This window comes from Candoia aspera, chromosome 4, assembly GCF_035149785.1.
Source record: "Candoia aspera isolate rCanAsp1 chromosome 4, rCanAsp1.hap2, whole genome shotgun sequence".
NCBI lineage: Eukaryota > Metazoa > Chordata > Lepidosauria > Squamata > Boidae > Candoia > Candoia aspera.
The window spans coordinates 95,764,196-95,820,749 of NC_086156.1; the positions used below are offsets into that span (position 1 = coordinate 95,764,196).

Consider the following 56,554-nt stretch of genomic DNA (forward strand, 5'->3'; position numbering starts at 1 on the left):
AGCTTGGTTATTTGCTTGCGGATGTTTTGTTACCTGACGAGGTAACATCTGCTAGAAGGGATTGGGGTTTGCTCTCTGTTTATATACAATGAATAAATGTAAGAAATTTTCACATCTTTGTTCAGTTCCATGTGTTAGAACATTTTCTTAAGCATTTGTTTTCCTTTCCATCCTTAGCTCCTCCATTTTCTGAAGCAAGTGTCTTTTAATAATGCCATAGGGGAACAGATTTCCTTTGACCAGAATGGTGTATTTCTAACAAAATTTGATGCTATGAACTGGGTTTTGTTTCCAAACAAGTCCTTTGTTAAAGTAAAAATTGGAACGATCAACTCCCAAGCATCAAGAGACCAAAAATGGACTATGAACAAAAATCCCATTGGCTGGCACAATTGGTTTAACCAGGTAGGAAATAACTGTCAACATTTGTGTATTTGCCTTATTGTTGAAAAGGGTGTGAGTAATTGTCTTAAAATGTGACTCATACCTTTCCTGTTCAGGATGAATGAATCTGCCAAACACGAATCTGCCAAATATTTTACTCGGTTTCTTCTTTCTTCAAACCTTGTAATATTTTGGACTCAGTTACTGATCTTAATTTCTGGTGGTTAAGGAGTCTGTGAGTTCTAGTCGCACCTTAGGCCTGAGAGCTGGCTGGGTGACCTTGGGCCGGTGACTCTTTCTCAGCCAAACTCACCTCACAGGTTTGTTTTTGTGGGGAAAACAAGGAGGAGGAAGGAGTATTAGGATTGTTTGCCACCTTCAGTTATTTATAAATATAATACGGGCAGGAAAAAAAAAATCTCAAAAAAAAATCTCAAAATCTCTCAAAATTTCAATCTCGATGTCTCCAAACATACATATTATGCTCCTCTAAGATGAATATTTCTGCAAACCATTTTCTATACTATGATATGCATTTATATGCACATTAAATAAAAGTTTTTCTTACCTATAAGGAACTCTATTTTTTTAACTGTTTTTGTTCTAATATAAGTTGATGAATTCATTTTCGTTTGTATTTCACTTTTGGAAATCGAAATATGATATATTTTGGTAAAAAATATGAAGTGACACCTTTTTCAAGCTTCCTTCTTTCTCTTGACATAACTCAGTACTAAGACATTATCTTTGTTCTTTTTGTAGTTTCTGTACTTTCCTTTGTTGTTGTTGTTGTTGTTGTTGTTGTTGTTGTTGTTTTGTTTTCCTATACTTGGCCACTTTGAAATTAAGTCAAAGGTATGCCAACATTCACACAGATATCTATGCTTGAGAACATTTTTCCAGTCAAACTATGTGGAAAAATAGTTAATTCCTTATGGAAAGACTTTATATTGCCCCTTGCCAACATGGTAAACAGTATATCCATTACTAATATTACCAATATTTAATCCATCTTTCTATTTTGCTCTTCTTTCATGTCTGGTATAATAATTAGCTTATTCTAGGTACACAAAATGTGCCAGTGTTAAGTCAGGTTTGTTCAAATAAAGAAATAAATATTAAGCTGTGGTGTGAGTGAATGTGGAGTTTATGTCTGTTGATGGTGCTCTGGAGAGATTTTGGAGAAGGGCTTTTTTAGAGGGATTTTGAATGTTGCAACTGGTTTGTGGAAGTGGAGGATAGTTTTGATAGAAATGTTGGGATGAGAGTTTGGAATGAGGAACGAGAAATGAGAGGATGGAGAATTGGCAGAGAACTGGCAGAGTGATAGAGACAGACTGGAGAGAGGGGCAGATGAGAGTGAAGATGGAAGAGAGAAGGTAGGTGAACTTACAGATGTTTGGGACCTGCTGGACTCCCCCCTTGACACTCCCTAGACTTCCCCTGGACTCCCTTGGAACCCAGTGGATCACTTTCCTTGTGCCAGAGCTGAGCCTGAGACTGAGAGCCCAAGAGTCAGCTCCTGTGGCTTCAGAAGATGACATGGATCACAGGATGGTGGTGGAACTGACCAAAAGACAAGTGCCCCTGGCCGTTGCTGGCAGCCAGACCTACTCACATAGATGCTAGTGTTGTGGAGTGTGTTAGGCTGCTGGCTGGTCTTTTGGTTGACTGCCTGTTCCTTGGGATCTTTGGAGCTTTATTTGTGTTTGAGAGCCTTGGACTCTTGGAGGCATCATTGTGTAACTGCTTGGTGGCTGCAAAAGTCCTTGGTGCTGCATGCTTTTGGACTGCTGCTCTGATTTTTTTTACGTCCATTTCTGCAGTGGTTTATGATGTTATTCAGGGAGGTCATTTGGAAGATCCTGAGGTTGTGTGTGGGGGGGTGTTTGGTGAGAGTTATGTGAATGAGGTTGGCCTTCTCCCCCAGGTGAGGGCTGTGTGGTGGAGGGAAGTAGCTCCCTGCTTTGTGGGTGAGAGCTAGAGGCAGGATGGCTCTTGTGAGTTTGAGTAGATACAGATTAAGTTTGTGTGGGGGGGGGGAGAATGAGTGGGTGTTTGATGTGTTCTCTGAAGTTGTGTTGAGTGGAAGGATGGTGGCTTGAAGTGCTGAGAGCAATTGCTATAGTACCTGTTGGGTTCACTTTATGCCCGGTTGTATATTGGTTGGAAGAGACTCCCTTTCTAGAAGAGATTTGAGGATGGGGGTGGAACAGTTGGTGGGGCTAGCAGGGTAAGGAAGTGTATCTTGGTGGTGTCAGGTGAAGGGAATTCTGCCAGGACTACTAGTGCTTCATTCTCAGTGGTGGGGCCATTACTGCTGTAAACATTCCTCTGAAGCATATTAGTAATGTTTTAAAGAAAATCTTGTGCAGAAAGTGTTACTAGGAATGCAGAGTCAGAAGAAGTCTTCCTAGTTTACTATCTATGTAGTCCAGCTTTTTTAAAAAATGAGCATTTTGTAAAAGAGAAATTATAGAAGAAAATTGCATCCCTTTTAATTTGTTTGTTTCATTTAGATGTAACATTTTTGTACACATAACATTGTATCTTTCAACATAAATTCCTTGAGAAAACTATATAAAGGAAATTATGTGAATTCTATTATGTAAAGGGTAATAGTAATAATGTAGCTATAAGCTACTTAATATCACAATTAAATTAACTCCTAGAATTATTCACTGGTGTGAATAATCGTGTTCAATAATACACTCACATGTAGTTTCACCTTATATATTTATATTTCACTTAGAAAAAATATTGAATGAAGTCTACACTTCACTAAAGTTGTCCAGTACAAAGTTCTCAAGCGCCAACTTTGTAATGCTTATTTTTGAGAGCCATTTATTTGATTTCTGAACAACATGAGTGATGTGTAGCCAGGTGCCACCGGACTGGAATGATCAACTCTCGTCGCTGGCCATGCTAAGGCTCATGTTTATCACTGCTCACTGGGACAAACTAATTTCAAAAAAGAGTTGAATTACTTCAGAAGTGACAGAATTCCCTCCTGTGCAGATGTCTGGACCTGGCTCTTATATTTGATTTTTTTTTCTTTTTCTTTAAATGGAAAAAGAAAGAAAATCCTTAAAGTATATACAGTATATGCTTTTGTGTTTGAGGATATATTTAACAAATATTCAGTTTCTTGTTGTTGGAACCTTTTCTTAAGCATTTGTTTCCCTTTCCATCTAGCTCTTCTGTTTTCTGATGCAAGTGTCTTTTAACAATACTGTAGGGGACAAGGTGACCTTTGACCCAAATGTGGTGTTTCTAATACAATTAGATATCATAAACTGGGTTTTGTTTCCAAGCCTGTCTTTTACTAGAGTACATGTTGGACTGATCAACTATCAAGGTCCAGGAGACCAAAAGGTTATTATGAATGAAAATCCCATTGTATGGCACTATTGGTTTAACCTGGTGGGACATAAATGCAAACTTTTGAAAGTCACCTTACAGTATTACTGATAAGGATGTTAGAAATTGACCGCATAAGTGACTCAGGATACGTTTTTTCTCTGAGGATGAATGAAATTCCCCACTTTTTTTTTTCCACTCCTAAAATTTGACTCATGATAAGTTTCTCACTCAGGATGAATGAATATCCTTTTTTTTTTCTTTTGTACTGTTTCTTATTTTTTTTCAAACATTAAGTTCAATCTGTATAATTTCTAAAACCGTTTGTGACTTTAATGTTGCCCCCAAAATAAATGTTGATCTGTATGTCTTCATACATACAGATTTCATGTTCTTCTCCTGACAAGCTTATTTCTGCAAGTCACTTTCTATATTATCACTATATCTTATAATATTTTAGGGACATTAAACCAAATGTGTATTTATAAATTGCCTTACATATTTTTCTTGATGTTCAGAGAAATACTTTGCAATATTTTGAGAAGTTTTATTATGGAAATATTAATTCATTTTTCTGGATTAATTTAGTTCTGAAATTTGACATTTGATATATCTTGGTAAAGCCATTGCCTGCTTCCTAGGACTGAGAGAGAGTGACTGACTCAAGGTCGCCGAGCTGGCTTTGTGCCCAAGGTGGGACTAAACTCACGGTCTTCCAGTTTCTAGCCTGATGCCTTAATCAATATATCAGACTGGCTTTCTGGATTCTCAGTCATGGGAATAAAGTTTTTTTTCCCTTTATTAAATTATTATTATTATTATTATTATTATTATTATTATTATTATTATTTTAAAAATGCCTTCATTCCCAAGATTGAGAAGATTGAGGTTTGCTTCACATTCAGATAGGAAAATAAGAAGAACAGAATAATTTGTGGACAGACTATTTTAAACGAAAGAAATTCTTTGGTAAGAGGTACTTGTATGCCATGTTCTCCTCTGGATGGTAAGGATTGTAAACATATCCTTGTGAAGGTTTATGTGGTTTTATGGTTTCCACTTTCATTGGTGAATTAGGTGCAACCCCTCTCAGTCTGTAATGACAAGTGCCAGCCTGGTTACAGGAAACAAAAGAGAGAAGGGGAGCCCTTCTGCTGCTATGATTGCATTCCCTGTCCAGAAGACAAGATTTCTGAGTGGGAAGGTAAGAGGGGCAGTGCAATTTTTCACGGTACATTAGTTGCCAATCCAGCAAATGTAGAAGGGGATTCCTGTACAGGAATCTCCCTGCAGTTCCCTGAATTCTCTATCTGGGCTGCTCGGGAAAGCAGTTGGGTTCTGAGTTGTTGGGTTTTGGGTTGATTGGGCCTAATTCTTAGTGAACAGAGGCTCAGGCTGAAGAGGATCCCCACAATAACACTCTGAATGAATGTACTCCTGCATTTATTCCAATGGTGGGGAGAAGAGAGGAGAGCAAGAGCGATCAGAAGACTCAGCATAGAGTTGGAAGCATTTCTGTGACATCCAGATAAGGCATCAGGTATTGGGCTCCTCTATCAAAGGTTCATCGCTCAAGGGAAGAGTGTTTCTTATAGAAAATCGCTTTTCCTAAGTAGCAGACTCTTTATTATCATTGATATCAACAACTTCAGTATCAAGCATTTGTGTCACTAAAGCTAAACTTCTCTTCTCCAGATATGCCTGACTGTGTGGAATGCAAAGAAGATCATTATCCAAACAAGTATCAGAATATCTGCATCCCCAAAACTGTAACCTTTTTATCCTATAACGAACCTATGGGAATGGGTTTAGCCACTGGTGCGCTTTTGTTTTCCCTGATCACTGTTGTCTTCTTAAGAACATTGATAGTGCACCACAACACTCCCATTGTCAAGGCCAATAACCAGGATCTCACCTACAGTCTTCTTGTCTCGCTCCTGCTCTGCTTCCTTTCTACATTGCTTTTTATTGGGCAACCTCAAAAGGTGATGTGTGTCTTGCAGCAATCAGTTTTTGGCATTGTCTTCTCAGTGGCTGTTTCCTCTGTATTGGGCAAAACCATCACTGTGGTTCTGGCATTCCTGGCCACCCAACCAGGAAAAAAGAGGACTGGGTGGATGGGGAAAGGGCTGGCCAGTTCCATTGTCATTTCGTGTACTCTTATTCAAGTAGGCATCTGTGCCGTGTGGCTGGCAACCTGCCCCCCATTCCCAGATGCTGATATGCACTCAGGAAGGGGTGAAATTACCCTGGAATGTAATGAGGCATCCCCCATCATGTTTTACAGTGTGATTGGGTACATGGGCTCTTTAGCCATTGCCAGCTTCATTCTGGCTTTCTTTGCCAGGAATTTACCGGACAGTTTCAATGAAGCCAAATCTATCACTTTCAGCATGCTAGTGTTCTGCAGTGTGTGGCTGTCATTTGTCCCAACCTACCTGAGCACCAAAGGAAAATGCATGGTTGCTGTGGAGGTTTTCTCTATTTTAGCTTCCAGTGCTGGATTGCTGAGTTTCATATTTTTCCCCAAATGGTACATTCTTGTTCTGAAGCCTGAACTGAACAACCGGGATCATCTTAAGTGGAGAAACCACTGAAGAAGCAAGGAAGCTGTCTCAGCTGTCCCATATCTGTTACATCCCTTTTAGGTAAAACACAACAAGACACAACAGATTTAAATCAGGAAACATGCACTGAAGTGGAAATTGATAAATGTATGAGCCATCTCTTTAATTCTAGGTTCCCGTTTTCAGATAAGTTAAGAGAACAGCAGTAAAGCATCCTCACATTTTCTAAGACTTAGAAGTCTTTTCAGTACCAATTTCACAGTCTGCACTGAACGTGAAAGACTTCTCACCACTTTTACAAGGCACATTCCCACCTCACCCTTAAATACTCCTGACTCTTGATTTTATTGAATTGCCTTTAAATCAGTAGGACTGGTTTGGCTGAGACATTTTGGCAGCAGCTTGCAAGATATTCAGTCCACACTTTAGGTTGCCATGACCTCTCATTTGACATTCCCCTATTGCTGTACCCCCCCCCCCCACTTCCTGTTCCAAGACAGCAATTTTCAGTTCCTTTTCTTCCTGGGGATGGATCTTTGAAGACATACATACTTTCACATGTATGTTTATATATGCACAAACATATGCTATTCTATAATACAATGTTAAGTTGAATTTGTATGTAAAAACTAAGGCATATTCAGGCAGAAATAAGCAGCTTTAAAATGAAAAATATATAAACAAAAGCAAGAAAACTTTCCCTGTGTTTCTTCACTTGTTCCTCAAGAAAATGTCCTGAAACTACTGTTACAGAAGGACTTTGTCACTGGCATGGTGGGTATAACACTGGACTGACATGCAGAATGTACCCAATTCAAAATTCACTAGAAAACTGAAACAAATATCCTTCTTTCCCTGAGTTTACTAATTTTCCACTTTTAAAAAAATAGTATTAAGTCAGCTAATGTACCATTTGAAATCATCCTGGGTGATTCTGAAGCAGTGATGTTCTGCACAATGGGCACATGTTATATTCATTATTTCAACAAGAAGAACCAAAAAATAAAAAGTAATAAATAATAAGCTGCAAGATGGAAAGCTGGAAAAATGGGGTGAGGGGCTATTCCTGCCTCACCAAAATAGTGAGGCTAGAGGCATTGGCCTAGAAGAAAGTCAAGCCCAGCAGGCAGAACAAATGGCAGTACTATGGTTAACATAAGCAGGAAAATACTACTTTGAAGGTAGAAGAGAAGAACATGCCAGGACATCGTTTTTTTGGTGAGGAGAACAGGATGACCTCATCTATTCCTGCCTTCTTACAATGGTTGCTGGTCCATATTGCCAGTGGGGCAACCTGTCCTTGTAGGTAAGCCATCGGAGTTTGGAATGCTGAAGATATGGTCTCCTTGATTTTGCTTTATTAAGTGTGTATAACCATGAACTGAAATGTGAAGCACAAAAACAAAGGGCCTTCACTCCAAATGGACAACAGGCTAACATTATCATACCATCTCCCAGGACTGTGTTTCTGAAAATGAATTGCCTTCCAGCAACCTTTACTGGAATTGTATATTTTGGAATCCAATCTATTTTGCCAGTGTTTACTTCAGACTGCTTTGCTTTTATAGACACAGTCTACAATATAGGCATGGGAACTGAATATGGGGGTTTAAGGAAATGGTTATTTAAACTATGGAATAGAATCATGACCAGCATAGCATGAAAGCTGGCTGGCTGACAATGGGCCAGTCACTCTCTCTCAGCCCAACCCTCCTCACAGGGTTGCTGTTATGGGGAAAATAGGAGGAGGAAGGAATATTAGGTATGTTCACTGCCTTGATTTATTTATAAAAATAATAAAGGCGGGATAATAAATAAATAAATAAATACATAAATACATAAATAAATAAATAAATAATATAGTAAGTAAGTAAGTAAGTAACTTCATTGATTAGTCAAATGACCATATCAGAAAGTTGAGCATCAGCCACTATAAGATATAAAATATAAAATATGATGCCATAAAACAACTAAAATACAACAAAATTAGCTAAAATATACTATGGTGCAAAAAAATACGAGAAAATACAGTAGGGTAACATGGAGATAAAATTGTAACATAAAAATGCAAGATGTAATAAAACAGGTAATAAAATACAGAAACAATGTGAGTTTAAATGAATTCATCACCTTTACATGCCACCCCAATGTGTTCTAGAAATTGCGTTCTCAATTGTACAGCCCTAGCCATCCACTTAACAGTTCTATTGACCACATACGTATTTGTGCCCTGGAGGAAGAAACATAACCTTTTGTTACAGTCCTAGTATGTGGTTCTGTCAATTAATGTCTGAAGGTACTGAGCCCTTACTGGGGCATATAGTTGGCAGTTAAATAGGACATGTGCAATGTCTTCTACTTCGGGTGCTCCACAAACACATGTCCGCTCAAGGTAAGGCACTTGGTGGAATCGTCCATATTTGACCATAGAATCTAGTTGCTCAAATCTTGCTCTAGTAAGAGCTATCCTATGGTATTGAGTCAGACCCATTGTCAGGTATTTTTCTATTTGAAAGGACAGTTTATTCTTGGCCAGCCATTTCGATGACCTATTGTGTGCAAGTGACTCAATGTCTGTTCCGGCATTAACATCCAAGACTCTTTGTTTGAATATTGCCTTGGCCTGGTCTCCAGCTGAAAGTGAGTATTGTGATGAAAAGCCAAGAAATGTGATGGTTTGGAGGAGTTGATTGATCCATGTGATGGGTTGAGGTTGCCTGTCTGTTCTTCAAGGCACATTTTTGGTAGTCTATCATGTTCCATTGGGAGAATCTGCCACAAGTAGTTGAAAACTTTGGTTAATGATAGACTATAAATGGAATGGGTGCCTGTTTCAGCTCTTACTGCTGCTGCGGGTGTATTCCTGTCCGTCCCCAGAATGCTTCTTAAAAAGCATGCTTGATTTTGTTCAAGTAAGGAGGGCTTTGATAGGCCCCACAATTCGGCTCCATACGTTAGCACGGGTACAACTTTTGCCTTGAGGACCTTCAGAAAGGAGAGCAGAGAGCAAGGGTGGTTGTAGCTAAGTAGTTTGATTAGTGTTTTAGAACTTGCTGTGGCCTTTGCAGAACTTTGCTTCTAATGATTAACCCAAGGCCCTGTGTCTGTAAAAACCATCCCTAGATATGAAAAAGAGTCTATTTGTTTTATAGGCTTCCCATCCAGGTGCCAATTGTATTTGGCCCATCTTTTCCCAAAAAACACCACTTTGGATTTGGACTTATTAATATTCAACAACTTTGTGGTACAGTAAGCAACAAATCTCCCCATCAATCTTCTCAGGCCTACTTGGGAATGTGCCATCAAAACCATGTCATCTGCATACAAGAAGATGTTGATATGTCTGCTGAGGATCTTTGGCATGTGAACATCCATAGAACGGAGGAATCCTGGAATGTCATTAACATAGAGATTAAACAACATCGGGTCCAAGATACATCCTTGTCTGACACCTCTGTGGGTGGGTATGCTCTGTGTAAGAGAGCCATTGACTTCAGTACAGACTTTCAGGCGTGTATTTGTATAGAGGGCCTTTATCAAATATAAAAGTCTGGGTTCCATATTTAACCTGGCCAGCTTTTTCCATAAGATATCTCTATTTATGGAATCAAATGCCATGCTAAGATCAATAAAAGATGTCAACAGGTCCCTTCCATCAGTTGTATATTTAGTAATGAGATGGTGTAAACTGAAGCAATTGTCTATTGTGGCGTGCCCATGTCTAAACCCAGCCTGTTCTTCCACTAGTATATTTTTCTTGATTGCCCAGTCCTCTATTTTTCTCAAGAGATGTTTTGCATACATCTTAGCTGTTATGTCAGTAAGGCTTATAGGTATGTAAGTAGTTGAGATGAATGTTAATCAAGAGTCTAGGACTGAGGAAGCATAGAGTTTTCTCATTAAAACCACACTTCCTTCGAGAGATTATTCATTGCTAGTAGAGACTAATTTCGGATGACTGATCTGGTTCCCACAGAAATGCATTCAAATCTATACTGAAGCTGCTGACCTCTTGAGTTCTCCTTTCTTCTTCCTACCATCAAAGTGCTGCAGGAGGAAGTAGCATGCATGTTGTTAATATGAGGTGTTGCTGTGTAGAACCACTTCCCCCAACCCAAAAATTTACAATCTTTAGAGCTGCCATTCACCAAGACCTAGTTTATCTCCAGTGAGTAGCTCTTTCCATTCAGATATATATTTTTTTCAGTGAGATGAGGGATGCCTAATGAGATGACACCAGGGATCCCCTTCTACTGGCAGCTTCTTCAGTCTTCCTTTTCTTTGTTATAATTGTCTTCCTTTCATCTGATGATCTTTGCTGCTAGGCTAATATATCATCCCTGTGTGTGTGTTTGTGTGTGCACGCGTGCATGCCGCTGACCCATTCTTGACTCCTGGGAACTACTTGTACTAGTCCCTGCAGTTCTCTTTGCATGATTTCAGAAATGGTTTGGCATTGCTTGTTTCCTAGGGCAGCAACAGAGGGATGGGCCCAAGGTCACCCAGTTGCATTTGTGACTAAGGCAGGACTAGAACTCACCATCGCCCCATTTCTATCCTGGTGCCTTAACAACTACACCAGACTGGCTCTCTAGGCAAATATTTACTGCTCCCCAAAAGCAAAGTTGGATAATGGTGATGTCTGCTTCTGTATTTTTGACTGAAGAAATAGCACAAATAAAAGTGAAACTGAAAATTTGAGAGAAAAGGAGTCTAAAGGGTGGATATTTCCTTTAGCTCATCAATGCAAGTTCTAACATTTAGCAGTATAAAGATCATGGTCATCTTCAGCTTCTCCCTTTCCCGGGGAACCACTTCAACTGTTGAATGCACAGCAATTCCATTATAAGCCTGTGAGGTTTAATTTAGGGAAGCAATTTATAAATCCAGTGTGATCTGAGTGTACTTTGAGAAAAGCACTCCTCTCTTACCTTCCCACTGAGAAGTCTTGCCTTCTGGACAGGGAATGCAGTCATAGCAGCAGAAGGGCTCCCCTTCTCTCTTTTGTTTCCTGTAACCAGGCTGGCACTTGTCATTACAGACTGAGAGAGCTTGCACCTAATTCACCAATGAGAGGGGAAACCATAAACCAAGATAAATCTTCACAAGGATAAGTTTAGAATCCTTACAGTCCTGAGGAGAACATGACATGCAGTTACCTATTACTGGAGAAGTTATTTAGATGAAAATGTTCGGACCCCAAATTCACCTCTGCTGAGTTTGGAATAGCCACTCCAAACTCACTAGAATTATCCCAACATTGAAACAGGCTATTCCAACCTATGGAGAAATTGACTCATTGCTAACAGATTTGTTTTGCAGCATTGGAAATATAGGTTTATAGCTCCAGTTCTTCTATGGATTGCTATTAGAATAAGTTGCTTACAGATGTCATTGTGTGTTATTATGACAGAATATGGTAATTCTTTTTTTGTATGTATGTATGTTAACGTGTCAAGAGGGGGATTTTGTATCTTACCTTGAAGCTCAGCTAACTTGAAAAATGTACTTTCAAATTACTATATCTTACAAGTGATACTGCCATTTTATAATGCATGTCACATATGAAGGAGCTAATCCTCAGATGTTTCCATAAAAAATTGTTTATTTTTATTTATTTGTATTTTATTTCTTTATTTAATCATATTTATGTATCTAGCAAAAGCTTAATATTATACCAGATATGAAATAACAGTGAAATAGAAAAATGGGTTAAATACTGGTAATATTAGTAATGGATATCCCATTTACCATATTGGCAAGTGATAACATAAAGTCTTTCCATAAGCAATTAAGCATTTTTCCCCATAGATTGTCCGTAAAAAGGTTGTCGTCATGGTTCCTGTTCCAATGTTCCTGTGAATATCGTAATCAGTTCCCATGCCATGCTGGTGCTGACACGTGTTACTGTTCTGGAGGGCGCTGCTCTTGTTCCTTTGTACCAGGCACTGATGTAGAGGCTTTAGAATGTCTATTTGGGTTATCTCACCTGTTCAAGGATGCTTTCCCGAAGACCGGCAGGAACCGTTAGGAACACCGGTAAGCTGTGGGGAGTGGACTCTTACTGACTCTGGCAGGAGGGATTGGAACTGTCTAAGCTTTAATTGTTTGAAAGACCCGTGCATTCACCATTCTCAGCTTTGCTCTTGAAGTTGCATACTATCCAGTAATAAATCAGATTGTCCTCATGACACAGATATCCATAAGCTTCTTGTGTGAGTCTGGTTGGAAACTTGGGTAGGCATTCAATCACATAAAGCTGAGAATCTCTAGTTTTGTTAACTCCTACAAAGGGAATATTCTTGTGAGGAATTTTAGTTGATGATGGCTACGGCAACCAGAACCACGGAAGCGCCACAGGAGCCCTCCAGCTCTGCCCCTGAAACGGGGGAGCGAGGCGAAGGGCAAGACATCCCAGTCGAACCATCCCAGCACTAGCTGTTCAGCGCACCTCCCCAGATGAAGGAACGGAATTGGACTTGGAGGAGGAGAACAGTTGGGTGCTAGTGGAAGGACCGGGCCCATTGGAGTCCCTCAGTGAATTGATTGTCCTACACGACATCGACGAGGCACAGCCGGGAACACCTTGGAAATACCTGGTGGCACTGATGCCAGAGAGGGAATCCACCAAACTGGCCAGAACCCGGGACGTCACCTGATAGGGACTCACCCACTGCAGAGAGACTGCGGTGTTAGAAGCAAAAATGGGATTTATAGAAAACTATACAAGCTGCGATGGGGGGGGGGATCCCCATCAGGTAGAACCTGACCCTCTGTGCCCTGGAGCAATGGGGCACCCACTGCTGCAGCTCCAGTTCCTGGAGCCCCTGTTTCCATGGCACCTGGCCCCAGCAGGGGTTTTAGAGAGCTGTCAGTTAAATTTGATGGGGACCCAACGAAACTAGCATTTTTCCTCACCAACACAAAGAACTATATGAGGGATTTTGAAATGTATTTTCCGCACAAAAGATCCAATGTCAATGCAGTTGCAGCCCAGCTCAAGGGGAGGGCAGCCGTTTGGTACATCCAGCTGTGTGATACTGACACGCCTGCTCTGGGCTCCATTGATGATTTCATGTGGGCATTGAAGATGCATTTTGAAGATCCCCTGGTGAAAGAACAGCTAAGAAAGTCTTCAAAGAGATCTCCCAGGGCCAGATGTCAGTAGCTGACTACACCTCAGAGTTTAAGGCTCTAGCCAATAAAATTACCGATGGTCAGAGTCCACCTTAGTTGAGTATTTTAAAGAAGGTCTTTCCAGTGACATATTGCTTTGGGCTTTAGGCCGAGACGACCCCACGTCTCTTTATCATTAGATCTGCCTGGCCGGAAAAGCTGAAACTGCCAAATTTAGCTATTTACAAGCCCAAAAGGCTGAGCAGTCCTATCCAAGTACCTGAACTCTCAGAGGGGACCAGTTCGCCACCAGGGGAGCCCAAAGCTCTGGGAAGAAGAGAGGAGTTGCCGCTATGGAAAGGGGTAGTGCCTACGCTGTGGGAAGGAGGGACACCAGGCAGCCAATTGTCGGAAGCCCAAAGCTGATCCCAAACATGGAAGATTGCCTACGAAATTGCCGCCGGCAGTCCGCAGGGCCACAGCAGCCAGAGGTGATGTTGACAGTGAGGATTTCATGTAGTTCTCTGGGGAGTCTGATCCCAAACTCAAGGAGCCGGCAGGAAACTCTGATTGCCTGGTGGGAAAAGTGCCAGTGAGCAGGTGGCAGAGGACGGGCACAAAGACTCCATGGTGTGTGATGACTGTCCCAGTTAGGTGTTAAAATCAGACTGAAGCCCCAAATGAAAAATGATGAAGTTTGGGCACTAGTAGATTCTGGATGCTCACTTTGTTTGATCTACCCTGAATTGGTGGCAGCCTTGGACCTACCAACATTTCCCCTTAAGTGCCCTCTGATTTTTACACAGCTTGATGGTTCAGAGGCTGGAGGGGCCCCCGCCACCCACTTTACCAGAGCTGTAATCATGCAAGTGGGGAGCCATACAGAGACATTAAAATTCATTGTGGCTCCTGCAGGCAGTCCTTGTGTTATCTTGGGCATGCCTTGGCTAAAATACCAGAACCATTATATCAACTGGGAGTACAGAACTGTGACATTTAGAGATGGATTCTACAATGGGCCCGCAGAGGCATTGTCTCTTACGACTCGGGTATGCAAGGTTGGGGGTTGGTCAAGCAATGCCAGTGCCAGCACAGCTTGAGGGACTGCCTCCCCAGTATGTGGATTTGGCAGATGTATTTGGAGAAGCAGAGGCAGACCAGCTTGCCCCCCACGGTAAGACTGATTGTGCCATTGAACTAGGCCCAGAGGCAAAGCTACCCAAGCCCAAAATCTATCCCATGACCCAAAAGGAGCTGGCAGCTTTGTGTGAGTTTATAGACAAGAATTTGCCACGCGGCTACATTGACCCCGCCAATTCCCCTGTGGGAGTGCCAGTTTTATTCTGTGAGAAAAAAAGAATGGAACTCTTAGACTTTGCATGGACTACTGAGGCTTGAATGCCATTTCCATTTTCCAATTACCCCCTACCATTAATGAAGGACATGCTAGCTCATTTAGCTAAGGAGAATTTTTTTTCCAAACTGGACTTAAGGGAGCGTATTTCCGTGTTTGCATCAAGGAGGGGGATGAATGGAAGACTGAGTTCAATTGTCCTTTGGAATCCTTCCAATATAAGGTTCTCCTCTTTGGACTCCTGGAGTTTTTATGCAACTCATTAACGAGGTTCTCCATGACCATCTATTTGAAGGATTGTTGGTCTATTTAGATGATGTATTAATATACACAGAAACAGAAGAGGAACATAAAGCCTTGCTCAGGCAAGTGAGCTTAGAGCAGCCAAACTGTATGCCAAGCTCTATAAGTTTGAATTCCACAAATCACAGCTTGATTATTTGGGATACTGGTAGTCGGTGCAGGGCATTGCAATGGACCCAGCCAAAGTGCAAGCCGTGGCGAATTGGGGGCAACCTCGCACCCGCAAGCCGCTACAAAGTTTCCTGGGGTTTGCCAAATTCTATAGGCAGTTCATTGGGCGGTAAGCAGAGATTGCCCTGCCACTCACTGACTTGTTGAAAACCAAAGGCCAAGAGGAAACTCGCAAAGTTAAAGCCCCTATTGCCTTGCTGGACCCCAGACTGCCAGACTGCATTTGACAAGCTCAAAGCTTTGTTTATTGCGGATCCTGTATTGCATCATCCAGCCCCCGTTCATCCCTTTGTTGTGCAAGTAAATGCCTCAGATACTTCTATCGGGGCTATTCTACTTCGAAAGGAACCCTCAGGCAAACTGAGACTTTGTGCTTATTTCTCCAAAAAGTTCTCTGACATTGAGCACTGTTGGCACCTTTGGGAGAAAGAAGCATTTGCCATTAAAGCTGCATTAGAAAACTGGTGCCATCTATTGGAAGGTACCAAATGTCCTTTTGCAGTGTGGACTCACCATAGAAATTTGGAAGCTCTTCACACACCATGGCCCTTAGCCCTAAGCAAGTTCGCTGAGCTCAGTTTTTTAGTCGTTTTAATTTCCAACTGAAATATTTCCCTGGAAAACATAACGTTTTAGCTGATTTGCTTTCTCATTTGCCTTAAAATGATACTCAGCAACCCAACATTGTTGACAAAATCACAACTGGGTTTGGCAGCTTTCACTAGAAGCCAAATGCAGCGCCAGCAACCTGAGCCCTGCAGGCGAAAAGCGGAAGTACCTGCTCAATTGCAGGCTGACTTTCTTCGCACTTTGAAATCTGATACTTGGTTGCAAGCTAACAGGGACAAAGTGTCAACTTCTGATGGTTTCTGCTGGGCAGACTCTAAATTGTATGTTCCTGAGACTTTGAGTTCTGAAATTTTACAGCAGGCACATGACCATAAGACGGCAGGTCACTTTGGATTTGTAAAAACCTTACACCTTGTACAAAGGCAATTTTGGTGGCCAGCTTTGCAAATTAATGTAAAAGAACATGTGGCCACCTGCCCAGTTTGGGCTATTTCTAAGCACAAAGGGGGAAAACCACAGGGTAGCAAACCCTGGGAGCAAATTTCAATGGACGTCGTTGTGGATTTACCTCCCAGCCAGAAAAGGACAGTTATTTGGTAAAGGAGTTCTTTTCAAAGCAAGCTCACTTTGTTCCTTGTGCTTCTTTACCAACCGCTCAACAGTTAGCCAAATTGTTTTTACACCACATTTACCATTTACATGGCTGTCCTACACGTGTGATCACGGATCACAGAATACAGTTTACTTCTCACTTTTGGAAATCATTTATGAACTTATTAGGCACCAAACAAGGCTTATCTAGCCTCGCACCCTGCGACTGATGGGAGTTCTGAGATTCTTAACTCTGCTTTAGAGCAATTCTTTAGAGCTTACATTAACTACCACCAGGATGATTGGGTTGATCTCCTTCCCTTTGCTGAAGTTGCTTATAATAATGCTGTTCATCAAAGCACTGGCAAAACTCCTTTTCAGGTTGTCAGTGGACTGGGCTTTGTTCCCATTCCCGAGTTGCCGCAACCCCCTCCTCAGGCAGGTTCCACTGCTGACTGGGCAGCCCGCATTTCTCTTGGCCAGTTATTCAACAGGCCCTTGCTGATGCTCAAGCCACCTATAAAAATATGGACACAGACACCGTTCTCCACAGCTAGACTTTCAAATTGGTGGCAAAGTCTATCTCTCCACCAAGTACATCAGATCTTCCCAACCTTCTAAAAACTGGCATCTAAATTCATTGATCCTTTTCCCATTATTGACATTATCAATCCTGTGACTGTTAAACTTCAGTTGCCTCACAATTGGAAACACCGTCACCCTGTTTTTCATTGTAGTTTGTTGAAGCCTTTTCACACTTTTGACCACTGGCACTCTTCTCCACCCCCACCTCCTCCAGTCATGATTCATAGACACCAACACTTCAAATTGAAAGAGATCCTTGACTCCCATCACTTTTGGGGCTCCCTGCAATACCTCATTTGCTGGAAACCTTTTCCCCTTCCTGAGTGGGTGCTCACTCAACAGGTTAGCGCTCCTGATTTAGTTCCCTAAGCTGCTTATGTGAGTCTGGTTGGAAACTTGGGAAGGCGTTCATCACACTTGTTCTCAAACACAGGTGTCTGTGTGTATGTTTCCATACCATTGACTGAATTTCATGGTGGCTGAGAATAGGGGGGGGGGGGGAGAGGAAAAAAAAAAGAACAGTCCAGAAAGTCCAGAATGAAAATAGATAATATCTTAGTCCTGTGTTATGTCAAGAGACAAAGGGGACCCTGAAAAATGTGTCAGTTCTTATTTTTTACCAAAAATATTATATTTCAATTTCTAAAACTGAAATACCAACAGAAATGAAGTCATCCTCCTATATTAGAATAGCAACAGCATCATAGGTAAGAAAAACTTTTATTTAATGTGCATATAAATGTATGTCATATAGAAAATGGTTTGCAGAAATTTGCATGTTAGAGGAGCCTAATATTTTTATGTTTGGAGACACTGAGATGAAAACAGACTTTTATATGTACATTAAAAGCAGTAACTGAATCCAAAATCTTACAAGGTTTGAAGAAAGAAGTAACTGAGTAAAATATTTGGCAGATTCATTATTTTTGGCAGTTTAGTTCATCCTGAGCAAGAAAGCTATCCTAAGTCACATTTAGGACAACTACTCACTCTTTATCAACAATATGGCAAATACATCAAGGTTGACAGTTATGTCCTACCTGGTTAAACCAGCTGTCTCAGACAATGGGATTTTTGTTCATAGTCCATTTTTGGTCTCTTGGTGATTGGAAATTGACCATTCCAACTTTTACTCCAACAAAAGACTTGTTTGGACACAAAACCCAGTTTATAATACCATTTTTTTTTAGAAACACACCATTCCGGTCAAAGGAAATCTGGTCCCCTATGGTGTTTATTCAGAAAATGGAGGAGCTGAGGATAGAAAGAAAAATAACAGCTTAAGAAAATGTTCCAGCACATGGAACTGAACAAAGATGTGAATATTTGTTCTACCAGTTTCCTCACAGATACAGGAACATATACTGTATGTACTTTATTTTATTTTTATTTTATTTTTTTGAAGTAGAAGAGCCAGACCCAAATGCCTCTCATAGTATGGATTTCTTTCTCTTCTGAAACAACCCAACTACTTTTTAAAAATCACTTTGTCTTAATGAGCAGTGATGAATATTAGTCCTAGCTAGTATGGCTACAGATTGGAGACGATAATTGCAGGATAGAAAAATCTGGTCACACATTATTCATCTTGTTGAGAGATCTAGTGCATCACACTCAAAAATATGTTAGCACTGCAGAGGTAATGGGAACTTTGTGATGGAGAAGTCTGAAGTGTAACTTTCATTCAAGAACAAGGTTTATTCCAACTGGAACCTAAATAGTTCAAGTGAGATCACGTTTCATGCAAAGATACTAGGCTAGAAACCAGGAGAGCACAAGTTCTATTCCTGCCTTAGGCACAAAGCCAGCTGGGCGACTTGGAGTCAGTCACTTTCTCCCAGCCTTAGGAGGAAGGCAGTGGTAAACCACTTCCAAAAATCTGGCAAAAAAGGTGCAGGGGCTAATCCAGGCAGTTGCCAGGATTCAAGGTTGACTAGAAGACACACATACGCACACAAACAACCCCCTAAATGTATGAGGTGATGAATGTGTTTCCTGAACACCAACAAATGATTGCGGAAGTTAGTCTTGCCTTTCAAATTAATTGAGTAGGTAATAGCTGTTGTTGTTGTTGTTGTTGTTGTTGTTGTTATTTACCTTGGACTGGTCTACAACTATACTAAACTGAAGTGAAGTACTACTTACCTGGGATTAAGCTCTATTAAACTCAGTGGGAAATAATTCTGTATAAACCTATTTAGGATTAGGCTGAAATTGAACATGAATAAGGGGGTGAAGCCACCGCACATTATACTTGCTTTAAGAAAAAAATACATGCATGTCGTTCATAACAGAACTAATGCTACATTTTTTTTCTTTACATAGACTTCTCAATAAATTTATATCAAAGAATGCAATGCGATTTCTACAAAATGCATCTTATTGAAATGTTTATTTATCCATTTTGTTAATGGATCAAATTTATATGGCCACCCATTTCAAACAAGGTGACTCTGGGCAGCGTACAATCATCATTTTTATACTTATGTTTATTACTTGTATATATGATGAGGTGAGGTGACTTTTAAACTGTCATCCCCTCTAGCAGCAGTGAAAGACTCTTTATTGCCAGAATGTCCTCGGCTGACGTTTCTTAGATTAGTTACGTTGCCACACAAATAAGCTTGGTATGATTGCAAGAAATACCTCAATTTATACAACACAAAACATTTCAGAGAGAAAAAGGTAATCTTTTTAATCTGTACCTATTTCCTACCTGAGGAATCTTGTAGATGCTCAAAATATTTGGTATCTGACGGGCTGATTCAACGTCAAGTCCTTACGTGATTGCCAAAAGCTGTGCTTTAGTGTCACAATGTCATACACTGTCTACCGCAGAGTAAAACACTGACGCTGATTCGTATGAGAGCAGGTTCAGGTTTATTTCTTACGTAGTAACAGTTGCGAAAAAAGCTGAGAGTGAGAGGAGCGCGCCGGTGCGGGGTTTAAATACCCCGCGCCGGTCAGCGCCCCCTCACCCGGGGTTACGTCATCCCCCCTTTGTCCTGCATGCTGTCTTGCCGGTAGGTGAAGGGTTGCGAGGCCCCGCTGGTGCTCCGGGATCGCCCATCATCGGTTTCCTCATTCAGCCGGTGATTGCTGTCAGCTGGGCGATCTCCGTTGCGCTTGTGCTAACAGCTTGGGTGTGCCTCGCGATCCGCTTAGCCTTTGTCTTTTCTTCTTTCTCCTTTGTGAGCTGATGGCTGCTTCCTCCGGCTAGAGTCTGTGGCTGTTGTTGTGCGTGCTATGCTTATCTTGAGCCCCTTCCCCTGCTTCCTCGTTATTGTCATGTGTGCCGTTGTGCTGATGTCTTCAGCTCAACGGCACTCATGACACACAATGGTAATTGGGGAGAAATTGCTTCTTTGGAGAAAAAAGGTGCATTGCAGAACGAAAGGCCCACCTGACATTCGTATGACTAGATGTGGAATCCAAGAGTGATGTTGGGTAAGATCACAGGATCTTCACTGATTTCCTTTATTGCAAAGACCAAGACCAGGACATGCTGGTAGTTCTGAGTTATTACCCTACACTGGGATTTCCATTATGTGTCAAACAAATTCAGTAAAATGATTATATTCCACAGTTTATGAAATATGCTTGGTTCAAAATTCAGGCAAGAAAAACTTTTCAGCGTGAGAAGCCAAAGGAAGGTAAAGGATTTTATTTGGAAGGTTAACTATTTCTAGCAGGGGATTTTAAAAATAATGGAAAACTTGTACATTAAGGAAACAGTTTATAGTTTTCTAATATCGAGGCTTTTTTTTTCTTCCACCCAGTTTGATTTTAGAATCCATAAATGCACCTGTTGATATATCCCTACCCAGACTGCTAGCTCATCTTGGCCAGTCTCCCTATAAATGCAAAATGCATTTGTGAACAGGATATTGATGTTAATCGTTCAGCATTCTGATTTTATAGTAGCTAAATTATCAAAACAACAGTCATTTTAAAGATGCCCATGCTAGGAAAGTTTCTAATCACATAAAAATAGATAGAGGAATTCTGGAGCTAGGCTCTGGTAGATTCAGAGTTTTAAAAGAAAAATGCCTATATCTTTTTTTAATATAATTGGCAATATTTGCCACAGGTTCACACCAGTAAAAGCCATACATAAAGCTCTGACAAGGGTAAAACTGCTGCTCAAGCGCCCAGAGTCATTTGTCAAGATGGGCAGTGAAGAAATGTAACAAATAAATAAACACGTTTAACTTATCATCCCAAAAGCAATCATTTCCCTTCTTGTCTCTAACAATCTCTAACATTTTTTTTCTTATTCTTGGAAGTCCTTAATCTGACCTGCTTTGTGAGCACAGATTTCCAGCCAATGCAATTGGCAGTATCTGGCATGTCTGCAGCCTACTGGACTTCTAGATCACACTGCAGAGCCAAGGATCCAAACAATGGATCAACTAATGTGGGGGGAGGGGTGGCCAAAGATGGAAATACAAGGAAATTGAGTTTATTTCAGACTAAATGGAGTCTAGAAAGAGAGGAATCCAAAGTCTATAGATTAGAGGAAGGCAGGGGTGGACCATGTCTGTAAAGTTGCCAAGAGAATTAGAATTACATAAAATGTATGGGAAATCTCTGGGAGTTGAGTTTGATTTAAACTAACTTTACATACACACATACCCACACAGACATCCAAATTTTCTGACAGATTTAAGATTGTTATATATTAGTGGGTCCTCTAGAGGGACAAATTTAAAAATAATTTCAAATACACAAAGAGGAGACTGCGTAGCATGAATCAAATAAATATATATCTTTTGGGGAAGAAATATGGTGATCTGACATGAAGAAGAGTGAAATTCTTACTTTTAAGCAAGAGTTAAATCAAGAGAATCTTGGTTTAAATGAATTAAAATGAATGGAATTTCCCTATTTGAAAGTTAAATGTGCACTTATTGCTCTTTTAGGTATTTTAGGTACTTACTTACCTAACTTACATAGACTGAGTTAAGTCTATAATATTTAGGTTTGATTTAAAAAAAATCCTAAGCAATGGCTATACAATTAATGTTTCCAAAGAAGAGTAGAGGACAAAAAATAGATAAATAAAAATAGATAAGCAAACTGTCGGTAGTCAACACCTCCAGCTCCCCCAGGGACAAGTCCACCACCACTAGAATATCATCTATCCATCTTGCCCTTGGTCGGCCCCTCTTCCTTTTGCCTTCCACTCTCCCCAGCATCAGCATCTTCTCCAGGGTGTCCTGTCTTCTCATTATGTGGCCAAAGTATTTCAGTTTTGCCTTTAATATCATTCCCTCAAGTGAGCAGTCTGGCTTTATTTCCTGGAGGACGGACTGGTTTGATCTTCTTGCAGTCCAAGGCACTCTCAGAACTTTCCTCCAACACCACAGTTCAAAAGCATCAATCTTCCTTCTCTCAGCCTTCCTTATGGTCCAGCTCTTGCAGCCATATGTTACGACGGGGAACACCATTGCTTTAACGATGCGGACCTTTGTTGTCAGTGTGATGTCTCTGCTCTTAACTATTTTATCGAGATTTGTCATTGCTCTTCTCCCAAGGATTGAACGTCTTCTGATTTCCTGACTGCAGTCAGCATCTGCAGGAATCTTTGCACCTAGAATTACAAAGTCTTTCACTGCCTCTACATTTTCTCTCTCTATTTGCCAGTTATCAAAAGCTGGTTGCCATCATCTTGGTTTTTTTGAGGTTTAGCTGCAAGCCAGCTTTTGCACTTTCTTCTTTCACCTTCATCATAAGGCTCCTCAGTTCCTCTTCGCTTTCAGCCTTCAAAGTGGTATCATCTGCATATCTGAGATAGATAATGTTTCTTCCAGCAATTTTAACTCCAGCCTTGGATTCCTTGAGCCCAGCATGTCGCAAGATGTGTTCTGTGTACAAGTTGAATAGGTAGGGTGAGAGTATACAGCCCTGCAATAATCCTTTCCCAATCTTAAATCAGTCTGTTGTTCCATGGCCTGTTCTTAGTGTTGCTATTTGGTTGTTATACAGATTCTTCAGGAGGCAGACAGGAGGACTTGGTATCCCCATACCACTAAGAACGTGCCACAATTTGTTATGGTCCACACAGCCAAAGGCTTTAGAATAGTCAATAAAACAGAAATAGATGTTTTTCTGAAACTCCCTGGCTTTTTCCATTAGCCAGCGGATATTGGCAATTTGGTCCCTAGTTCCTTTTGCCTTTTCCAAACCCAGCTTGTACTTCTGGCAATTCTCGCTCCATGAATTGCTGAAGTCTACCTTGCAGGATCTTGAGCATTACCTTACTGGCATGTGAAATGTTTGATAGTTTGAACATTCTTTAGTGTTTCCCTTTTTTTGGTATGGGGATATAAGTTGATTTTTTTCCAATCTGATGGCCATCCTTGTGTTCTCCAAATTTGCTGGCATATAGCATGCATTACCTTGACAGGGTCATCTCACAAGATTTTGAACAGTTCAGCTGGGATGCCATCGTCTCCTGCTGCCTTCTTATTAGCGATGCTTCTTAAGGCCCATTCAACCTCACTCTTCAGGATGTCTGGCTCTAGCTCACTGGCCACACCGTCAAAGCTATCCCCAATATTGTTATCCTTCCTATACAGGTCATCTGTATATTCTTGCCACCTTTTCTTGATCTCTTCTTCCTCTGTTAGGTCCTTGCCATCTTTGTTTTTGATCATACCCATTTTGGCCTGGAATTTACCTCCAATGTTTGTAATTTTCTGGAAGAGGTCTCTTGTCCTTCCTATTCTATTGTCTTCTTCCACTTCCACACATTGCTTGTTTATAAATAATTCCTTATCTCTTCTGGCTAACCTCTGGAATTTTGCATTTAATTGGGCATATCTCCCCCTATCGCTGTTGCCTTTTGCTTTCCTTCTTTCTTGGGCTACTTCTAGTGTCTCAGCAGACAGCCATTTTGCCTTCTTGGTTTTCTCTTTCTTTGGGATGTATTTTGCTGCCAGCTCCTGAACAATGTTGTGAACTTCTGTCCAGAGTTCTTCCAGGACCCTATCTACTAACTCCAGTGCCTTAAATCGATTCTTCACCTCCACTGCATATTCCTTAGGAATATTAGTGAGCTCATATCTAGCTGATCTGTGGGTCTTCCCTAATCTCATTAGTCTGATCCTACATTGTGCAAGAAGAAGTTCATGATCAGAACTACAGTCAGCTCCAGGTCTTGTTTTTACCAACTGTATAGATGTCCCCCAGCTTTGGCTGCAAAGGATGTAGGCAATCTGATTTCGGTGTTGTCCATCTGCTGAAGCCCATGTATAAAGCTATCTCTTAGGTTGTTGGAAGAGAGTGTTTGTTATGCAGAGTGAGTTGTCTTGGCAAAATTCTATCAGCCTATGTCCTGCTTTGTTTTGTTCTCCCAGGCCTTGCTTACCTGTAATTCGAGGTGTCATTTGACTGCCCACCTTAGCATTCCAGTCTCCTGTGATGAAAATAATGTCTCTTTTAGATGTGTTGTCCAGTAGGTGCTGCAGATCCTCATAGAACTGCTCTACTTCAGCTTCTTCAGCATCTGTGGTTGGGGAATATATTTCGATCACTGTGATGTTAGATGGCTTGCCCTGAATTCGAATTGAGATCATTCTATCATTTTTTTGGATTGTATCCAAGCGGTGCTTTAGCCACTTTACTATTAATTATGAACGCTACTCCATTTCTTCTGTGGTCCTCTTGTCCACAGTTTTAGATCTGGTGGTCATTTGATGTGAAGTGGACCATTCCAATCCATTTCAGTTCACTGACGCCCAAAATGTCTATCTTTAATTGTGACATTTCACCAATAACCACATCCAATTTGCCCTGGCTCATAGATCTTACATTCCCGGTTCCAATGGTGTGTTGTTCCTTAGAACATCGGATTCGCCATTCACCACCAGCACCATCGGCCACTAGCCGTCCTTTCAGCTTTGAGCTGTCTGCGTCATAATATCTGGGGCTAGTTGAATTCATCCTCTGTTCCTCCCCAGTAGCATTTTGACCATCTTCCGACCTGGGAGCCTCATCTTCCCATCAATGGTATAGATCCATTTAGTTTTCACGGCAAGAATACTGGGGTGGGTGGCCATTTCCATTCCCAGGGATCGCATTTAGTCTGACCTCTCTGTCATGACCTTCCCATCTTGGGTGGCCATTCACGGTTTAGCTCATGGCATCATTGAGGTGCTCAAGCTCCAGCACCATGATAAGGTAACGATCCTTTGGTGAAGTTTATCTCTAGGCAGGCCATAAATATTCTGGATATGGAGGGATTTCCATCACCCACTGCCATGGCAAATTATATCATGATACCAAACATTTATTTAATTATTTTTATTTCTAAAAAAATTGCAATAAACAGAAACTGTATATAAAATGGTTAAAAAGGGCACAACAACAGTTCATGAAATTAAATATTAATATTTCTTTAGTACTGCTCCCACACATTAATAAATTCCTATGGCATAAAAAATGATGGTTCCTCTGGGTAGCATAAAATACATATTAGACCATATATTTGAAAAGGCAATTGATAGCTACTCCTCTGTCAGCCTTTCCAGATAAAGCAGACAGGAAACATGACTAGATGAACTAACTATACTTTATTGTAAGGCTTCATTAACAGAATCTTGCATGTCTGAAAATGCAAATCTCCCACCCTCCCTATTTATTGCTTGAGTGGTTAGGGAAGTTTTTTCCTAAATTTCTTCTTCAGGCTGTTACCCTCTCTTGGACTTCCCTTTCTTCTATCTGACTACTCCCTTAGCGGTATGTCTTCCCTCACTTATACAAGGTCACACTTACATTACATCACAAAGTATCAGGTAACTTCCTAGCAAGGAAAGCTACAATGAACTTACACTTGCCAAGAAACCCATTTGGCTCAAGATAAATGAAACATAGCCACAGAGTCCTCATTACATTCTAGTATAATTTCCTCTGCCATGGAGTACACCTCAGCATCTGGCAATGGAGGGTTAGTCCCAAACCAAACAACACAGATGCCCACTTGAATAATGGAACAGGAAATCTCAACACATTTGGCCAGTACTTTCCCCACATACTGTCCCCACATACTTATCTTAGATCTTAGATTAGTGGCCATGAAAGCCTCTACTGTAGTGATTTTGCCAGTACTCAAGAAAGAGCTCCTGAGAAGATGGTACCAAATCACTGCAAGAAAATGTCAGCTGTGCTGATGATTACAACATCAAGCAAACTTGAATGAACAATCCAAGGCCAATTCAGCCTATGCTGAACAATTTAGTCAGGGTTGAAGATGACTAGAAGGATTTAGGCCACTATTTCAACCAATGTGCATCAAATACACATATAATTATTTCAGTAGTATGTTGAATCTTGTCACTTGTATGATTGTTTTCCTTTTTTTCTTCTCATCTCTGTCTCGTAGCAGAAGGATATAAAGTATATCTACCAAGAATACTTTTATATTATACATCAGTATCTGGCGAGGTTGCTATCATCTTCATGTTCTGTTCTGCATATGTTCTATTAATTCAGAAGATGAGTACATTCCCATAACTGCATCACAGACTCAAATGAATTCATCACAATATGAAAACTGTATTACTCTGCTTTGATTTATATTAATCTGCAGAGATTATGCAACTACTTTTCTAACAAAATTTATGAGCTAGCCTTTACAAATTAAAACTATATTTTTGTATCCTCATTCACTAAATATAGCCTTCTCCAATTTGGTGTCCTCTACAGGAGTCAGGGCATCAACTTACAGGATCCCAAGCCATCATTACCACTGTAATCCAAACATATCAGAAGAGCATAAATATATACTGTATCATAAGGGAGAAGGCTACCAAATACACTGAAATTGGCCCTTGGCCTGTAGAGCTGAAAGGAAGTTCACTCTGCCACAATGGCTTATTTCTCAAACTAGGACTGCTTATTATGATGATCAAATGCAGTTATAAATGTTCAAAGCAAATTATAAATATGAAGGACAAGGGACCTGGTTCCATTCAGCTGATTTTTTTTCTATTGATGCATTTATAATAAAATAAATGCATTGTATTATATTCATATACAGGCTCCCCTTACTATATTGTATGGCAGGGTTACATCCTTCCAAAACTTCACAAAAAGCAAATTTGCATAAAGCAAGACACTAAAGCAGCTGGAGGGTTTCAAACTGGGCAAAGGAGGTGCCGATAATGGCCCTGGTCATTTCTCCATGCATTCCACTAAGGAATGAGAGTTATCTGAACTCATGAGTACTTGAATGCAAGTACTACTGTATACATGATTTGGGCTCTAGTAAAGTAAGATCCAAGTTAATATGGAGAACATGACTTGCATTCAGGACAGCAAAGCTTTTGTCTATCTTCAGTCTTCTTCCCTTAACACATTAAGATAATAAGAAGTAAGAAATGGGATGGTATGCATGCCTCTTTCTTCACCCGGTTCTCAGCCTTATACTGTATGCATTTAGATCAGTCCCTGAAAAGACCTTTTATCAGCAATGTGTCCTGAAATTAGAACAAAGAAATTTCTACCAATGGCCAGAATTCTATTTGATCAACTTTCTGGGATTAAAACCATTTCTTGTTCCTTTGCAGACATGAATGACTGTTACAAGCATGCAAATAGGAATTGTCCCAGTAAGACAGGACTTTTGTACTCCCAAGGCAATATTTTGGGGGGATCTTTGAACTGTTATTCTGAACCTGTATACTATTAACTTACTCCTATTTGCTACTTCTTCAGCAAATCCTTTGGGAATGGAAGTCTGACTTAATAATAGCCTTCAATCTAAATGCCTGCATTTTATTCTGCTCCTTCATCATGGAGTTCACTGCTCACTAGCAAAACTCATAATTAAGACTGTTGCTTTCTTCTTTTTTCTCTCTTGAGATATATATGCCCAAACACTAATACCATTTAGAGCTACAGAGAAGAGACAAGATTATGAACAGGTAAGGTCCACAGTTCTAATGCTAGATAGTCCAAGGTTCAGACTTTACCAGGAGATTAAGCCACCATTCAAGTCAGGCAGTATTAACCACAGATATGGTAATGGCTGAGTCCTAGAAGAAAAGAGTCTTGACATTTGCCCTTGTGCTGGGGATGGCATTTTTACTAGTTTTCCTGCTAGTGCTCCTTCCTCACATGGTGTGCAAGAGTGACAGATGCAGCATCTATCATCCACACTCTCCATATCACACATATCATCATCCAGGAGACCTTATGATTGGTGGCATTGTTTCACAGGCTGCGATTGTCTCCAAACAAGTCAGCTTAACTGAACCTCCCCCAGCAGCAGTGCCTGGAGAGTTTATGTAAGGAACAGTATAACTGATTGTATTTTCAAGGATCTCAGTCACTGAAATAGTAAACCCGACCCTGACACCTTAGAAAATAAGCTGATTACATGGGCTAACACTAAGGAGATCCTGAGAAATATAGTTCAGAAAGTATTCACACATTTAAAGGAACATTCCCAAATCCTAAAGCCCTCCAGATTTGTGACTTTGATTCCCAGTTTTCTGCAGAAGGTTGGGAGTTGAAGCTACAGGATGCCCAGATAGTGGAAGTCTGATTGAAACATTTTCTCTTTATTCCTGTAATATTTCCATTGTCTTCTTTTCTTTGCCTTCTCCTGCCAAATCTCTCATAATGCTAGCTTCTTACATGAGTATTCCCATTCATCTTCATGCTTTATATGTCAGGTTTTTTTCTATAAACCTCTGTATTTCTCATGAAACAACAGGACATACATCTTGAAAGAATGACAAATAAATTCATTCCTTTTCACGTTCAAAAATCAGAGATGTTCACAACTGTATTTGTAGTTTGTTTGTTTGTTTGTTTGTTTTTAATCTAAGTGACATCTCTTGGGCTTGTCTTTGTTTTACCATGGGTGTTCCCAAGGAGAGAATTTTCAGAAAGGTACAGGATGTTGTTACATATCTCCTCAAACAATAAGTCCATCTAGCCATTACATATTCTTTTCTAGTCATATCCATAATGAAATGTTGATTGAGGGAAATGAATCTGCAACAGCTTTTCCAATATGCAACCATCTTGATCTGGACTTCAATTTCCACTCTATTTTGCCTTCCAGGCTCTGCTAGCCAGTGAGTGGGAAGAGTTGAAATCTGTCACATCTAGAAGATATCAAGTTGGGGAAAGCTGATCTAGGACTAGTTATATACTGTTTTTCAACAAATTGCCCTTCCAGTTTCATTACTGTTTTCTGTCTGGGAAATATTTAGTGATAACCTGGAAAAGCAATCCCCTTTCTTACAGAAACACAGGCAAAACAGGGATCTTTATAGAAATGCTAAGCTGTGTAACCCTAGCTATTTGCAGAAGTTTAAATAACTATGCCCTTGAAAACCATTTGTTCTGAGTTTTAAATAGTTTCCAGATTCCTTCAGTTCTTTGTTTCACATTTTGAGGGGTTAATTTTCTTTCAAAAATTCCTTATTTTAAACGTAAATGGCTTTATTTATATAATCTGCATAAATAATTGTAAAAACATTTAAATATATGAACGCCTTTATCCCTATCCTTTTGATATCCTCTTGCTATTAAGGAATATAATTTCCTCTTTCTTTTCTTCAGAGGATTCCAATGCCACAGTAAGTAATACTGTAGGTAATAAAGTTCCTTGGAGGATATCCATATATGTGTATGTATATACTTCAGTGTGTATCTGTGAAAAAGTTATATATCATTGTCAAGTTGTATTAATCCAAAAGTTGATCTGAGTATTGTTATCTCAAGAGGTGGAGAGAATTATGTGTTCTGAAGCTACACACTGATATTATTTCGCTCTACTCATATTCACTCATTGTAGTCAAGTTCCTAAGAATTACCAACACATCCTGGCTATGGCATTTGCAGTAAAGGAGATCAATGAAAACCCACAGATCTTACCCAATCTCACCTTGGGTTTCGGCATCCGTGACAGCTATGACAATGCCCCAAAGACTTTTCAGGCTACAATGCTACTTCTATCATCAGTGAAGAGACTGATGCCCAATTACAGCTGCAACATCCACAATAATTTAGTATCTGTTGTTGGGGGATTGGATGCTGAAATCTCTCTTCATATCTCCACCATCTTGGATATCTATAAAATTCCACAGGTAGGACACTTTTTGACTATGTGCATGAAATTTAACATACATCAGTTCTGTGACTTTTTAGTTAGGTAATTTCAGTGGCTACAGAGCAAAATATGTTTGAGTAATTTCTTAATACCTCTTTCAAGGCAGTGATTATAAAAGAAGAGGAGACCAATGATTGGCAGAAACTGCTCTCCTCAAACTAAAAAATAAAAATTCAAGGACTGTTTAAAAAGTATGCTCTTATTAAAGATGCAAGTACCTGTCACCCTCTGACCACTAGTTTGCACACCTCATTGTTATTTGCACATGTCATTGTTAAGGTTAGATCCTTCTGAAAGTGATCTCTTACATGCCAGCTGTGCAACATTATAAAAAATCTGACCATGTGTTTGTGCATATAATAGTATATCAATAAATAGTCTAAATTACATGCAGTATTGCCAACAAAGTATCTCAAATCCTCCACTACACCTTAGATTTGGTGAGGACAAGACAAACCAAAACAGGAAATGACAAGGGAAACAGAATGCAGGAAAGTGGGGATCAACAGGAAAAGATCTGTGAATACTCAGAACAGAAAGGCTGAAAGGAACATGCTACAAGTCAGACAAAATGACTAAGTCTTAAAATGAGGTAACAACCAAAGGATATTAATTTGGGAAAAGACAGAACATCACATAAAATATAGCAAATCAGATGAAAAAGGGAAGCAGAATGAATCTTTCCTTGCCTCCCAGTGAATTTCTCTAAACACATTCTAACAAAATAAGTGAGATTGAAAAAGAGAGAATAATTCCTCCAAGCTGTCCCTTCTATGGAAGGAAAGCAGCAATCATGGTTCAGTGGGTTAGAAAGCATACCGAATCTCTAAATCGTTTCTGAGCCCCTCTAAAACATTTCAGAATTGCCTGATTCAATTTGACATCATTGTGATACATATCAAAAGTTCAGTTGGAAAGGATGTTTCAGCGAGTTCTAAATTTAAGGCACTACCATAGGATTTATGACAAAACAATGCATATAAGAAATACAGCAGAAACTCAAACATGATTTCAGCTAGGCATGTCGAAGGCTGCCTTATATGAATGCTGGTAGGATTGTTAATATCCACTTATAAAGGTTCTATGCATGCTGTTATTTTTTCCCCACTTCTCTCTAGCTCATTTATGGCTCAGCTCCACTGATGAATGATAAAACTCCAGGCCTCCCTTTTTACCAGATGGTTCCCCCAGATGCCCTTCAGTATGCAGGGATTGTCTCCCTGCTCCTGCATTTTAGGTGGACGTGGATTGGGATCCTTACCATGGACAATGACCAAGGGGAAAAATTTGTACAAATGGTGATTCCACTTTTTTCCAAAAGGGGGATTTGTTACTCTTTCATTGAAAAAATTGGCAAATTTAGTGATATAGGTGGACTTGATGATATGCTTCAGAAGGGAGTAAAAATCTATGATCGGGTCATGGGTAGTAAAGCCAATGCATCTGTGATTTATGGGGAATCTTTCACCATGATATTTTTGAGATGGTTGCAATATATACCAAGTATAGAAGAGGCAAGATCAAAAGCAAAAGGTGTTGTATGGATAATGACAGCCCAGATAGAACTGACTTCCTCAGCATTTCAACGCTCTTGGGGTACAGAAATAATCCATGGGGCCCTCTCCTTCTCAATGCCCTCTGCTGATCTACCAGAGTTCCGTCTGTTTGTTGCAAAACAAAACCCCTTCATCAATGGAAAGGAAAATGGGTTTATCAGTCAGTTTTGGCAAGAAGCTTTCAACTGTGTATTCCCAGATGTGGTCTTGAGTGATGTGCCTGAAGACATTTGTACTGGGACAGAGAATCTGAAGAGCCTTCCTGGGCCTATTTTTGAAATAGGCATGACTGGCCATAGCTACAGTATCTACAATGGTATTTATGCAGTAGCTCATGCTTTCCATGCCATATCGAAATCTAGACAGAAACACAGAGCAATGGCAGTCAGAGGAGGAAAAAATAATAAACAAGATTTCTTGCAGGTAATACACCCAGTGTCCTCATCTGTCAGAGCATTATGCATCAGCCTGTGCCTCCATTTCATCAGTCTTCCCATCTCCTGCATATGAAAGAAGGACTCATAGTTTTGTCACAATACTTTCCTTTCGATTGTTACTATTTGAATGTTTTGCTTTGATTTCTATTGCATCCCTCACTATGATGTTTGAAAGGTTAATGTCATATTTGTGAGCATAACTTTAGGAAATCCACTTTCCCTCCCTTCTGAATCTCTCATGGAACTGTGTGAGTGTGTGTGTCATTTTCTCATGACTCTTTGATAGACAAACCACTTTATTGGAATTAGGTTGTTTTTCCATTAAGCAGCATTTAAATCATAAGAGGAAGATTAGCAGAGACATAGTGAAATACATAAATTCACCTGAAATCTATCAATTCACTCCTCCAATTGTCAATACCTTTGACTCAATTGCAATGCACTTAAAAGATATGAACAAAGAATGCCGTTGTTTATCTGCTTTTCTCTATGAAAACTACCATCACAGGAAGGAGAAGTTTGACCTTTCAAAACTCTTGCATTTATTTATTTATTTATTTTTTGGTTCAGCTTCATTACTTTCTAAGAGGAGTCTCTTTTAACAACAGTGCTGGGGACCAGGTCTCCTTTGACCAGAATGGGATACTAAGAGCTGGATTTGATATTATCAACTGGATTGCTTTTCCAAACAAATCATTTCTTCGTGTAAAAGTTGGGAAGGTGGATCACCTAGCTCCTCCAGATGACGTTTTAACTTTCAATGATGAGATCATTACATGGCACATCTCATTCAACCAGGTAAGGTCCAGTTATCATCCCTGGTTCTGAATTAATGTTGACTTTTATTCTGATGTTCATTGTTCCAGACAAAGCTAAATGCTTATGAGATATTGAGTTTAATAAGTTTCGTGTGAATTCATAAAATGAGATCCGACCCCTTTCTGCTTGCATTGCTACCTCTGTTAATTGCCTGGAACAAAAATATATTACTTAATAATATATGTACCTATTGCTGAAAGTTGGTGTGGAATGGCATTGAGTTGCTCCACACCTATATGTGGTTTTTAAAGCTTTCTTAATATTGGGACTTTTGCTGTTTTATAATATTTGAAAGCTGCGACTAAATCTATTCTGACATCTGTGCAGTGCTGGTAAAACTAAAGTTTCTGCCTGAGATGACTGGGTTGGTCATAACATGCTGATAAGTTGGTAGTTTGGTCCAGTGGTTAAGGCAATGGGATAGAAACCAGGAGACTGAGAGTTCTAGTCCCACCTTAGGCATAAATGCTGGCTGGGTGACCTTGGACCAGTCACACTCTCTCAGCTCAACTCACCCCACGGGGTTGTTGTTGTGGGGAAAATAGGAGGAGGAAGGAGCATTTGGTATGTTCACCACCTTGAGTTATTTATAAAAAATAATAAAGGGGGATATAAAATAAATAAATAAAAATGAATAAAAATAGTGATCCCTGAAATGTATATATCAGGGTATTATATCTATCTAAATTCTTTGCAGGATTTGGGCTCTAAATGGGAGCTCACATAGATCAAGTGACTGGTCTAAAATAAGATATAATTTTGTCACTCTTGTGGTCATTTTTGACCATTTAAATTTAGGAATTACAATACCTACATCATTATTCCTAACCCAGGTGGTACTGGTCAAGGAAACTGGGTATGGGCTAACTCAAATGAAGTAATAGCAGCAAGTGGTCACTCCTAGGCCTAGTCCATCTTTAAATGAAATTAACAGATTTAAAAGATTGAAGAGGTTATGACATAATAAATTGTACTAGATGTATGTGGCCTCAATTAGGTGAGCTCACCATGAAGGTCATCATCTGCTACCATGTTTAATATACAAATCCTAAATATTCTGGTGAGGTATAATAGATGCCAGATTGCTGTGCTGATACCCAGATCTTCAGAGTGGCACAGTTGACTTCCAGAGTAGATTTTGGTGTGTGTGTGTGGGCTGGGATATGGCTATTAAAATAAGAAGACAGAGCCTTATCATTAGTAGCATGTATGGCATTCCAGATGTCTGCCAGTATATGAAAAACTGTTTCAGTGTTCCCACATTAGTTGAGACAGGTAGTTATCTGATTTATTTACTCAGCTTTGTTAAAGAAAGCAACCTGCAAGGTGGAAGTCCTTTCTTATTTTGTCTATAATAGCAATTTCCTTTTGTTTCTACCTTTGGTAATGCAAAAATTTATTGCCTCCTAAAGGTTCTGAGGGTTGCTGTTTGAGAAATGGAAGTTAACTCTTTTTTTGCAAGACTGCACTTTTGTCAGAGAGCTATTATACCTTATTTGTTTCTTTTTTCCTTTTCTATTTTAAAGGAATTAATATTTGGGGTGGGGGCATTCTTCACTGGTGGCATCTTGGTGGATCCACTTCTGGTCACACATTTCCTGAAGCCACTAGAAGACTCTGCTAACAGCAGAGAAATTCCCTTTGTCCATTCACTGAGTTCCTTCTCAGAAAGGGACTCATTTTGCCATCCAGCTTTGGGTGGAAAGTGGAGGTCAGGTGGGTCAATATAAAGCATAAAACCACAACCAACAATTTTGAACTTCAGCCAAATTCCACTCACTAAACTAAAGGAAGTGTGTGTGTGTGTGTGTGTGTGAGAGAGAGAGAGAGAGAGAGATATTGAAAAATTCCATATAACCCTTAGCAACAGATCAGAGAAGCAGTTTTGCAGATTGTTTTCTAAATGCATGTTAACAATAGTCTTTAATGAAACAACCTTTTGTAACATTTTACACGTCTCCAAATTTGCAGTTCTAGCATAATAAGATTGCATATTGTGTTAAACAACATTTGAAAGAACATAGATATGAATTATCTATCATCTATCTATCTATCTATCTATCGATCGATCGTCTAGCTCTATTTTGTGTCTTCAAGTCAGTGTTGACTCCTGGACAAGTCCCTGCAGTTTTCTCAGCAAGGTTTTTTGGAAGTCGTTTGCTATTGCCTCCTTCCTAGGGCTGAGAGAGAGTGACTGGCCCAAGTTCACCCAGCTGGCTTCATGCCTAAGGCAGGACTAGAACCACAGTCTCCCAGTTTCTAGCCTGGTACCTTAACCAGTATACCAAACAGGCTCTCTATGGATATTTTAAGAGCTAACAATCCAGAAACTCTATTTTAATCACAACTTTTTGCATTAATACTGTACATTTTTTTTAAGTATGGAAAAAAGTCAAAATCAATTGATAGGTAAACACAAGCAAAAGTGATATTGATCAGAAAGAGATTAATGTGTGCATTAAATGTTGAAAAAAAATGGGATCTCTTCTCCAGACTATTGCTATCTTCTTTCATTCCTAGGTACAACCTATTTCTATCTGTAGTGAGAGTTGTTATCCAGGTTTCAGCAAGAAAGTGAAGGAAGGGGAGCCATTTTGCTGCTATGATTGCATCCCATGTGCAGAAGGGACAATTTCAACTATGAAAGGTAAAAAAAAATCATTTGATCCTGATTATTTGAAATAAATTTGTGTAAGAGAAGTATACTATGTTCTGAGTTATTCAAGGTAGTAGAAGCTGTAATATGTTGAGAAGTCACTTCTCAAACCAATGGAGTGATATATTCTGCTCACTGGAAGTTCAGACATAGATTGCTCATGAATCATCAGTGAATATTTCCTACTTTAAAGAATCAATCAGTGCACAGCTTTCTTTTCAACTTACTTGCTGTCATTGAGGAATTTATGAAATATAATTGCAAGTGAGCACCTCTCTTTGAACACTATTTAGATCCGTTTTCTGCAACTTTTTGACCACCAGATATACTTGGTAACAATTTCCCTCCTACACAGCCAACACAGTGAAGCTAACTGAGGTACAAGAAATATGGAGAGCAAGTACATACATGATGAACAAGCTCCTTAAAATTCACCCAATTTCAAAAATCAAAAAGCAAGCTCCTAAACATTTCACATTCCAACATACAGTACATATAAAAAGTATCTTGCTATGTTGCCAAGCAGGTGCCTAATCCTGAGTGAGTAGGAACCATGCAAATCTTTGCCAGAACTGTGAAACAGTAAGATAATGCATTGTCTTACTGATGTTAGTCAAGGAGAGAAAATAAGAATTATTTCATATAATGCTCATATTTAACTGCTGACTCCAATTGACTCTATGTAATATTAATTTATGTAACACAAAATAATATTAGATTTGACTTTATTAAGAGAGAATTGGAAATAGAATTATTTATTTATTTATGTATTTATGTATTATTATTTATTAATCCAATTTATATACCCACCCATCTCACCAGAGAAAACTCTGAGTGGCTTACAATTATTATTGTTAATATTGTTGTTGTTGTTATTTGCCTGTGACGATTGCCTTAGTCTAAATAAAACTGGCAGACTCAGAATCTTGATTCAGGTTCTTGATTTATTTAGAAAAGAGTGCAAACATGTAAAAAGCTGAGAATGAGGAAAGCGCGCCCAAACTCAAACTAAATAGCGTCTTTGCAAATATCACTCCACCCCCTCCCTCCCAAGCAGCCCACCCCACATTCCCAGGTGCTCTTAACGAGCGCCGCTGATTAATGGGCTAAACGACCTTGGCATTTAAGAGATAGCTGAAGCACATTCCTCCCTGGCACAATCCAGCCTGTTTACTGTACAAGGTTCCCAGCAGCACCCTCCCAGCCAGTACACATGTCAGCACCATGGCAAGCGAACCATTACGATGTAATCATATCTGAACAGTGAACATGACATTGCCTGTTCTTCTACTCTTCATGTATTTAGACAGATTCTATACTTAATCTTCAATAAAATCTGCAACATGAAAAACAATAATTATTAGTTGTTCAAAACTTATCAACAATTTGTGAGCTTTGAGGTTTTCCACAAGCTTGTTGTTGTTTATTCATTTAGTTGCTTCCGACTCTTTGTGACTTCATGGACCAGCCCACGCCAGAGCTTCCTGTCGGTCGTCAACACCCCCAGCTCCCCCAGGGACAAGTCCGTCACCATAAGCTTACTTTCCATAAGCTTATTTTCTTTAAAAAAAAAGTTGTTGCTTTTATTAATGTGATAGGACACTGTTCAGATTTATGACATGCTTGTGAGTTAAACATGACATCTTTTCTTCTTTTTCAGACAGAAATGAATGTTTTAGATGCAAAGATGGCTACTATCCCAACACAAGACAGGATTTCTGTGTTCCCAAAATTGTCAGTTTCTTGTCTTACAAAGAACCTTTAGGGTTCAGTTTAGCCTGTCTCGCACATTCTTTTTCTCTGGTCACAGTTCTTGTACTAGGAGTATTTGTGAGACACCACAACACTCCCATTGTCATAGCCAACAACCGGGATCTGACCTACATTCTCCTCATCTCCCTCCTGCTCTGCTTCCTTTTGGCACTGCTGTTCATTGGCCAGCCAGGAAAAGTCACCTGTCTTTTGCAACAAACAACTTTTGGCATAGTCTTCTCAGTGGCTGTTTCTTCTATCTTGGCAAAAACCATCACAGTGATTCTAGCATTTATGGCCACCAAACCAGGTTCCAGAATGAGGAAGTGGGTGGGGAAGAAATTAACCAATTCCATTGTTGTTTCCTGCTCTCTGATCCAAGCAAGCATCTGTACATTGTGGCTGGCAATGGACCCCCCATTCCCAGATGTTGATATGACCTCAGTGGCTGAAGAAATTATCCTGCAATGCAACGAAGGCTCTGTGACCATGTTTTATTGTGTCCTTGGCTATATGGGTTTCCTGGCTCTTATCAGCTTCACCACAGCCTTTCTTGCTAGGAAGTTACCTGACAGTTTCAATGAAGCCAAGTTCATCACCTTCAGCATGTTGGTCTTTTGCAGTGTTTGGTCATCCTTTGTCCCAGCATACCTGAGCTCCAAGGGGAAATACATGGTGGCTGTGGAGATCTTCTCTATCTTAGCCTCTGGTGCTGGGCTCCTGGGTTGCATCTTTTCTCCAAAATGTTATGTCATTTTGTTGCGGCCAGAGTTGAATAACAGGGAACAACTAATTAGAAGAAAGGAATGCTAAAATTATTCTCTACATCCTTTATCAATATTCTGAGTGTAGAATTCTGTTTCTATATGCATAGTCGAATATTTTTAAAAATAGTACTTTTAGCTACTTGTCTATATACATTTAGGCAAGTCTCTCTATATTCCTTCACTGAAACGTTTATTTCCATGTTTATGTTGTTAGAGTTAAGCTGTAGGTCACCTCTCTAAAGTGACCTAGAAATGGGCCAGAGAGATACCAACATCAGAGAGGAAAGACTGAGAAGTGCTGTAATCTAACTGTAAATTGTAATGCATTATCTGGTCCCTAGAGCCAGTTTGGTGTAGTGGTTAAGGCACTGGGCTAGAAAACAGGGGACCGTGAGTTGTAGTCCTGCCTTAAGCATGAAAACAACAGGGTGACTTTGGGCAAGTCACTTTCTCTCAGCCCTAGGAAGGAGGCAATGGCAAACCACTTCTGAAAAATCTTGCCAAGAAAACTGTAGGGACTTGTCAAGGTAGTCTCCAAGAATCAGACATGACTGATTGGTTTAAAAAAATCTGGTCCCTTTTGTAGTATTCTTGGCTATTAACATGGTCAGAAAGTGTCCTCCTTTTCTGCCCCACCTGAGGCATTGTTTTAAAACCCTCAATGCAGTAAGCTAAGTTAGTAAAAATCCAAAGCATTAGTCTCAAATGCAATCTGCATTTATAACCCTGTCTAACAGTAAAAGAAAGACAAAAGACCAGTCACTCCTGGTTGGTATTTGGATGGTAGATCACCTGAGAACACCAGCAATGAAGAGGATGCTGCAAAGTCCAAAAGAAAACAGAACTCCTGGAGAAAGCAATGGCAAACATCTTCTTCATTGCTGCTCAGAAAACTTCATGATGTATCACAAAGTCATCTTGGGTCAAACTTGTTTTACATTCCAATTTGTGATTTAGGTGATCCAAACCAATGCCCAATCCCCAGTTTAGAGTATGAAATTAAAGCATCTCAGACCAATGACTGTATAGCCTTGATCTGAATGCATCCAATGAAAGGGAACATGTGCTCTCTTCTCTGATTGGTCCCACTATGCAACTACTCTTACTGATTAGATGTATACATTTGTCTGTGTGTGTACACACACATGAATTTCAATATTCAGTACAATCCTGCTTTCCTTTAACTTCATTCCATTATTCCATGTCCTTCACTCTGCAATGAGAGTAGAAGTAGAAACTACCCAAGTAGAGATCCAAGTAGGATTCATGTATTGACAAGATGATAAGATTCTTGTGTTCACGAGGAACCTTTAAGGATCAGTTTGGCTTTCTTTTTTTGTTCCCTTTCTTTGATCACTGGGAACATTTTTGTTTGTTTGTTTGTGTGTACCTGTGTTTTATGCTAATGGAAATTCCAAGCATTTTATCCCAGAAAACGGAGTGAAAGAATGAGACCTGACATTTCATTATTGATTTATTTTGATGTAGGGTATAACATTTTCTGCTTGGGCTCAGCAAAACTTAGGTCCTTTATTGGAGGCATTTCTGCTGTCCCTCATTCTTGCTCTGCCTCCCAAAATACAGGATGATATTTCAAAAATGCCTTCTGGTGAAGATCTCAGAGATGTCTAGCTGAAACTAGACAGAGTTTATTTCATCTGAAGAGGCTAGCAACACTGCTGTTTCATCACATTCTGCCTAGAAATGAAACAGTGGAGTCACTTTTATTATTGCCCTTTATCAGTTATACATTAATATTTAACAGAGCTTAATTTTAATTTTGTAATTCTGAATCTTAGAAAAGAACCTGCAGGAAATTGAAAGTTATAAACTGGTTTCTTATTAAATGGTATTGACCAAGAGTTTCACAACAAAACTAGCCCAAAATCTTCAGTAGTTGCACGAGTCACAATCTGGGTGCCAAGCATGGGACAATTGTGTGATATAAATAGATATACTGAATACATCATGTAATAAATTGGATTCAAGGGTGGGTATCTTATGGATGTTGAAAAAGCTTTTGACATGGCACAGATCATTTTTTTTGAAAATATTTCCTGAAATGTGCTTTTCACCTCAACCCTTCCTTTCCACTATCTCTGCCCTGTAAGTGTTCTGTTCTGAGTATGAATTGACCAGGAGGAGGTAGAATAAAGTTCGTTATTTACAAATTCACAACTATTTACACAATTTAGTGCTTAGTTCAGAAGACAGCAATAATAGTCTTTGATCAGTTCCATCCTGGTAGGAAGGCAGAACAAATCTGAACTGCAGGGCTCTGGGATCTTGTTGAGCAAAGTTCTTGCATACCATGTGGCAAGGCAGCAAGGCAGCAAGGCTGGACTCAGCTGAGGTATGCGGCGAGGCAACAAGGAAAGATTCCACTGTGGTTTGCAGCAAGGCGGCAAGGCTAGGTTTGCCTGTGGTTCATGGCAAGACGACTGGACAGGACTTGATTGTGGAGTGCGGAAGATGGCTAGGCTAGGCACAGCTAAGGAACAAAACGAAGTGACGGAACAAGACTCAGCTGAAGAACTCGACGAGACAGTGGGGCTAGACTAAGCTGGGAAACAGGGCAAAGTGGCTAGGCAAGGCTTGACTGAAGAACACCATGAAGTGGCAGGACAAGGTTTGGCTGAAGATAACATCAAGGCAACTGGGCAAGGCTTGGCAGAAGAATGCTGCGAAGCAACCGGGCAAGGCTTGGCTGGAGGAGGCAGGGAAGCAGCAGGACGAGGTTTGACTGGAGGGTGCAGCAAAGTGGCAGGATGAGGCTTGGCTGGAGGATGCAGCGAAGCAGCAGGATGAGGCTTGGCTGGAGGATGCAGCGAAGCAGCAGGACGAGGTTTGACTGGAGGGTGCAGCAAAGTGGCAGGATGAGGCTTGGCTGGAGGATGCAGTGAAGCAGCAGGATGAGGCTTGGCTGGAGGACGCAGCGAAGCAGCAGGATGAGGCTTGGCTGGAGGGTGCAGCAAAGTGGCAGGATGAGGCTTGGCTGGAGGACGCAGCGAAGCAGCAGGATGAGGCTTGGCTGGAGGACGCAGCGAAGCAGCAGGATGAGGCTTGGCTGGAGGACGGGGTGAAGCAGCAGGATGAGGCTTGGCTGGAGGATGCAGCGAAGCAGCAGGATGAGGCTTGGCTGGAGGACGGAGTGAAGCAGCAGGATGAGGCTTGGCTGGAGGGTGCAGCAAAGTGGCAGGATGAGGCTTGGCTGGAGGACACAGCGAAGCAGCAGGATGAGGCTTGGCTGGAGGATGCAGTGAAGCAGCACTCAATATCTGGTCCAGATTCAGAAGGCAGGGGTCAGTAGCAGCCTCTGAGTCTTCCCAGGTGTGGACTGACTCGGAGTTTGAAGGCGCAGGATAAAATTGGAGATCAAAGAACTCAGGCTTCAACAGAGCTTTTAGCAAATGGTTGCCTCTGGCAACCTGATCCTGGTACTGGCATCCTGTTATTCTGTTACCTTCCTGCTGTTTCTCATCTGTGGCCAATCGGGCTTCTTTCTGCTTGGCACACTTTTCAGCTTGGCTTTCCCGTTCTCTCAGGCATTAGCAAATCCGCCTCCTGGTTCTCACCAATCCAAAGCTTCGAACTTTCCCGCCTTGCTGAATCATGCTCTATTTCAAAATTCCTGCCTTTAGCATTATTACCAATGTTTAACTCCAACTCCCCCTCCTCTAAATCAGAGTTCTGACAGAAGGGGAAGGGAGAGAAAAAGAAAACCAAGTGATATCTGTAGGCAATCTCTCCTGTGCCTGACATTCCCCAACTCCCCCAAGAGTGGAGAGATTGGAGAACAAGCAATTATAAGAGAGAAGAAATGGGGAACACACATCAAAAGCAATGCGCTGGTACTGGCACTGGTTGAGCACACTCAACAAACAACTGATGTATTCCCCATTGTGTGCCTCTTTACTCTCCTGTAATCCCTTCCTCTCCAATTAATGTAACATTAATTCCCTTCTTGCTAATTATCCCAGCACTGGGGGGAGCATCCCAAAGGGGAGAGGAGTGGTTAGAAAGCAGACATAAACTGAGGGTGTGAAACTATTGGTCTTGTCAATTTCCAGCTGACTACCACTTCCTCCTTCAAGCTCCACAGGGGGGCCATCCACTCCTTAAAGAGAGCTCAAGCAGCCACCGGCAACAGGCAAGCATATCTAATTACTTCTGTTATTATTTCTTTAGATTCCAGGCAGAAAGTGGAGCTTTCTGCTCTTGTAGACTATGGGGAAACCACTAATTTCATAGATACAGAAACAGTACAGAAACTAAAGTTGCCAGCTCAAGCTTTTCAATACTCAATGAAAGTTGAAATTACAGATGGTCAGCCACTAAGGGCAGGACCAATTCTGCAGCACATGGTTCCTCTGCAATTGACAGTCAAAGACCACACAGAGGTCATCATGCTGTATATAATTGGCTCCTTGAAAGTGCCCATAATCTTGGGTATAGAATGGCTTCAGATTCGTCCCCTTCTCAAGAAGCCATTACTGGATCCAACCAAGCTGGAAAACGTTCTTCTGGTGTCTAACCTCCCTTTTGTGTGGAAGGTTGTGGGGAAGATGGTTGTGCAGCAGCTTCAGTGGGCCCTGAATGAAGCGGATTATCTGGACTCCTTTCAGTTGGGATTCAGGCCTGGGTATGGGACAGAGAATGAATTGGTTGCACTTTGGGATAATCTCTGGTGGGAGCAGGACAGGGGTTGTCCTTGCTCTGCTTGATCTCTTGGCAGCTTTCGATACCATCAACCATGGTATCCTTCTATATCAACTACATGGGTCGGGAGTGGGTGGCACAGTATTGTGCTAGTTTACTTCCTTTCTGCAGGGCCAGTACCAGTCAGTGTTGATTGGAAAAGAGAGATCCCTCCCTCGGCCCTTACTCTGTGCATTTCTGCAGTGTTCGGTACTGTCCCCGCTTCTATTTAACATCTACATGAAGCTGTTGGGTGAGATCATCCATCACCATGGGGATGAGATATCATCAGTATGTGATGATGCCCAGTTATATAGCTCTGCCCAGGGTGAATTGAGTGATGCTGATGTCCTGTCCTGGTGCCCTGTGGTCTGAATGGGGAACAACAAGCTTCAGCTCAACCTTGTCAAGACTGAATGGTTCTGCATTTTGGGCCTTCTGGATCTTGGATTTTACCATCTTTGATGCTGAATGTGATGGCACTGCCCCAGACAGACCTGGTATGCAATCTGGGGGTCCTTCTAGACTCACAATTCCTTCTTGAGGAACAGGCATCAGTTGTGGCTAGGAGGGCCTTTGAGCCTTTGTGCAACTTCATGTAGTGTACCAATTTGGCCTTTTCCTGGACCATGAGGCTCTACTCATAGTTACTCTTGCCCTGGTCATCTCTAGAATGCATTACTGTAATATGATCTATATGGGGCTGCCCTTGAAGAGTATCCGGAAGGTTCAGTTGATGCAGAATGTGGATGCATGGACAGTTATGTGCACTCTAGGATGCCACACATTATGTCTCGGTTTTGTGAGCTGCATTGGTTGCCAGTTTGCTTTCAGGTACAATTCGAGGTGCTGGTTTTGATTTTAAAGCCCTGCATGGCATGGGACCAGGTTATTTGAGGGACAACATCTTTTTTTAAAAAAAAAATAAGAATTTTATTACATTTAAGGAAAAGATTAAAGTTTCAGAAAAATAAAAAAAACTACGAAGAAAGAAAAACTAAAGAAGTGTGAAAACACAAGAAAAACATTTAGAAATTACAAAAGGAAGTGACTTCCAACTTTAAAGAGTAAGGATATATAACAATTTTCTATAATCAATCCCTTACCCTATAGAATAGAATAGAATAGAATAGAATAGAATACTTTATTGGGCAAGTATGATTAGACATACAAGGAATTTGACTTCGGTGCAAGAGCTCTCAATAGATTTACATAACATCAGAAAATAAACAATAATAAAGTAGTAATGTTATTTGCTAAAACTATACAATCAAGAAAAGAAAAGAATTGAAGGAAAATAATACTATGGCTATTAACTAACACACATTCATATTTAAAGGGAGAATTAAGGGACAGTATACAGCATCTGTTGTCTAACATACGTTCACATTTAACAGAGCATTACCAGTCACATCTTAGCAGTCATGTCTTATCATACATTATCAATCATTACATCATGCAACACTAATTAGGTATTCAACAGAGCAATGGCATGAGGGAAAAAACTGTTTCGATGTCTAGATGTTTTAACATACGGTACTCTGTAGCGCCGTCCTGATGGTAGAAGTTGAAACAGTTTACGTACAGGATGTGAAGGGTCTGCAGATATCTCCTCCACCCTCCTTTTGACCCTTGCAGTATACAGTTCTTCTATAGATGGCAGGCGGATTGCAATGATTCTTTCTGCAGACTTAACTATCCGTTGAAGTCTATATTTGTCCTGCTTGGTTGCAGAACCAAACCATACAGTTATAGAAGAACAGATAACAGACTCAATAACTCCTCTGTAAAACTGTACCAAAAGGTCCTGAGATAGATTAAACTTCCTAAGTTGATGCAGCAAGAACATCATTTGTTGTGCCTTTTTGATGATAGTTCTGATGTTAAGCATCCATTTCAGGTCTTGAGAAATTATGGAGCCCCAAAACTTAAAGGACTCTACTACTAATACTGGGCTATCAAATATAGTAAGAAGAGGGGAGTTAGAAGGATTATTTCTAAAATCCACAACCATCTCTACAGTTTTGAGTGTATTCAGTTTCAAGTTGTTATAACTACACCACAGGGCCAGTTGTTGTACCTCCCGTATATATGCTGACACATCACCATTCCAAATGAGACCAATAACAGTTGTATCATCTGCAAATTTCAGAACTTTAACAGAAGAATCTTTTGAAGTACAGTCATTGGTATAGAGGGAGAAAAGCAACGGGGAGAGCACACATCCCTGAGGGGCACCTGTGCTAATTGACCGAATACTGGATATAGTTTTGCCTAACCTCAAATGCTGTTTCCTATGGGTTAGAAACCTGATTATCCACCTACAGGTAAGGTCAGGCACAGTAAGCTGGATGAGTTTGTTATAAAGAATTCCTGGGATAATAGTATTGAATGCTGAGCTAAAGTCCACAAAAAGGATTCGTACATAAGACTCTGGAGATTCAAGATGCTGCAGAATATAATGTAAAGCCATGTTGACAGGATCATCTGCTGACCTGTTGCCTCTATAAGCAAACTGCTATGGGTCTAGCAGAGGATCTGTGATAGCTTTCAGATGAGCCAGCACTAACCAAGATCACATTATTTCTATAAATCATTCCATAAGCACATTATAAAAATCACTAAATACAATTGCTCTCTCACCTTGTATTTAAAAAAAAAATGCAAAGCTCCTAATTAACTTCCCCCCAAAGATAAAAACTACTTAATTATTTCCTTCCCACTACTATTCAACACATTTCTGTCTACTATAATAAAAATCAAAATAAAAAAAAAACTGTCTACCATTATAGTTAATAATACAATTATAACAAGCCAAACGAAACCCCAAACCAGTTATTGTTATTGTTATTTTTCTTTATACCTAATACTTAATCCCAATCATTAAAGGTAAATAAAATCATCAAAAACTTAAAGACTATCCAAATATATATAATCTTAACCCCTTACCCCACTTCAAAATAGGCCAAAGCATTTACATATCTCCATAACAAACACAGAACATTTTCTTGAAAAAATCAAACAGCCCAAATACTCCCTTCAAGAACACAGACTTCTCTTCAAAAAAAACCTCTGATACTTGATAGCATAACATAACATTCCATCCAAGTTCCTCTCATGATTTGCAGCTCAACCTCTTCTTTAAATTTCTTCACCTCAACATTGCAATCTTGACCCAGCATTTGAACATAAGATCTGATCTCACTCTTAGAAGAAATATTTCTGTCACTGTTGAATTCCTCAGTTTCATCCATGACATCCCCAACCAGATGACAGATTTTAAAGCTCATATTTTCCACAATGCTCTGATTGTCTTGCATAAGAGCTTGGCAAGAATCAGAAAGAATCTGCTCAGTATCTTGATTAATTTCTCAATGAGAATCAGAGAAAGCCTGATTGAACTCCTCCATATCTCACACAGTAGATTATGGCACCTCCTAGGTACTTAACCAGCAAACGTGGAAGATAATGAATGACTTCCAAACTGAGTTTACATTCTTGAGGACAGTTCCTAGGGAAAGTTGCAGCCAAAAAGTAAAAGTTCAAAACAAAATACATCCTAAAGAAAGAGAAAATCAAGAAGGCAAAATGGCTGTCTGCTGAGACACTAGAAGTAGCCCAAGAAAGAAGGAAAGCGAAAGGCAACAGTGATAGGGGGAGATATGCCCACTTAAATGCAAAATTCCAGAGGTTAGCCAGAAGAGATAAGGAATTATTTTTAAACAAGCAATGAGCGGAAATGGAGGAAGACAATAGAATAGGAAGGACAAGAGACCTCTTCCAGAAAATTAGAAACATTGGAGGTAAATTCCAGGCCAAAATGGGTATGATCAACAACAAAGATGGCAAGGACCTAACAGAAGAAGAAGAGATCAAGAAAAGGTGGCAAGAATTTACAGAAGGCCTGTATAGGAAGGATAACATTATTGGGGATAGCTTTGATGGTGTGCTCAGGGAGCTAGAGCCAGACATACTGAAGAGTGACGTTGAATGGGCCTTAAACATTGCTAACAACAAGGCAGCAGGAGATGACAGTATCCCAGCTGAATTGTTCAAAATCTTGTGAGCTGACCCTGTCAAGGTAATGTATACTATATGCCAGCAAATTTGGAAAACACAAGAATGGCCATCAGATTGGAAAAAATAAACTCATATCCCCATACCAAAAAAGGGAAACACTAAAGAATGTTCAAACTATCGAACAGTGGCACTCATTTTACATGCCAGTAAGGTAATGCTCAAGATCCTGCAAGGCAGACTTCAGCAATTCATGGAGCGAGAATTGCCAGATGTACAAGCTGGGTTTAGAAAAGGCAGAGGAACTAGGGACCAAATTGCCAATATCCGCTGGATAATGGAAAAAGCCAGGGAGTTTCAGAAAAACATCTATTTCTGTTTTATTGACTATTCTAAAGCCTTTGACTGTGTGGAGCACAACAAATTGTGGCAAGTTCTTAGTAGTATGGGGATACCAAGTCATCTTGTCTGCCTCCTGAGGAATCTGTATAATGACCAAGTAGCAACGGTAAGAACAGACCATGGAACAACAGATAGGTTTAAGATTGGGAAAGGAGTATGTCAGGGTTGTATACTCTCACACTACCTATTCAACTTGTATGCAGAACACATCATGTGATATGCTGGGCTTGAGGAATCCAAGGCTGGAGTTAAAATTGCTAGAAGAAACATTAACAATCTCAGATATGCAGATGATACCACTTTGATGGCTGAAAGTGAAGAGGAACTGAGGAGCCTTATGATGAAGGTGAAAGAAGGAAGTGCAAAAGCTGGCTTGCAGCTAAACCTCAAAAAAAACAAGATTATGGCAACCAGCTTGATTGATAATTGGCAAATAGAGGGAGAAAACATAGAGGCAGTGAAAGACTTTTGTATTTCTAGTTGCAAAGATCACTGCAGATGCTGACTGCAGTCAGGAAATCAGAAGATGCTTAATCCTTGGGAGAAGAGCAATGACAAATCTCGATAAAATAGTTAAGAGCAGAGACATCACACTGACAACAAAGGTACGCATAATTAAAGCAATGGTGTTCCCCGTAGTAACATATGGCTGTGAGAGCTGGACCATAAGGAAGGCTGAGAGAAGGAAGATCGATGCTTTTGAACTGTGGTGTTGAAGGAAAATTCTGAGAGTGCCTTGGACTGCAAGAAGATCCAACCAGTCCATCCTCCAGGAAATAAAGCCAGACTGCTCACTTGAGGGAATGATATTAAAGGCAAAACTCAAATACTTTGGCCACATCATGAGAAGACAGGACACCCTGGAGAAGATGCTGATGCTAGGGAAAATGGAAGGCAAAAGGAAGAGGGGCCAACCAAGGGCAAGATGGATAGATGATATTCTAGAGGTGATGGACTCATCCCTGGGGGAGCTGGGGTTGTTGACGTGTGACAGGAAGCTCTGGCATGGGCTCGTCCATGAAGTCATGAAGAGTCGGAATTGACTGAATGAATAAACAACATACACTACCCAGACTCACATTTTGTGAGATGGGAGGCTATATAAATTTGTTAAATAAACAAACAAACAAACAAATAAATAAATGTGTGCCTCCCTTTTGTAATCTAACATCATGGCCCATGTATAAATTTTCAGTCCAAAAAATGGTTGGAACAGACAAAAACCAACCCATTGCAAAATACTACGGGTGTGCTGAGTTTTGAAGGAGCATTTTGCTTCACTGAGCAAAGTACACAGTAAAAAAGAAAAAGAAAGAAAGAAAAAGAAATTGTGAGAATTGTCCCCTGCTTCAAAACAGTGGTGCTCCTACTGCTTCATTAATTTTGGTATATTGCATTGTCACCATGAGAAAAGCAAAATGCTGAAGTGGAACGGACATATTTTACACAATTGTACTAAGTGTTTCTGTCCTGACTCCCAGGAAACACTCTCAGACAGGGAACTGGTCTCTAATGTTTTATTGCTAATACATAACAGTAATCCTAACAAACTGAACAAGCGTGGGAAAACCCAGCCATATAAACCCCGCAGGTTAAGGCGGTCCCAATCTGTGCCTCTTGGAATGGCTCACCAATTCCTCAGTGCTACGCATGCGCTTAACAGTCTGGAAGGGAGCCCCCTGCTCGCCATCCTTACTCATGACAGTTTCTTTGTCCAGAGGGGGAAAATGTCCTCGAGGAATCTGAAGTGAAGATTGTAATGGTAAAATTGAACTGGTCTTGGGGAGGAAGCCAATGGCACATATTTAACATAGTTCGCAGTTTGGCTCAAGAGGCAGATATACTGTACATGTAGCAGTTCCGCTAAACTTGGACTTATCTATCTATTTATTTATTTATTTATTTTTCGAATTTCATCACCGCCCATCTCCTTCAAAAGAGGGAGTGGATTGGGGAATTTCTTGTTTCAGTTTGGACTTCTTTAAAAAATTCTCTTGAATAAGTTTAGGCATTATTTGTGCCCAAACTATATACTGATGGCTAAGGGGAATTTTTCCCCTTCTGTTTGAGCTTTGTATTTTGCAACCCTTCCTTGTGCATCCCCTTCCTTGATGCTCATTCTTTACTTGAGACTGGAATGTTATGTTTATGATTGAGTAGTACTCTTACTATACTTACTATTACTGAGAACTGCTATCCAGTATAAAGTATTAAAAATAAATTGATGTACTTCAATTTAAATGTTTATGGTGAAATGTGAAAAATTTGCTTACTAGCACATAAAATGAATTGAGTTAAATTTACTGTTATTTTCTTTATAATTCTGGCTCCTTCTTATCTTCCCTATATAAATACTATAAAGCTGAAAGAAAGAAGTTAGAAGCCTAGATTGACTGAGTAATCGATTATATGCCATCAAGTCACTGTTGACTCTCAGTGGCCACATAGATAGATTTTCTCCATGACAAGCTGTCCCTCACCTGAACGATGCTGGAAATATAGGGCTCTCCCTACCAGAGACACCAGAACATCACCTCTGGACCCTTGGAATCAAAACCTTTAGGTGACAATTGGAACCAGTAAGCTCTTTTAGGCATGTTTTCCTGTGCACAAGGATGTGTTGTTTCACTCAGATCTCAGGAAGCTGGTTTGACAGCTCCTGGCTCTCTGACTAAAATCTAAAGAAAAGGAGATGGTTAAGGCCTCCCTTTGCAATGACAAATGTCACTTTGTATAACCACTGTCAACAGCAGGAATATCATGTGAGCTACATTTTTGAGTAAATGTCAATAAAAGCATTAAAGCCCACATGAAATCTTGGCAATATGCTGGGAAACCTCCCCAGATTTATCAAAAAAGTATAGCAAGGCATAGGAGAAATATAATCTCTTACTTCTGCCCTGCAAAATCAGAATATTCACTATTTTAATATCAGAAACCAAAAGAAGTGTTCTATTCAGTGGTTTGGGTCTAGACTAACTAGCTGAACATTCTTTGTACAAGTCAATTCCACAGAGTTTATTTTTCAGAGGAAATAAATACCAGGGCTATGAACACTGTAAGGCCTGTGGTCATTAGCATACCAAAAGTGTTCTCTTTGGGCATAGAGACATTTAGCAATTCAGCTGCTCCTATCCTGTCCTTACGATGACCATAGAACTGTAGGGTTGAAAAGGACTTTGAAGGGCTCCTTGTCCAACACGATGCCCAGGGCTGGAACCCTCATACCATTCCAGAAAAACAGCTTTCTAAATTTTGCTTCCAGTGATGGATTCCAGAAGGTAAGTTGTCCTATGGTCTAGTTGCTCTAATGGTCATAAATCTATCTTTGTCTTACGTTTGGATCTCTCTTTGTAAAACTTCTAACTACTGATTATTGCCTCCTCTTAGACTTCTCTTCTATAGTCTAATCATAAAGAGTTTCCTTTATGCTGTGACCACAACAAAGGGGGTGATGGAAATCACTCCATATCCAGATCACATAACATCTGCCCAGGGGAAAAAGTGAAGTCTAATGTAAGGTAAAGGTAAAGGTTTCCCTTGACGTTAAGTCCAGTCTTGTCCATCTCTAGGGGGCAGTGCTCATCTCTGTTTCAAAGCTGAAGAGCCTGCGTTTGTCAGGACAGAAACTACTTGAGAGAAACCCATAGTTGTTGACTTGAAAGCCATGAACTCCTGGGTCTTACCAGAACTTGTCCCAACATCTTGGAAGCTGAAGTCAATAAATCCCAAGATATGGTCGTTCTCCAACCTCAAACCAACCTCTGCATCCCAACTTAACAAAGAGGCATTCACATCCCAGTATTTCAGGAATGAAATCCATGGTAACAGACCAGGAGTCTTTTATGGCCCATACCAGTGTTGTCATTTCCTTGTTTTTTGCAAGGAGCAAGCCATTAAGGTTACTATGGTAACAAATCACTCTGGCAGAGTCAGAAGGTCAAACTTAAGTATCCTTAGTTTTGGGTGTGAAAAGATGACCATATTAGGTAAAGCTTTTAATTGCCCTGGAGAGGCAGCTTGCCTGGGCTTGTTAGTTTCGGTTTCCTTTCTACACAGCCTTCCTCCCAGTCTTCTCTGAGCATATGTGAATGCACAAGCTTGTAAAATCTCTCGGGCCAAATGCTTTCCAGCACTCTGCCACAACCAGCACCCCTTTCTAGTCTTGGCTTGCACATTTCTGAAAACCTGAACCTCAATTGGTTAGATTTCAAAGAAAGCAACATTGATGATCTTGCCCAACCAAATTTTAGTAATACATACAAAATTTGCCATTTCGTCCACTACCTGGATAAAAAGAGGTCTCATTACCAACAGACCTGCCATGTAGAATGTGAGGTTTTGGATGAGTAAAACAGGCTTCAGCATAACCCTGGCAAGAGTGAGTGGTTTTGGATCTTAGGGCCCCTTGGTTCCTGGGGCTTTCCATCTTTAATTCTGGATGGGGCTACATTACCCCAAAAAGAAACAAAGCCAAATTTGGGGTCCTCCTGGACTTGCAGGTCCTCGTCAAGGAACAACTGGCAGCCATGGCCAGAATGTCCTTTGCATAGATTTGTGTTATGCAACAATTGTGCCCTTTCCTGCACTGTGAGTTTTTCAAGTGTGATTCTCAGAATCTGCCACAATAGCCAACAAATGGGAAGCAAGTGGAATGATTACTTACTTATTTTATTTGTTAAGTATATAATTTACCTTTCTTCCAGGAGCTCAAGATATTGTGAATAGCACTGCCTCCTCTAATTTTCCCTACCACACAGCCATTGGGCTGAGAGGAAATGATCGGCACAAAGTTATGCAGTAAGCGTCCATGGCTAAAGAATGGAATTGACCCTGGGTGCTCCAAAGTAAAAAAGTAATATCAAATATTTATTATTCTTTTAATTTTTTAAAGTATGTTTATATACAGCTGGATTTAACAAAAATGACTCACGGAGGTTTACCGCATAGATACCTAAAAACAGAATAAAAACATAAAGCCAATAAACACAAGCAATCATAAAAGCTGTAAGTGGATAGTTATCCTTCATTCCTCAAAAGGTATGCAATAGGGCAATAATACAAAGAGCCAAGGTTCAATGGTGACATTCACTTCTCAGATGACCCCAAGAGCAGACAAACTTTACTAACCTCCAAATAGCGGCCAATACTGAAGCTGCTAGCTGAGACCATGGAGGGAGAGTATTCCGTAACTTCCCATAAGAGAGTGGCTCAAACTGTAAAATACTGCCTTTCCCTTGATCTCCTGAGCCTGGTGGACTATTAACAGAGCTTGGTAAGAAGTGGGCCCTGCCTATAAGGAGAAGCAAACCCTGTGGCTTCTATGCTAGCCAGTGAAAGAGGAGGGCAGGCACTGAACTAGAGAAAGGGAAGACGTAGGAATCCTAAGTGCCAGTATTTTTCTTTTTCTTTTCTTTTTAATTTAGGCCCAACAATTTTGGAAATTGTATTCCTTTTTCAAGAGCACTGTAGAAACAGAAACAATTCCCAAAAAGAATATTGGAAGAAGCTGCAATATACATGGAATAATATTTCTAAAAAATTTCCTTGTGCATATTCAAAATAAGTAGTACTATTCGACTACAGTGCAGTAAGAAAAGAACAGGTTTTATCTATCTATCTATCTATCTATCTATCTATCATCTATCTATCATATTTTTATCACCGCCCACTTCCCCCACATGGGGGAACCTGGGTGGTTCACAATAGAAACAGTTAAAGTACAATAAAAAAATAATATCTGTAAGCAATAAATACCAATATAAAATACAACAAAATCCAAGTGACAGCAGATCTAATTCAACCCATAAGGGGATAAGGCTGGTTCCAGCAGGACTAGGGAACCAACCAAACCCAGGAATGGCTCTTCCTCTCCCCACTCCAAGCATGGTGACAGAACCAGGTTTTCAGTTGTTTTCTGAAGTCCAGAAGAGAGGGGGCTAACCGCACTTCTGGGGGAAGGATGTTCCAAAGGACGGGAGCTGTTGCAGAGAAGGCTCGCCTCCTGGACCCCACCAGATGGAATTCTCTTGTGGACAGGGTGCACAGCATGCCCTCTCTGCATGACTGGGTGGGAGGGGTTGATGTAATGGGGATGAGACAGTCCCTCAGGTAACCTAACCCCATACAATGTAGGGCTTTAAAGGTGATAACCAGAAGCAAACTAGCACCCAATGCAGCACACGGAGCAAAGGAACAATATGTGCTGATCTTGAAGCACCTAAAATTGCCCACCTGGCTGCATTTGGGACTAGCTGTAGCTTCCGAATACTCTTAAAGGGTAACCCCATGTAGAGAACATTACAGTAGTCTATATGGGAGATGACCAGGGCATGAGTGACCATTTGAAGGGCCTCTCACTCCAGGAAGGGTCGTAACTGGCACACAACACGAAGTTGTGCAAAGGCCCTTCTGACCATGACTGCCACCTGCTCTTCGAGCAGAATTTGTGAGTCCACGAGGACCCCCAAGTTATGCATGGAGTCTGTCTGGGGCAGTGCAACCCCATCCAGAACTAAAGATGGCAAATTCCTGGGAACTGAGGGGCCATTAACCCATAGCTACTCAGTCTTACTAGGGTTCAGCTGAAGCCTGCTGTTCCCCATCCAGACCCCAACAGCCCCCAGGCACCTGAAAAGGGCAGCCATAAGCATCACTTACTTCCCCTGGGATGGAAATACATAGCTGAGTATCATCAGCATATTGATGGTACCTCATTCCGTGAAGACAGATGATCTCACCCAGAGGTTTCATGTAGGAGAGGAGAGAGTACTGAACCCTGCGGCACCCCACAAAGCAGATAATCTGCTTCCTCCACAATCCTCTGGAGCTGCAGTGTTACCACCTTCTCAACCACCTTCCCCATAAAAGGGAGGTGGGAAACTGGATGAAAATTATCCAGTACAGTAGGGTCCAGTGATGGTTTCTTGAGGAGGAGGTGCACCAGCACCTCCTTAAAGGCTGCCAGAAACATCCCCTCCCACAAGGATGTATTTATCATCAATTGGGCCCAACCACACATCACCTCCTGAGCTGCTTTCACCACCCAGGAGGGACACGGATCTAATTGGCAGGTAGTGGCATTTACAGTCCGGAGGATCTTGTCCACTTCCTCAGGTCCAACAGTATCAAACTGTTCCCAGATAACTGGGTAAGTACATTCCCCAGGCATCTCCACAGACCCTGTTTCATGCTTGGAGTCCAACTTAGAGTGAATCCCAGCGATTTTATCCTGCAGATGTTCCGAAAACTCCTCAGCAAAGCCCTGTAGATGATTTTCTGGACCCCCTTTTCCCAACAGGGATCAGGTGATCCTAATCAGGGCAGCTGGGAGGCATTCTGCAGATCCAATAAGAGCTGAGAAATACTGATGTTTTGCCACTCTTACTGCCACAAGTTAGGCCTTAATCACAGCTCTAGCTTGTGTCTGATGGATTTCAGTCTTCATCTTTTTCCAGTGGTGCTGTAGACGTCTCTTAATCCTCTTCAGAACCCTTAACTCCTCTGTGAGCCATGGGGAGTGTCAGTTTCAATGGAATAAGAGAGGCCACACAGGTGTGATCCTATCCAAGGCCCTGGCCACCTCCCTATTCATGGCCATGGTGGCCATGAACTCCCGGGCTGCCTTCGAGGCCCACCCCAGGGATGGCAGATTGAAGTCCCCCAGGACCATAAGCCTAGGGAACTCCACTGCCAACCCCGAGACGGCTTCCAGCAGCTCAGGCAGAGAGGTTGCTGTGTAGCAGGGAGGCTGGTGCAACAGCAAGACTCCCAACTGCTCTCAGGCACCCAACTTGAAAAACAGGGTCTCACAACCAGCTACATGTGGAGCAGGGCCCCTGAAGACCACTAGAGACTCTCTGATGATAACTGCCACCCCTCCTCCCCTGCCCTGGCATCTCGACTGGTGCTACACCTGAAACCTGACCAGGCATATCTCCGACAAAGCCACTCCTCCTTCTTGGCCCAGCCAGGTTTTGGTAATACATGCCAGGTGTCCCCCCTCCTCTGTGATCAAGTCACGTATGAGGGGGGCCTTGTTGTTAACTGACCTTATGTTATCAAGCAGCAGGTGGAGGTCAGGGCAACCACAAGTCTACTGTCCAGGGCCTGGGTTTAAGCTTGGAGGGTTGGCAGATGCTACAGCTAATAAACATCTGGGACCTCTTCCTCTATACTCACCCTATGGCTTCTGTCATAACAGCCCCTGCCCATCACCGCCTTGATGAGATGTCCCACCCTACATCCCCCAGGATATACTAGTCCAGTTGCCTCCAATTCTGGACCTTTAAAATTCCTAGCTTGGAACAGGGGTCCCTCCATCCTCTCATACAGTCAAACACACCCACAACCACCAGGGGATGGTAGGCCCCCAGCGTACCAGCACTCACTCTCGGCACTGATAGGCCTAACCACCACTCACACACTCACTATGCCCCCGAGCCTGTCTCGCTGGGCAACAGGGGACATCACATCCGCTACCCCTCATCCCATGTCTCACTCAGGGGAGCAAGTGCTCTAACACACCCCATTCACACTCGGACTCCCTCCTCGTCTCTGACACATAGGGAGAGAGCCTCCATTTACATTGGATGGACCCTATTACCCCCTGTTGCAGTAGGAGGATTGGGAGAATTGGGAGGGGATAGCCACACGTTTGTTCAGGCGTCACGTCATACATTAAGTGTCCAGCTACTCCAGAGATTTTACAAACCAGAGGCCAGAGGCTCCTAATCCTAATCTCTAAGAAATAAAATTATTGCAAATACTTAGAAGTCCTAAAGATATGTGAACATATATTATTTCTCTTTGGTTAAATTGCTTGAAATAAAGGAACCTAGGATTAAAGAGATTGTTTTATCATTTCCTCTTTAGTACATACCTATTAATTCTAATCTGGTAGAGGGTTTTTTTCCCTTTTCTTTCTTTCCCAAAGCAAACAAACCAACAAAAAACAAAACTGAAAGGCATATGGCAGACTTGGCCTTCTGAGACAGCTTCCTTGCTTCTTCAGTGGTTTCTCCACTTAAGATGATCCCGGTTGTTCAGTTCAGGCTTCAGAACAAGAATGTACCATTTGGGGAAAAATATGAAACTCAGCAATCCAGCACTGGAAGCTAAAATAGAGAAAACCTCCACAGCAACCATGTATTTTCCTTTTGTGCTCAGGTAGGTTGGGACAAATGACAGCCACACACTGCAGAACACTAGCATGCTGAAAGTGATAGATTTGGCTTCATTGAAACTGTCCGGTAAATTCCTGGCAAAGAAAGCCAGAATGAAGCTGGCAATGGCTAAAGAGCCCATGTACCCAATCACAC

At 40.8% G+C, this 56,554-nt stretch overlaps 2 protein-coding genes across 2 annotated transcripts in view; one reads left to right on the forward strand and one right to left on the reverse strand.

The window, feature by feature from the left end:
- The first annotated feature begins 13,780 nt into the window (after positions 1-13,780).
- Positions 13,781-38,163, forward strand: LOC134496736 (vomeronasal type-2 receptor 26-like). Its single transcript, XM_063302444.1, has 3 exons — positions 13,781-13,930; positions 35,463-35,589; positions 37,259-38,163. Exons 1-3 carry the CDS (start codon positions 13,781-13,783, stop codon positions 38,161-38,163), a joined length of 1,182 nt encoding a protein of 393 aa, XP_063158514.1.
- Positions 38,164-56,243: 18,080 nt separating this feature from the next.
- The window catches only part of LOC134496737 (vomeronasal type-2 receptor 26-like), a 15,894-nt gene continuing 15,583 nt past the window's right edge, over positions 56,244-56,554 (reverse strand). Inside the window, exon 4 of the mRNA XM_063302445.1 lies at positions 56,244-56,554. This exon is cut by the window's right edge and continues 591 nt beyond it. Within this exon, the coding sequence (XP_063158515.1) occupies positions 56,244-56,554 (311 nt within the window).

Excerpts from the sequence above, each read along its gene's own strand:
- LOC134496736 (XM_063302444.1), top strand. The coding sequence starts at position 13,781 with ATGGAAAGGGGTAGTGCCTACGCTGTGGGAAGGAGGGACACCAGGCAG. Across the intron at positions 13,931-35,462 it reads AGCCAGAGGTGATGTTGACA|GTACAACCTATTTCTATCTG; the intron begins GTGAGGATTTCA and ends TTTCATTCCTAG. Across the intron at positions 35,590-37,258 it reads GACAATTTCAACTATGAAAG|ACAGAAATGAATGTTTTAGA; the intron begins GTAAAAAAAAAT and ends CTTCTTTTTCAG.